Here is a 71,770-nt window from a genome sequence, read left to right as displayed (position 1 = left end):
GAAGGCTGAACTCAATAAGGAGTTCGATATGAAGGATCTGGGAGCTGCTTCCAGAATTCTTGGAATTGACATTCGAAGAGATAGAAAGAAGTCTAAGTTATGTTTATCTCAAGAGGCATACCTACGGAAGATTCTTGAAAAGTTTGGTATGTCGAATTCGAAGCCAGTTGTGACTCCAACAAACCCTCAATTCAAGCTGAGTATTGATCAGTGTCCCAGTACTGATGTGGAAAGAGCCTATATGAATAGCATCCCATATGCTAATATAGTTGGTTCTTTGATGTATGCTATGGTCTGTACTAGACCCGACATAGCATACGCAGTAAGTCTTGTAAGCAGGTACATGGCGAATCCTGGAAAGGCTCACTGGCAAGCATTGAAGTAGATTTTAAGGTACATAAATGGGTCTCTGAAAAGAGTCCTAATTTATGGTGGAGCCTTGGGTGAAGATGGTAAAGCAGTAATCGAAGGATATGTCGACTCTGATTATGCAGGTTGTATGGATTCCAGGAAATATATTTCTGGATATGTTTTCACTATGTTTGGCACAACAATTAGTTGGAAAGCAACACTTCAGAAGGTTGTTGCTCTATCAACCACTGAAGCGGAGTATATTGCATTAACTGAAGCTGTGAAAGAAGCATTGTGGCTTGAAGGTTTTGCGAAGGAGCTGAAACTTCAAGGTCGAGGTATCACTGTTAAATGTGATAGTCAAAGTGCAATACACCTGTCGAAGAATTCAGCCTATCATGAGCGAACTAAGCACATTGATGTGAGGCTGCATTTCGTCAGAGGAGTAATCGAGCATGGAGAAGTCCAAGTGCTGAAGGTTTCGACTGAAGACAATGTTGCTGATATGATCACCAAGACATTACCGAGTTGCAAGTTTTTCCACTGTATGCAGTTGCTAAAGCTGCATGAAGAAAGCTAGTTTGTTCCCTTGATGTTGTAGAGTTAGATCCAAGGTGGAGATTTGTGAGATATTGGATCGAACTCTAGTATGGCCGAAGGGTAGCTTCTTGGTTCGACAGGGTTAAGCATGAAGTCGAAGGTTGTTCACATGCTTGTGTCGAAGATGCTAGGGTTGTTAGCATGTTAAATTAGGTTTTAGTGTTTAAACCCTAATTTGTTAAGTTAGCTTGTTTATTAAGTTGGCTTGTGTAATGGGCCTTGTGGAAAAAGCTCATTAGTTAGTATGTTAGGTTTTATTATAAATAGCATACTAGTCTCTCATCATTGCTAAGCTGCAAATCCTAATTTGGGGTGAGAGAGGTTATTTGTTATTCTTGTAAACTTGTAATCTTGTTCTAAGAGAAAGTAAAAGAATAGCAGTTATAACCAATTATTGTGTTCCTCTTCTTCCTTGTCCTTTATTCTTCCTTGGTTTATACTTTGTTCTTGGCATTGAATTCCCAACATAATATGATGAAAAAATATTGTTTATATTAATGTATAATATTTAAAAGAGAAAGATTGAATAAAATAGAGATAAAATTTAGTGAAGTGAGAAGAACCAATATGCTATTTTGGAGTGAGATAATATAAATATTAATATATTTTTTAAAATTTTATAATTATGTGGGCCTGATGAGCTACCTACGGTCCATATGGGCTAGCCCTAATGGATAGCAGACTTTTCAGGGCTGGGCTAAAAAGACCCTGAAAAATATGGGTTCTAATTTTAAGGTCCAAGCCCTATGATTTTTCGGGTCTGGCGGACCGGCTCATATGTGCTAGCCCATTTTGACAGCTCTACATGACACTATGGACAAACCTACATTGTGGCAGGGTGTGGCTATAGCCACACGAGTTTTCAATTTTTTTTATATATTATATATATACACACTTAGTTAATTAAAGAAACCTGCATGCAAACACTAACCTACTGAAATGTTTTTTTAGTTTACTCCTGCAAATTTTCATATCGTTTTGTGGCCAAACTTAAACAACTTACTTTATTTTATATATATATATATATATATATATATATATATATATATATATATATATATATATAATTTTATTTAGAATAAAAAATATCTAAAAGACTAGAACCCTTGACCTTCTTTATAAAAGCTAACCAATATATTCATAATAATTATATTATGTAATTGATAATTTATTATAGTATATATTAATAATATTTAAAAAATTATATAATACATAAGTTTGTGAGTTCTTGTCAACTCTAACTTCAAATAGATTTAAACTATAAGTATAGTAAATTTAAAAAAATTATAATAAAGATATCATAAATTACAACTCTTATGCACTATATGTTGTTAAAATAAGTTTTTGTTTTTTTATTGAGTGTAAATAACAACTTATAATAATTGACATAAATTCAAAAATATTTTGTTAATTAACTTAAATCTTAAAAAAAATCTTCAAAATAAAATTGTTAGAAAACTAGAGTTCTCAAATAAAAGTTAAACACCTCTAAAATTTCAATCATTTTTAAATTTAAGAAATATAACTACTCATATATATATATAATTAAGTAAAATGTAACTTATAATTATTGTGTTAATATATTTCAAATCTTTGAAAAAAGTTATATGTGATTATAAATTGTTTGTAATTATAATATTTGTTGCTCCCTCTAATATTTATTTTGAATATAATTTAGTTTATACTTTCTTTTATATTTAGCCACACCGAAATATAATATCTGGATCCATCTGTACTGGTAGTCATCAGACACGCCTTTTATTAGATGTTGGTGCTAGAGTTAGAGACTACACTAATAGAGATAAAAAATGTTTAATACACAACCATTGTCTCATCTCAATTCTATATAAAATGCTAAGTGTTTCTGCAACATTAAAAATGATAAAGTTCAGGAACTTTATGCTCTAATTCAATTGACTAACTCAATCCCAGTCAAATGAAGCCCATCATGAAGTTGAAGAACCACATCACCAACAACCTATAGTAAAACAAAGTCAAGAACAATATCAGATTCACAGTATTTTTGTTCCCGCAAAATATTCAATGGTAAAATACGATTTTTTACACACAAGCAGAATAATTTTTTTACGGATCCACACGCACCTTAGCCATGGATCTATATGAATGTTCTGTAACGCTAGCAATATGAGGAGTCATGATAACATTCTTAAATTTCAATATCCGATCGTCAGGATTAAATGGCTCTGGAAACTACTAACTCTCATGCTTAACAGGACCAATCTCGTGTCACTCCATTTTTATCATTAATAGTAGTTTAACCATAAACAAAACAAATAGCGGTCTTATTTAAGCACAATTTTACCGTTACAAATATTTTATGAGACCTTATTTAGTTATAGTTTAATTGTAATAAATTTTGGAACATGTACATTAGTCCGTTGTTAGAATCCTATTTGTACATATTTTGTTAATAGATTTTGTGGTATTTCTTAACTCTTTCACCAAATTTTTATTCCTTTTAGTGTAATCTTATGTAAATAAATAACATTTTGTTTAGATTGTACATAAGTTAAGTTTCATGAAGGAGGTTTGGAGACTAAAAGAAGAAGATTTGTATTAGAAGGTCCGCTAATCAGACCACAAGAGCGCTTATGCTCCAAAGTTTCATCACCTCGCTTGAAGCGAGGCTTGGCAGAGGCGAAATCCAAATTTGAGTCCGCTTAGCGGGAGGGATCCGCTAAGCGGATGCTAAAGACAAAACAAATATTTTGAGTTATCCGCTTAGTGGACCTAGGCCGCTTAGCGGACCTACTTTTTGGTCACTTATGTTTAGGCACTTTAACATGATATTTTAGAGGGTCTTACCTACTTTTAATCATAAGATACTTTGTAAGAAAGTTAGGGCAAAGGAGAAGAGAAGAGAAAAACTATTTTCAAGTGTATTTTCAAGATTTCCAAGCATCTTTCTTCATCTTTCTTTGAGTTTGATGCTACCAAATCTTGTTATGTTACTTTTTGGTGAAGCTTCCATGGCTATGGAGAGCTAAGTTTCATCTTGTGTCAAGATTAGAGGTAGTTAGTTTGTAAATATGTATTTCTTTTCATCTTTTGAGTATAAACTTGGTTAATGATTAATATATGGTGAATATCTTGTTATTCATGTTCTATTTGTTGTTTTGGATCACTATTGAGAGATATGTTTCAAACCTAGATCTAAAAGATATTCATCTATCAATAAACAAACTCTAGAGATAGATTTGTGAGTTGATAATCACTTGTATCGAGTTTTTAAAGATTATCATGTCGATTGTCGACATGAGAGATCATCTGACGGTTGATATGATAATATTCATGATATTTCTTTAGAGATAAACGGTATCAAGAGGATATGTGGTTATATTAATCATTAATAGGTTCATATACATGATCATTAGAGTATATATGAAGCAAACTAATGAACACTAATCTTGGCACAGTTTTCTCAAATCGTTTTCAAACCCTATTTTATTGTCCTTATTTACTTTTCATGCTTTTTACATCTTATGTCACCAAACTTGAAGATGTTTTCAGAGATTCAACATCTTGAGTTAATTTTAAAACTTTTTCTCTTAGCTCAGAGTTTTCTATTTCAAATCTCTTAGTTTCAGATACAAAACTCTCTTTGAGCTTTTTGTATTTGAGACTAAGTTTACTCTTGACTTCCAGAAGTTCTGATAAGTTGGAAACTAAATCTTCTCTAGTAAGTTCAGAAAATACCTCTTCAGAGTCTGAATCAGAGGTGGATTCTTCTTCAGCATGAACTGTTGCCATAAGTGCTATGTTGGCTTGCTCATCTTCAGAATCGGACTTTTGATCAAATGAATCAGATTCATTCCATGTAGCCATCATACCTTTTTTTCTTTTCGAACTTCTTTCTGGGATTTTCCCTCTGAAGCTTAGGATATTCACTCTTGAAATGTCCAGGCTCTTTACAATCATAGCATACAACTTTCTTCTTGCCAGATCTTTTGGGATCAGAAGATTCTCCCTTTTCAGGTCTCTTGAAGTTCTTGAATCTTCTCTGCTTGCTCTTCCAGAGTTGATTCACCCTTCTGGACAGAAGAGACAGTTCATCTTCTTCTTCTGACTCTGACTCGTCAGATCCTTCCTCTTCAGCCTGAAAAGCGTTAGCACAGTTTTTATTTTTAGATTTTAAAGCAATTGACTTACCTTTCTTCTGAGGCTCATTTGCATCAAGCTCAATCGCATGGCTCCTCAGAGCACTTATAAGCTCCTCAAGAGATACTTCATTCAAGTTCTTTGCAATCTTGAATGATGTAACCATTGGTCCCCATCTTTTGGGTAGACTTCTTATTATCTTTTTAACATGATCAGCTTTTGTGTATCCTTTGTCAAGCACTCTCAATCCAGCAGTCAGAGTCTGGAATCTGGAGAATATTGCTTCAATGTTTTCTTCATCTTCCATCTTGAATGCTTCATACTTCTGGATGAGAGCCAGATCTTTTGTCTCCTTGACTTGAGCAAATCCTTCATGAGTCATCTTCAGAGATTCAAAGATGTCACGAGTAGTTTCTCTGTTTGTGATCTTCTCATACTCAGCGTGTGAGATGGCATTTAACAGTATAGTTCTTGATTTGTGGTGTTTCTTGAACTCTTTCTTTTGATCATCACTCATAGCCTGTCTGGTGAGCTTAACTGCTTCAGCATATACTAGATATGTGTAACCATCCAATACTAGATCCCATAAGTTACCATCTTGGCAAAGAAAGTAACTTTCAAGTCTATCTTTCCAATATTCAAAGTTCTCACCATAAAATACTGGTGGTCTATTGAATCCATTAGAACTCGAGTTACCATTGTTGCTTTGTTCAATAGCAGTTGGAATTGGAGTAGAAGAATTTGTCATATCCATTAGAACACGGTTAAGTGTTTGCACCTAGAACCAGCGCTCTGATGCCAATTGAAGGACTGAAAAACACTTAGAAAGGGGGGATTGAATAAAGGTTGTTTCTTAAAATGACAGATAAAATATAATCACAGAGGTATTTTTATCTTGGTTCATTGTTAACCAAACTACTCCAATCCACCCCTTACAGAGTTATTTACCTCAATTGAGGATTTAATCCACTAATCAGCCTTGATTACAATGCTTCTCCACTTAGACAACTTCTAAGTCTTCTAGAGTCTACTGATCACAACTTGATCACTCTAGGAACTTCCTTGTACAAAAGAAAACAATACTACAAAAGATTGAAGTGCTTCTTAATAAGCTATAATCACCAAGTGATTTTTCTCTTAAGATTAAGTTCTAACACTCACTAGAATATTACAGGTTTGTGAGGTTGAATATGAAGTTATTTTCTTCTTTTGTGTGATAGCGTTTTGGAAGCATAATGTTACTTAGCATGAGAGTTGGTTTCTGCTTCAGCATCAGAACTTCTCTTATATAGACAATGAGAAATGTGACCGTTGGGTAGCATTAAATGCTTTGCGTGAATAGTACACTGGTGCATTTAATGTTTCACTATTTTGTCAACTTCCTCGAGCCATGCTTCAACTGCTTTTGCTGACTTTGCCTTTTGTAGCTTCTAACGTTCCTTTTGTCTGTCAGACAGATTTGACGTTGTAGCCTTTTCATCTTGTACTAGCTTTTGGACTCAGACTATTAGAATGACGTTTGAATATCAGAGTCTTCAGCGTTGGTGCAGATGTAACTTCAGTCATCAGACTATGGAAGTTCTTTGAAGCGTGATACCATCTGATCTTCAGAGCATTGCTTCTGACTGCCATCTTATGATGCCTTAAATACCATGTTCTAATTTCCTTAAGACCATCTTCTGATGTCTTCCAGACCATGTTCTGACGAGGCCATCCAGATCTTCTGGGTCAGAGCTTCTGAATGATGATTCTGTGCATACTCTTTTTGACTTTTCCTGAAATGGAAAACGTGAATAATTAGAGTACCACATTGTCTTATACAAAATTCATATATATTGTTATCATTAAAACTAGAAATATTGATCAGAACATTTCATGTTCTAACATATTTCTCAATAACATTACAGGTACTCCAACCTTGAGTTTTAACTCGTGTTTTGGAAGGCCAGATGCACTAATCGTGTTTAAAAATTCAGGTGTGTGTACATCATTAGGCACATCTATATCTGGATTCGCCGAGTATGGAGTGTCAAAACTTAGATATGTTTTTAATTTAGTCGGAATCAATGATAACATGTAGTCATTAATGTTATCAACAATATCATTTTTTGGGGCAAGTATAGCTCTGTCTTGAAAAAAAGTTGGATCATTCATGCTATCCAAAAATGACGGATAAATGCTCTAAACAATAGATGAAATATAATCAGTCGAACTTTTAATGAGTAAATCATCTGGAATTTCAAGTGTGATATACTCATCACCTTGTTCTCCAAGTGTTCCATCACCAATCCCTAACACCCAATCTGAAAATAATTTTCTTTGTCTAACATCAACATCAGGGCTCCCAGTAAATAACCTCATATTTGTATGCAACGTCAGGACCTCACAATAATCCCAAAGATATGAGGAGTTAATGGTAGCATGAACCATATCTTGTCTTATTGCTTTAGGAATAACTGGTAGAATTTGTCTGAAGTCTCCTCCAAAAACAATAACCTTTCCCCCAAAAGGAATATTTAAATTCTCATTATTACAAAAGCGGAGAACATCTCTGAAATTTCTATCAACAGCTTCAAAGCAATGCTTATGGAGCATTGGTGCTTCATCCCATTTAATGAGTTTTGTTTTTTCTATCAATTGTGCTAAGTGGGTATTTTGATCAATACCGCAAGTGGAATACTCATCAATGTCTAGCGGTATAGAGAACCTAGAATGGGTTTTTCTTCCTCCAAGAATAAGAAAAGCAGCAATTCCACTCGATGCCACCGTTAACACAATATCTCCTTTAGATCTTAATGCTGTTGACATAGCCCTCCAAATGTAAGTTTTTCTAGTGCCACCATGCCCATATAGGAAAAAATGCCTGGTTTATTTTCTGCAACTCGTGCCATAATTTTGTCATATACTATTCTCTGTTCAACATTCATAATTGACATTAATTAAGCATGTTCTAAAGCCAAAAATTGTCTATCATAATTCAAATCATCATAAATGAGTCTATTTTGGCTTTCAGATGTAAGAGATGCATCTATTTGAGGCATTGTGGGAAAATCACTTAAACTTCTATTATTGCTCTACAAAAATGATTCAAGTTCTTGTAATACTAAACTTTTTATGTCATCATCTGATAATTCCAAATCTGCCATAATAATTAATTAAATTTAGCAGCATACACAATATATAAATTTAGGTGATTAGATAAAAAGTGTATTTGAACTAACTTAGTGTTTTGTGGAAAATATTATAGTAGTTATTCTATATAAAAATACCTGGAAATTGAATAATGAGTCTTTGCCTAGGCAAGATGTCATCACGTAGATGCTGCCATGTTTTCTGCCAAACATCTTCTGGTCTGGATAGTTGTTTTGAAATTAAAAGGGTTGTAAAAAAAATTCGCAAAAAAGTACCTGTACCCCAATTGCTGGAATCTATAATTGCATCTATGTATTCTTTATCATCATGTAGTAAACCCATAACAAAACATGCATCTTTAAATGTATCATATAACACGTTGTTTACTGTCTTGATTTCCTGGTAAGTTCGGGGACCTTTTGTAACACCCCAAATTCTACCCGAAAATATCATGCGTGAAATCAGAGTATTTTAGAAACTATCAACAAGTATTTGGGATATCACATTTACTTCATATTAACAACTCATAAACGGATACATAGCACTTTAATCTCAGATAAGCACAAAACAACTTATAACAGCTCTTAGACAAAGCAACTTCATTTTAATATACAGCGGAATCATAACATTCAGCTTTATAAACAAATCATCTTATTTAATCGGACACAAATTCAAACATCATAGTACTTCTCAATATCCAATTTGGAACTCAACAACTAAAACATAAACAACATAGAAACAACAATATAGACAACCCCCCGAGTGCTACGTATCAGAGCGACACACCAACCAGACACGATGAATCTACAAACTTCCACAGCTATACTTGAGTACCTGCCCATTTCCCATGGTAGGGGAAACATCAGCAGAAGGGGTGAGATATCAAACATTATAAAGGAAAGTATGATAATACATATAGCAAAGATAAAATCATACACAATTCACCACTTCTCAATATAAGCAATTTGCATCACAACAATAATGTTAACTATCAACTATAACAATGTACTCAAGTTTACAAGTATGTCATTCAAGCACATAATAACATATACTTCCTAATCACAACGTAAATTAATACAACTATCAACAATGGCAAAACATGGTTCATATATTCCACATATATACATATATCATTAATACATATATATATATATATATATATATATATATGCATTCTCATCATATACGTTTTGTAATACGGTGAACTGACTTTTTAATAATCGAAATGTCGCGGTAAGCAAGAGTCGCCACCGACTTTTATTTTATCCAAACAATATTCGGAAAGGCAAAAAGAAACAGAAAAAAACCTTTTAAGAAATCTAAGTTCGGGGGGTAATTTATGCAAAGGGAAGGTGTAAGGCACCCTTTGCATCCATGGTTTTCCATGGGCTCTTAATTGCTTTGCTTACTCGTTTGTTTAGAAAATGTAGATGAAAGAGATAGGGACTTTAGCTCGTAAATGAGCGTAGCCCTTTTGAAAAATTATGAGAAAGAATATAATGAAAGTTTGAGCATTGCAAGGCAATTAGGGGCAATTACCTTAAACTCAAATGATAGGTCTCTTTTTAGCCTTTCAGAATAAAAGGGTCTATCCTTGCCATAAGAGGGCAGGAAGCCTTTCGTTTGGAGGTTGAAGGGTCGTCGAAGCATCCTTGGCCATAAGACTGTCCCATGCCATAGAGGGGCAGGTAGTCTAAGGCAAGGATCAGAATAAGCCTTTTCGTAGGCATCCAGAAGATACCTCAGCCATTTTCCGTAGGCAACATCCGAGGGTCGAGGTCATAATTGTGTATCGAAGGCAGCATCATTTAGAGTCGCATGACCTTTTAATTATCGAGGCAACAGGCTGAGGTATCCTCGTATTTGAGGGACATGGCTTATTCTGCAAAAACACGAGGCAACAGGCAACAAGGCAACAAGGCAACAGAGAGGGTTACCCCAAAGGGTGCGTGTGTGTAACAATCACGTGATTCGATTCAGTTATTTATCTTGTAATTAGTCATTCTAGGTTTAATTACAATTCTGCACTCCCTAAATTACTAACCACGCAAATATAACAAAATACGGGGGCGGGAAATTGTAACCAGCAGATCCCTTAATCAGGGTTTGACATAAGTAATAAAACAGGAAAACAGGGTTTAGGGTTACCAAACTTGTAGCTTTGGCGATCGACAAACCCTGAAAATGCAAACAGACAAAAATAGGGTGAGTGTATGGCTAGTTCAAAGGCGAACATTTCTAACCCTAAAATAAGAAGGTCGAGACAATAAATTAAAATAAGTAAATAAATGAAAGGTACTTAGCTCTGATTTGATCTGATATGCTTGATAGGGCGCCTTTAAGGTTAACCCTGAAAAGAGACAAGGCAGAAGAAGATGAAGGCGAAACAAACCCTTATATAAAATAAACCAAACAGAAAGTTAAATTAAATTAAGTAAAATACTTAACTTTGGGTTTTTGAATCAGGCGCGCGCTCGGGACAAATCATGTCGCTAACCCTGATAAAGTATACACAAAGAAATATTTTTTCAGTGTACGGCTAATTCTTCTAGACCCTAATTCGGGCGTAAATTGAATAAAGTAACAAAGTAACGCAATCGATTTAATTGATTATTGGTCTTGCGACCTAATTAATAAAATCGCGAAGAGAAATAAAATCAAGTATAACAAGTATTTTTTAAGAATTTTTAGAATTAAAATGAAACAAATATGAATTTTTGAGGATATATAAATAAATAACCTATTGACTATAAATAATTTATTTAAATTAAGTAAATAAAATAAATAATTACATTAGGAACATAAAATAAATAATTTGTGATTTGAAAATAAAATGTTTACCATTTAAATAAAAGTTATAAACAATAATTATAAAAAAAATAAGAAAATAAAGGTAAAAATATTAATGTAATTAAAATAAAATAAATAAGAAATAAATTAGAAAGAGAGACTCAGCTGATCCTGTGTGGTGAGACTTTGCGCGTCCATGGTGTTCCTACGTATCCTGATACGTCAGATCTTGCTCTGGCAGGAATCCAACGGCCAACGTGTGATGGTGCGTGGTAGTCTTGTGTGGACTTGATGCACTGAATCTGTAGTCAAAAGAAATCAAGAGAAAAATTAACAAAAATACGCAGGAGGCAGGGATCGATCCCGTGCCCCTGCACTTCAAGACCTCAAGATGCGTCTCCTTTACCACTACGCCATTCTGAACACGCTGTTAGTGGAATAACAAGAATAATATATGAAACAAATAAAATTTCAAAAAGCAAGGAAACCGCGCGCGATACGTCGTCTTCCTCCTTCGGGAATTTCTGAAACAGACACACTTTTGCCCATGGTTTCTAAGTGGTGCCATAGGTACTCAACCTTAAAACCTGCACACGTTCATCAACTAACGCAAAAGGAGAACCCAGTTCGATCATAATCAATCTCCCGGTCCTATTGGTGGCTTCAATTCGACCTGAAATCATCTTTACGCAGAATTCCCAATTTCAAAAGCAACAAACCCTAACTATGGCGGATGATGGTTCGTATGCCAAAACTTGCAATTAGTGATTCAAACACAATCTAAACAACCACATGAACATGTATGTATGCTTAACAGTCATTTAAATTGCGTAAATTGACAGATAGAGCTTGAAGAAATATTGGGCAAACCGTGAGTATAAGAGTACCGATTCCGTGCGCTTTGATTAATGGTTGGGATCAGGTTATGTCCAGAAAACAACAAGGAATCGATTAGGATGCTTTGTTTGATGTGAATCGGATCAGAATTTTTCTTCTCCCCCTTTGGCTCACGGTTTCACAAGCTCTTTGAACAGAGTTTCTTTTTACGGCCAAAATCCCCCTTTTGATCAGCAATCCTCATGCATATATATTAGTCTGAATTAGGTTTTTTGAGGTGGATCAAATCTTTGTTTTTATGGAGATTGGAGTGTGGGAGATTCTTGATTGAATGTTGATTGCAATCTTGCTAAATACGTATTATTCTTTGAACCAAATTCCAAATCATTTGCCCTGATTTTTATGAAGAGATCTTTTAGAATCAAATACAATTTTATTATTTCTAGTATTTCATTTAATTTAATTTGAATTAAAAATAACAAATTCAAAACAAAATAAATAAATACTAAAAATAATAATCAATGGATCAGGGATGGCCCATGAGTTAAGTTTGGGATCAATTATTTGGGCCTATTTGGGAGAAAAGTCCATTTTAATCTTCATTTGCCTCATGCATTTTATCAAAATTTAACCAACTTTGACCAAGCGCATCTCCCTCGATTTTTAAGGTATGGAGGAGTTCTAGGACCTTTTGTATTGATTTGAATTGGAATGGGAGAAAATGTATGGGCAAATTTTGGGATATGACACGTTTCATTTACATATATCACCAAAATCATGTATCAAACATCACCAAATTTAATTATCACATCTCATGCACACATAACAATCACCTAATCACATAATTACATATATTCAAACATCACATAACTCCAATGTAACTCAATGCAAGACATGTGACTCTATGCATGTGGTACCCAATATGGACCCAAAGTTCCACCGCTTCCGATTCATATAGAATCTAGCCACGCTTCAGATCCGGACAAGACCAAAGCCACCAAATGTAAACATATAGTTTACCGCTTTCCGATTCACTCTAGAATCCAAGCCACGCTTGTGTTTCAAAGCAATTCCACCTATGTTTCAAGGCACACTATGATATGAATGTATGTACAATCTCACAAATATATGCAATTAAGATCATCTCTACCATCTTAACTTTCCACATATCACAATAATTCAACTCTATGAATTATCCACCAATTGTACACAACATTCACAACACACACACATCATTCACATCTGAGAGGCCAATTAATCAATTACGATTCACACAATCCAATTAACACTAGTAATCATACTATCTCATGTTAATTCTCATTTTTGTCAATTATACATGAACACACATTTTCAACATCAAGCAATTAATCATTAGAATTAATGCTAACCAACTAACCATAAAGAATCAATATCAAAACAACATCATTGGCATGACAATATATATTTCTCAACATACATATTCAAGCCAAAACACAATTACAAACAATTTCTCAAAATACCGTAATTTATCGATAAACCGAATAATTGGTCCAAGTCCAAGTATATTCCAATCACATAGACTTATTGGAATCAATTCAACTAATAATTTAACTATCCAATTAATAATTAAACTATATTAATTTCAATTCAACTATTATATTTCTATTCCATTATTTTCCAATTCTATAACAAAACCCATTATTTCACTATCAATGGTTTACTCACAACAAACATAACAATCTAATACACATAGATTATCAATTGCACACAACTTATCACATTTATATCATCACATTCCAACAAATCATCAAATACCCAAAATTACAACATAGAAGAACATGGATATCAAGGTATAGAATTAAACCCACTATAACATACTATCATACAACCCTTTAGCATGAAAGAACCCCACCCTTACCTTGGCAAATATGAACTCTTTCACCATAGCTCTAAGCTTTTCTCCAAAATAAATCCTTCAAACATAATTTGGAGACACACCTAAAAACCAGTTCGGAAATTAGCTTATCAGACAAACTTAAAACCCTCAAAATCAAAATCGCTCCAGTCAGAACTTACCTCCATGAGTCAGGAACGTTGTGTCAAAACCACGCGACGATCCAACGGTTGGATTGAGAGATACATCCGTTTTGCTAAGGTGACTCAATGCTGAAACTTGCTGCGAAAATGAGGTTTCTTCTAGCTTTTCTCTTCCACCATTGTTCTCTTCCCTTTTGCCTCTTTTCTCTTCTTCCTATCTTTTCCCCCAAATGAAAATAGTAACCTCTAAAACCCTAACCTTCTCTAACTATCTCACTTATGTCAATTGTGTTTAACCCACCAATCCATCCATTATGTTTCTATCACTTAGGCCTATTTAGTTATATCTCTCTAATAACTCAATTGAGTCAAATACAAACACTCACATAATTAAATACTTAAATAATTATTATATCACATAATAACTAAATAAATAAGTTATTATTAAAAACACCAAACAATATAATTACTAATATAATTAATAAAAATATTAATAAAAATCGGGATGTTACACCTTTGACATAATTAAACAAAGTTCTCAAATAATATATCTCACCTGATCCAGGTGGTGCAAAATGAACTCTACCAATTGCGAAACCTTTTTTACGGGGAGACCATTGTTTTTCTGAATCTTTCCAAACAAATTTCAAAGGAAATTGATTGTATGTAAGATTTCTTCCTTCCTCGTGTTTTTTATTTGCTTCCATCCATGCCAAAAATTTGGTATTTTCTATATTTGACTTATTGATAACCCGGTTAATTGAAGCAACATCATCGTAAACAATATATTGTTAATTTGCTAAATGAAAAGGTAGTCGCTCAACAGAAGGTTCTCTATAGTTAATGTCAAAACTAAATATTCTCCAAGCTGCTTCATACGATGACAAATATCTACAGTCATAATACATTTTAATTTCATCAGAAATTTCCGAATCCTTGGTTCCATTGTCACTATTATAGAAGCTTGCGGTAACATGATCATGCCCTTTGTTGACATACTTAAAAATATACTTAATAGATCGATACTGATTGCACCATTCAACATTTGTATGAGCATTGTATTTTAGTAGGAGATGTCTATTATATGGTACGACAAACCTGTTATCTGCAAAAGACTCACCCTTTTTAATGAAATTATCGTTATCTCTCCTTCTTTATATCGGATATCCACTTGCATCAATAGTGGTGTTATCGAGAAACCTCTTTGGGAAATACTTTGTGCACTTTCCATTTTGCATGCAAGGAGATTTTTTATTTTGAGCACCGCATGGACCATGAATCATAAGTGAAGAGACTATTTTAAATAGTTTTATATTAGCTTCTTTATCAGGAATCTCAGCTGATATTATTTTGTCGATATCATTAGGATTTATGCATCGAAATTCAGGATGTAGAAATACCAAAATATGAGCATGTGGTAATCCACGTTTTTGAAATTTAACTGTGTATATCACTGGAAATGAAGATAAAATAAAATAGGTGATTAATAAATCTAACAATTAATTGCATATAATTCAACATTAAAATATAATTAGATAAATACCTGCTTTGACTTTTCCGAATAATTGTCCTTTCTTTATATCCTTTATGAAATGATCAAGTTTAATCTTGAATATTCTGGAAACTAAATCAGGCATGTCTTCTGATTTTAGATTGTATTTTGATTGCATATAAAAGTAATAATTAAATCAAGATATCCAGTCCATGCACAAATAGCCATAACATCTTGGTAGTTTTGAAGCATGTATCGTGTGCCTCCTACAAAACTTGACGGTAACACAATTCTTCTTCCTGTGGTTGAAGGATCAGTCTCTCCTCTAAGAATTGCCTCTGTGAGACCTTTATACATGTCGGCCCTCAATTCTTTTTGATGGTTTCGAACCCATTTTAATCTGGAAGACTCTATCATGCTATAACCATCAATAAAAAACTGTTGAAATAAACGTTTAGCAAATAACAACGGTGCCATGTCATTTTCTCTTTGTTGGATTCTATATGAAACCCACTCTTTGATAGTTACCATTCCTCTTTTTATTGTTTGTGCATCTGATACATCATTGTATTGGATTCCTTCCCAATATCCATCTTCTCCTCGAGGAAATAGTAATGGATATTGCAATGGCAAGTAAGTTGAACTCAAAATTGAAATACGTTTTAACCAACCAGATTGAGTCTCAACAATGATATCTCTCTCAAATTCTGCACTATCAAAATCACCTACAAATTAATGCAGCTACCTCTGAAGTCGTGGGTAGATTGTACCTCCGGCCGTCATAACCTCTCTTACCTAAGATTCGCAACCGCAATATTGGTACATTACATTCACTGATTTTTTGACGAACCATTCTATAATGTTTGCAATATTAATTATATTCGTCAAGAACGTCCTTTATTTCATTAACTATTCCGGCATTCAGTGATGCAGCATTGTCTTCCATTCTAAAACTTGATAGTGAAATAAATACCTAAGCACTTCCATTCTGTTCTTTATCTCATTTTCAGTGTCGTAAATGTATAATTGAGCAAATTTAGGTTGAGTTCCAGGAAAAGGGAGGAGACTTCCGATTTGATGATAGTTCTCGCCATTCATGACAAACATTGGAGGTGCATGGCCATTGTTTATTTCACCGTGAATTTTACCACCCATAGATGTGAAAGCAGACATGCTATTGAATGATCTAATGTTATCCATAAATAACTTGCTTCTTGTGTCATGTTTGTGAAATAAATCGTGCAATGGTTGAGGTGCTTTCTTGTAATGAGGAAGCACAATTCTTCCTTGAGAACAACACATAGAAAATTTAGGATTTGTTGCATTATATTGCTTTTGTACTCTTTCTTCAAATCACATGATAGCACCATAATAATTACAAACTGAATTTGGTTCTCCAATTTCCCAGTATTGAGACATTTGTTCTATGAAAAACATTTAGGACCATGTCATACAAAGTGACATGAAAGTAATGCAAAATTAAAGGTACAAATACTTATAATTTAGACAATGATACAATACCATATGTATTAATCACTATATGATCAGAATAATCATTGTGTAAGTTATTGACATGATTAATAGAATCATCATCTAAATTAGTTGATGAACCTGCATATCATTTGTTATGAAACTGTTAGTTTTTCATATTTTACTAATTATTATATTATATTAAAAATTAAACCATGAACAACAATAAGTAATAGGACATTAGATATTTAGTTAAATTACCTATTTGATTGAGTTCAAAATGACTATGTTGAGAGACGCCAATTGTATGTGGCACTATAGACTGATCATTAAAGTCATCTGCATACAAAAAAAAATTTAGGTCACATAATAATTTAGTTAATAAAACAATGAAGAAATTATTTATCAATTAAATTATAGACAATTAATTAATTAAGTGCATTAATTGTAATGTCTACCTTGCATTGATATAATGGGTGAATCAATTAAAAAAATACTGTGTGATTAACCGATGCTTTTGAGAGATTATTTTTCTTGATGATAAATTTTCCAGGACCTAATTTGGGTGTAGCCCGTTTTGAGTTATTGGTGGAAGCGACATTTGAATTTTAATTATGTTACCTAAAAAGGTTTAAATTAGTTAAAACTAGATTGCGGGCCCGTGCTTCGCACGGGTATATTTGAAATAAAATTACATTTTTTCGTAATAATTGATATTTAATTTTTTATTTGCATTTAAATTTATTTTGTAGGCCATTTAAATTATGTTTGTAATTAAAATATTAATTTTTTAATATGAAAGACAATAAATTAGAAAAAAAATTACTTTTTAGTTAATTATATGTGAGATTAAATTACACATATTTATATTATATCTACTTTCATAGACATATTACTTGGACCTTTATTTGTATAAAAATTAAATTAAATTTATAGTATTAATTTTGAGGCTATATATATAACTTGTGTGTTGCACGTGTTTTAAGATAATATACTTATATGAACTTTTTCATTCAATGAAAAAATATAAATAAAAATTGATGACATTAATATATGATTGTATATAAATGTTTCTTTCTCATTTATTTGATTTCTTTTTACCTTTTTATTAATGTTATGTTACTTTTTTCAAATATTATATTCTCATTATTTTCCTACTTACATATTTATCATTCTCATTATATCACGTGAATCAGAAATACATTTTTTTATTGACAAATGATACATTTTTTGTATTATTAGATTCTTCATTTTTGTTTATCGAAGATCTCCAATAAATTTAAATCAAATACACATTTTTCTCAAAGATTACTATTAACAATATACTTACATAAGCTGCAATTTTTCTCATGATTTTCAAGTAATAAGGATGCAAAACTTATATGAGTTTTCTTTATCCTCTTCTTTTTGCTCACATAACAAAAATAATTATATTAAAAAAAACAATAAAAAGAAAAGAAAATCATAAAATTAGATAGAGAAATATTATATTGATGCTCAAAACAAATTATTACAAAACATCATAGAAAAATATTTAAATTATTTATAGGATAAATAAAGTGGATTTTTTAACTTGGAACATAAATCAAATTCATTAGCTAGCCTGCAACGTAAATTAAAAAATAATTAAAATATAAGAGAGCTCTCAAATTAAAAAATAATTAAAATATAAGAGAGCTCTCAGAAAAAGTAATTAAAATATCAATATAAAATGAAAAATAGATCTTGTAACAAAGAAAAGAAGAAGAAAAGTGGTAGGTTAGGTGGTAGATGTAACCTATTTATATTGAATAAAAAGTTTCTTATTGAAGAAATTGAAAAGATCAAAAAACACCACCATAAAAAACATTTAATGAGGTACCGTTTATTTTCAATAATGTTTTATATAGAAGTTATACTTAATAATTGTAAATTATTAGTCTGTTATAAATCTAATAGTAAATTATATTGATTATATTTAAATGTATTAAAATGTTACACATAAATTTATTTGTTATAATGAATTAAAATAAATTAGTTATAATAATATAAAATAAATTAGTTTTAATTAGCTCTAATAATATAAAAATATTATCCATTAAAATAATTAGTTATAATGCTTTAAATAAAATATCATTTGAATTATTGATTTATATAAATTGTATGAAAATTTTTAAAATTATTATATTTATTATTATTGTTGTTATTTTAATCATTATAATTTTATTCATATAAATTATTTATTTATATACTTTATTAAAAATTAATATATATTAAAATTGTATTTATATTTTTTATATACTATTATTGCAAAATAGATAAATACTTATAATTTTTATAAATCATATTACTTTTAATCGTAGTATCTGAATAATATATAATTATTATTATAATAATTGATAATAATAATAATAATAATTATTATTATTATTTTGTTATTAGATGAATATTATATTATAACTTATTAATTATATTATTATTGTTAATTGTGATGATTGAATATTATATTATTATTATTATTATTATTATTATTAATATTATTTTAATCGTAGTAGTTGAATATTATATTATATTATTACTATTATTTTTATAATTTTTTTTAATATTATATGAGTATTATAATTTATTTTTCATATTAGTATTGTTGTAATTTATTGGTCTGTTATAAATATAATAGTAAATTATATTAATCATTTTAAATTTTTTAAAAAACTTACACATTATTCTGTTTATTATTATTATTATTATTTTGTTTATTTATATAAAATATTTAACTATATACTTTTTAAAAAAAGTAATACTATTATTTTTTAGTGGTATATGAATATTATATAATATTATTATTATCATAATTAATAATTTGATTATATTTTTAATAATTAATATTTATCTTAATCATAGTAGATGAATATTATATTATATTATTATTGTTTTACTTTTTATTATTACATGAGTATTATATTATAATTTATTGTTTATATTATTATTGTTAATAGTGATGGCAGAATATTATTATTATTATTATTTTATTGTAATTATTTTAATTAAAATTATAATTATTATGTTTATTATTATTAGAATAATTTATAAAATATAAAAAGTAATTTAAAGTTTTATAGTATTTAATGATAATATAAGTTGTAAAATTTTAGCTACATTTAGAAAAATATAAAATATTTACTTGTATAAAATATTAAAAATAATTGGAAACTTAATATAAAATTATATATATATATATATATATATATATATATATATATATATATATATATATATATATATATATATATATATATATATATATATATATATATATATATATATATATATATATATATATATATATCAGTGTGTGATTGACTAAGATGCTTTATACTGATTTATTGAAATTTAGACATGACTCTCCACTGCAAAAATAACATATTACCCACAACTGTAATATTACCAAAAAATAATATAATTGGTATAAAAAAAGTTTTACAACATAATTATATAGTGAAACACATGAAAAAGTAAATAGAGAAGATGAAAACTAAAACATAATGGGTGAGAAATTTGATGTTACTTTTATTTTGAAACAGTTTTAATTGCTAATGAATAGCCTTAAACATTAAAAAAGAAAAAAAATAATGGGTGGGAAATTGGATATTAATTTTTGTTTTAAAACAGTTTTGATTGCTAATGAATAGCCTTAAACATTAGAAAGAAAAAAAAAACTTCCATAAGAAGTTGGATTTAATATGATGCTAATTAATGATTGTTAATCATAATCCACGGTTTTTTTTAGATAATATTCTCCCATTTTTTTAGTTAATACTCTATTGTTTTAAGAAATTATATTTATTAATAAAAAATTGATTTGGAGTTAGTGTAGAATTTGAAAAAAGAGTAACGGTAAAAACTAAAATAAATTGATTAATGATGATTACATTTTGCTTTAACAAAATTGTTAATTATAGAATTTATTTTAATCCTCCATTTTTTTATGAAATTATAAAATATATTTAGTAATAAAAAAATGAAAATGTGGAGAATTTGAAAAAAAAGTGATATAATAGATACAAATTATTTTTAATACTCATAATTTTTTTTATTTCAATAGATACAAATTATTAACTAAATTAATTATAATTATTTTATTTTTAATTTAAATAAAATATTATTAGTCATATATAACAATACTTTGAATTTTTTAACAAATTAATAAAATATAAACTCATAAAAGATAAAATTAAAAAAATAATTTAACTATTTATTTCAAAATATTATATAAAAATAGTTAAATATTGTGATAGTAAGAATCATTTTAATTTATTAAATATAATTCAAAGAATGATTATAAATCATAAATAATGATAATTTTAATTAATATGAGAAATTATAAGAGGTTGACATGTCAGCATTTGTGTTATATTAGAATGACATATCAGCATTAGGTTTAGGGTTGTACCAAAGGTTGTCATCATGACAACCTTACATTTAGATTAAGTAGATAAAAAGATATCAATAATTAAATCATGAAGAATATAAAATGAATAAATGACCTGGTTTTTTTGTTTAAACCGCAAGTTGTATTCGTAACGTGTGTATGTAGTCGATATGGAAATGATATGAAGGAGAGATGAAAGTATTTTGAAAATTTCTTTGCCAACCTCCCTACCTTCTAGTCCACCTCTGGTGAAAACCCCATATTACCCCTGACTTCGGAAATGCATTTCTGAAATGCAAAAAAAAGGTGTTTTCGGAGATGCATCTCCGAAAATGCTTTTTTTTATATAAAAATTATCTTATTTCGGAAGTTCATTTCCGAAAACAGCATTTCGGAAGTTCACTTTCGAAATACTGCGCGTTCTGAAGATTTATCAAAACACTCCTCTTCCCCCATTCATTTACCCTAACTCAAATCAAAAACAAGCAAAGGTGAAAATTTGTGCAAACACACTTCCAAGGCTGCATCAAGGCTCCAATCACATTGTTATACAACATTCAAAAGCCCACAAATCACTCAATTTGTAAGTTTTAAATTTGTCAGATTCATTATTCAAATGCATGTTATTTAGGGTTTCAATTGCATAAATGATATATGGACTAGTTGTTAGTAGTATTTAGGTTGTTTAAAAGCTTTTTGAATTGGTTTTATGTTTGATTTTGGGGTCTGTCATGGAAGTTGCAGAAAACTCCATCGCAGGGATGTTTCGGAAGTTCATCTCCGAAAACACCTCCATCCCAGTTTTCGGAAATGAACTTCCAAATTGTATCAGAAGTTCAAATTTTTTAGTTTTTTATTTTGTCTCGCATATTAATCAATTTCAATTGTTTACAGGAACATGTCAGGCAACCAACCAGCACGCATCAGACAGGGTAGGGAGACCCAGACTGCGTCGGCTAGACAGGGTAGGGAGTGTCCGTTTTAATTTGCAAGTACTTTATTTTTAACGCCTTTGTTTATTGTGCATGTTTCTTTGAAGTTTGTGTGCATGCGTTCTAACTTCTTTGACGGCGTGTCGCTGGTTTCCAACGTCTTTGTTCTTTAATGACTTGTCCATTTCCCAAGCGTTTTTGTCCCCTTTCTTCTTTTATAAAAGGAGGTCTCATGGACCTTTCTTTCTTCATTTTTACACAGGAATGGGTGGCGCTAAGGGAAGAAAGAGTTCTTCAACCTCGTTCTCTCGCGGAGTGAAGGAGAAGAAGAAGGTTTTGACTGGTTCTGCTTCTCGTCCCCTGGAGGTCCATGGCTCGGACGTGCAGGCTCAGTCTTCAGGTGTGAGAGTCATGATCAAAGCTGATGGTTCTGAGACTGAGTGGGATGAGGATTGGTATCATTATCTTCATTCGGAGGAGTTCACTCGTCGGGCAGAATAACGTGTTTTTGTTTTGTTTGATGTGTATTTTGTAACGCTCGTCGGGCAGAATAACGTGTTTTTGTTTTGTTTGACGTGTTTTGTTTTGTTTTGTTTTGATTTCGGATTGTATTTTTCGCACAGTGTTTTTGGATTGGATTTATCATATTAGTATTTTCAGTTTATCTGTTGCTTATTTTATTTGGCGTTTGCGTTTAATTAAAATGCGAGACAGTTTAAGAAAAAACATTAAAAAAAAACACAGTTTCTGCATAATTCGGAAGTTCATTTCCAAATTCACCCCCCATAAGGTGTTTTCGGAAGTTCATCTCCGAAGACACCCCCCATGAGGTGTTTTCGGAGATGCACTTCCGAATTGTGGAAATTTTTTTAAAAAAAAAAGCGCTTCGGAAGTTCATTTCCGAAGTAGGGATATTTTGGGATTTTCGCTGGAAGTGACCCCATAGGGAGGTGGCTAAAGAAATTTTCAAGTATTTTCTGTGTCTAATATATATTACAAAAAATTTAGTGGTTTTTATAGTATGAAGGAGACATGGAGAAAACTTTATTATACATCATAATTTTTAGGTTAAAATTTAATATTAATTAGGATTAAGGGTTTAATTAGAATGCATGGTACCATCTTTTTTAATTAGGATTAAGGGTTTAATAAACATGGATTTCAATGTCATTATTTCACTTAATTAGTTTGTAACTGCTATACATTGATTTACATGGCATGTCATCCCACTAAATCAATTTAAGTAGTGGACATGACACCCACTAAATAACGTGGAGACAGTCCTAAATATATAAACCTAAATTATAAATGATAAGAAGTGAGCATTTATTTTTTATGACATTGAATAGAGAAATATTTACATTTCTTAATGCATGTTGATTTGATTTCTCATTCATGTTACATGCTTTTTCTTTGATCTTACATGCTAAACATAATATTCATTTTTTTGTGTATTTGCAGGAGATGCCTATTGAAGAATGTGTGAGAGTGGGGGTTATCTACATGGAATTTCTCTTTTTCTCTGTATGTGTAGTTTATATAATAATTTAAAGGTTCATGTAATACATGTAAAAAAATTATATTGATTGTTTATACAATTCTTACTTTCTTATAGTTATCATTTTACTCTGTTTTTTATTTTATTTATGCTTAGTTTTCAAGAATTAAAGATAATAGTCATCCGATTTTAAATATAAATCATATTTGATAAAAAAATTGATCAATATCTACACAATAATTCTTATAAAAGGGTGATGTCACGATTTTATAAATAAAATACAATTCACAATTGTACCTTTATTTTTTTCCAATCCAATTAAGTCCTCCACCCTCATAATTTTTCGTTAAAATTATATTTCTACTATTAATAACTAATTAACTAATATAAGCATAATATTACTTAATAATATTAATATCCAAAATTATATTTTTAATAATAATAATAATAATAATAATAATAATAATAAATTAAATAAAAAAATGTGAAAGAAAAAAATACAAAATTTTGGAGTAATTCACTAAGCACTTTATCATATATCATACTAAACTAACATATTTGAATAAACTACTACATATGAAATAACATATTTGAATAAACTACTACATATGAAAAATGATCTCCACCCTTCTCTATTTGAATAAACTACTACATATGAAATAACATATTTGAATAAACTACTACATATGAAAAATGATCTCCACCCTTCTCTATTTACAACCCTTCTCTATTTACAATTTGCAATATAGTTGAGAAGAAACTATTCTTTGTAAAAATTGATTTTCTTTACTATTATTTCAATATTATAATTATAATTAATAATTTATTAATATTAAAAATAGGTTAACATATTATATAAATTTTTTTTCTTCTTATAACTGTGTCATCCTTTATAATAATTTCATTAATTCTTTTAAATCTCACCTATTTATAAAAATTTCATCAATAAATATAACAACTATTTTATTTTATAATATAACTTAGCTTGAAAGTATCAAATATTGCTATAAAACATCAAAGCAATTAATTTATATTTTAAATTAAAAATACAATCAATATAAAAATATTATTAAAATGTATTTTAATTTTTTTCTATAATAATCATTAACAATGTTTTAATAAAATATAATGATGCACGGATGTACGTCTAGTAATAAGTAACGTTTTTAATTTCCCACTAAAAAATAGGAAACTAATAAATATTTTAGCAGATTAATAGCGAGTATGATGCTTTGGAATTTAATAATTAATAATAAACAGTAAATTATAGATTTTATTTTAAAAAGAATGTGGTTGTGTATTACAGTTTTTTTTGGTTGAGTGGATGTGTATTACAGTTTTTTTTAAAACTAATAAGTATCTTAGGAGATTAAGAGAGAGTTAATAATGGTTTCAATTAGCTAAAAAAAGGAAAATGATTTATGGTTTTATGATGATTTTGAATTTAATAATTTATAATAAACGGTGAATTATAGATTTTATTTTAAAACAACGTGGGTGGTTTGTGGTTTTATTATGGTTTTATGATTTGGAATTTTAGGCCTTTAAATATTTATTTATTATTTTATTTATTATTATTATTATTATTATTATTATTATTATTATTATGATTATTATTATTATTAATAAATAGGATGTTTTGTTAATAATGTATTTAACCAGTTTCCATCAACTAAAAAATAGGAAACATTAAATTTAATATAATAACAATAAAAAATATGAAACATTAAATTTAATATAATAACAAAATTTGTTTCCAATCAACTAAAAAATAGTAGAAAATAAGTTTAATTTATAACAAAAAGTTGTTTTGTTTGTTTAATAAAAATAGAAATTTTTAAAAAAATAAAAATTAAATAAATAGAATGCGGAAATTAATAGGGTGAGGTGGTTTTGTTTGAATTGATATTTTGTATTTAATTAATAAATAATTTTTGGAAGGAGGTGGTTAATTGATAATAAAAATTCGAGTTTACTGATGAAAAGGAAGAATGGTATTATGGAAGAGCTAACAAAAACTCATATTAACTAAAGGTTCTATATTTGGGCAGATAATAACTCTGTTTTTACCGTCGATGATTTAAGGATGAGGTAATATATGTCTGGAGGATGTATCAGACTGGAATGGAACTTTGATGGATGCACACCCTAAACCAGGGTTTTTTCTCAGTGGTAAATGGAAAGACTTGTGTGCTGAAAAGGGCTTAATCCCAGGTGATTCGGTGTTTTTCAAGAAATCAGATCCGGGTCTTTTGGTTTCCTTCAGTAGCAAGGAGAATCGTGCAGCAACGAAGTTTATTGGATCGAACAAGTGTAGTGAAAAAATATTTTGGAAACGGAGGAGTTTCGCGTACGTTACTTGGTTCGATTTCCTGGTCGATCCGTCTTTCTTTGCTATTTCCAACAAGGCAGGAACATGGTGGATATTAAGGTGAAGAGATGGAATACGGGAAGACTTTTTAACCAAGTTGGCAGCAAATAAATAAACTGAATATTTTGACAGGGACAGAGATGATTTTCTCCCATCACCTCGGGCTTAGTGGATATAAGTAGAAGATTCTTTGTATAGATATCACTTGATTATGTGATATAGACATTTCAATCAAAGTTGTAAATACGAGCTTTTACTCTTAATAAAAATAGTTCATTATGATTTCTATTCTCTGCTATACACTGTTGATACGAGCATTTCTTTCATTATAATAATAATAATAATAATAATAATAATAATAATAAAATTTGAGTTTCACGATAAGAATGTAGAAAAGTACCATTCTTTTTTCCAAATTTTGTAAGATTACAAAGCTCAAAGAATTGATACAAAGTTGTTAGAATAAAAGTGCAACAATTGTTTAAAGGCCATAAAGATTTAATTTTGAGGTTCAACACCTCTATGCCATCTCAATATGTAATCAAACTTCCACTAGATCGCGATGATAAACAACGATAATGTTGTAGATTAGAGAAAGAAGATGCATTAGGTTTTCTCAAGGAAGTAGGAGACTTGTTTCTAGGTAAGAATAAGGGAAAGTATAGGAGACTTGTTTCAAGGTAAGAATAAGGGAAAGTATGATGAGTTTTTAGAAATTTTTGAGGATTTCAAGGCTCGGAGGATTGATGCAAGTGTTGTTGTGAAGAGATTGAAGGAGCTCTTTAAAGGGCATGCAAATTTAATTTTGGAATTCAATGCCCTCTTGCCAAAGAATTATTTTTTATGTTGTTTTTTTTGCTATAATATGTCATAAACTTAGTTATCTAGTTGGTCCAACTTTGCTATAATATGTTGACAGTGTTTAACTTATTTATGCAGTTTTTTGCTATAATATGATCTGCAATAAACTTAGCTATTTAGTTATATTAAGTGTCTTTATTTTATTTCGGTCCGTCTTTGTTGTATTGAGAGAAATTAGTGTAATGAACTCTTAGCGTAGGGACTAATTTGATGGTGTTTTGCAACATTTCGCACTTGAAGGGTATGCCTTATAGTTTACGGTTAGGTTAAGTGAGGGGTTTGAGAGAGAAGATGGAGAGAAGCTAGGTTCATGTTTTACAAGTGTCTAGGTCTCAAATGAGAGAACAGATTCAGATTCTTTGAGTTTAAATAGTTTGAATGAGCTTTGCAATGGGTCAAACCCAATTTTAACTTCTTTTTTTTTTTGTTATACGAAAATAAGCATTTTTAGAGTTTGATAATATCGATTCCAAGCATGTGTGATTCGTTTTAAGATGTGCTTCTGGTTTTTAAATTCGAATTTGACATCTTTGAATAAATTCCGTATAAGCATGAATTGATTCAATCGGGCTAAACTGCTGAAAAATAAGTTGTGACTTAAATCAATTCTCTGATAAATCAACATTTTTACAAGTTAAACAATCGAATCTAGTATTGACGTCTTCGTAAGAAATGTAGATATGAATGTTTGGAATCCAATGGCTTTAATCTCACTAAATTGGGGGATGCATAAAGGGTTTTATCTATTTGTTTTCATCCCTTCAAAAATTTCGCACAATTGTTTCTCTTCATATCATTTTCATTATTTCAATTTTCAGTTTCATCAGTATTCGAAGGAGAAAAAATGAAGGTAGCTGAGAACTGTGAAATTCCTTGGGACCTGCTTGATATCATCTCCAGGAAACTATATATTGACGAGCTCTTCGGATTCTCTGGCGTGTGCAAGAGTTGGAGGGAAATTCATAAAATTTATTGGAGAAATTTCATGGCATCCCAAGAACCGTTAGTTCTTCAAAAGTCTTCCTATGATAAAAAAAAAAAATTTCCTTCATGAGCATACATGATCAAAGAGTTTATCACTCAAAGACAATCGATCATTTCTGGAACTTGGCCTATATATATCTTGTGCTCACATGACACCTCCACACACCGGTCGAGAATTAGCCTTGAAGGTGTTGGAAATGTTAAGTGATTGGGGTATAGAGAACAATGTTTTTTCCATCACTTTGGACAATGCCTCTGCAAATGATAGCATGCAAAGATTCTTGAAAGAACACTTATAATTATCAAATAGCTTGTTATTTAAGGGAAAGTTCTTTCATATTCGTTGTTGTGCGCATATTATGAATCTCATTGTTCAAGATGGATTGAAGGTAGTTGGTGATGCATTGTATAAAATTAGACAAAGTGTGGCTTATGTAAAGGTAACCGGAAGTAGAAGACTATAATTTCATGAATGTGTTAGTAATGTTGGTGAGATCGAAACTACAATTGGATTAAGATCCGATTGTGTTACTAGATGGAACTCAACTTTTGTAATGCTCAAAAGTGCGATCAATTATCGTCGGGCCTTTTATAGCTTGAGTTTGCGAGATTCAAATTTCAAGTGTTGTCCTTCAAGTGAAGAGTGGGCAAGATCCAAAATAATTTCTGATCTTTTGAAGCCATTCTACAACATTACTAACTTGATCTTCGGATCTTCTTATCCTCCTTCTAATTTGTACTTTGAAGAAATATGGAAGATTGAGTGTCTTTTGAATTCTATTTGATAAGTAAAGGTTCTTTGATTCAAGACATGGCTAAAAAGATGAGGGAAAAGTTTGACAAGTATTGGAGTGAGTATAATATTATCTTGGCTTTTGGTGCTATTCTTGATCCAACAAAAAAATTCAACTTTTTGAATTTTGCATATACAAAAATTGATGAGAACACTAGTGAACTCAAGTACAAAAAGATTAAGGGTGAGTTGTATGAGCTTTATGCGGAATATGTCAAACACGGGAATTCTCCTAATCCTAACTTTTCACAAGTGGTACCTATTTTTGGAGGAGTAAAGGATTCTTCGGCATCCATGTTATATATTTGTGAAGTAAGTGTACATTATTATTGTTATTTCTTTTGATTGGTTTAATTTTAAAATTTAAATTTTTATCAATTTATATGTTTAACTTGTAGGAATTTGAAGAGCATGAGAGTCAAGCAAGTAACAATACTGGAAAATTTGAACTTGATGCTTATTTAGATGAACAATGGTTGCCTCCATCGGTTGGTTTTGATATCTTGGCTTATTGGAGAGAAATGAGTCGTAGATGTCTCAATCTTGCAAGAATGGCATGTGATATAATGAACATTCCAATAACTATAGTGACTTCTGAATATGCTTTTAGTTTTGGCTCTCGAGTTTTAACCAAGTATAGAAGTTCAATGAAAGAGGAATCCGTTCAAGCTTTCATGTGCACACGAAGTTGGTTAGATGGTTTTGAAGGTAAACTTGTTAACTCCGCCTCTATATTATTAGGATATGTTAGGATATATCTAATATTCTTTTGTTCAGATATATGTTAGGATATGTTAGGATATAAATAGAGAAATTATTGTTTGAGATATATCTAGAGAAATTAATATTTTTAGGAGATGTAAATAGTGTTCTTGTATTGGAGGGTATCACTTTTTCTTTTCTAAAACCTTATGCTTTTAATTACAATGTTGGAGGCACTATTATTGACAATAACACTAACAAACATGTATCATTAAAGGTCCTCCTACAATATATGTTCATAATCAATAACTAATATAGCTTGAAAAGATAAAAAAACATTATCTTCCTATATATTATGTCCTCCTACAACACGGTTCACCCCTTTTAAGGAAGAAAATCATGAAACCTCTTGTTGATTTTATTTAACAAATTATTTTATTGTTTTGTAGAATTTGATAATGACATTAAAGTTAATCATTATGTTGGGTTTGGAAGTGGACAAGCATCCAACACATTTGAGAATTCGAATGCCGTTGAAGAAAACTCAAGTGACATTGCGAGTCGAGTCAAAATTTGAACAAAGTTATTTTGTGTTATCATGAATATTTGAAAATTAAAACTTGTTGTATTTTGGATATTTGAATTAAGTCAACGTGTTGTTTTATATTTTAATTGTTAACATATATGGATTATTTAGAAATTCACACACACACGCACACGCACACGCGCCCACACACACACACACACAACACACACACACACACACACACACACACACACACACGGGCCCGTATTAGGTATTATATTTTAATTGTTAACCTAATATAAAAGAAAGAAGAATTTTATTTAAATGGGTCCGTTTAGCGTCTGGGTCCGGGTAGCCCGCAGCCCAGCCAGAGCTGGGTCTAGGTAGTAAAATAAGAGCCCATTTAATTATGGGTATTTTGGGCCCGGCCCTGAAAGGCCCGAGGTCCGCATGGGCCAGTCCCGTTAGGACCGAGTAGCCATATTGACAGCTCTATGTGAAATGAATCTATAAAGAATAATATATTTTTACTTCTAGTTTTTAATTAGTAATAATTTATTATATTTTTTTAAATAAATATTTACAATATAAAAATAAAATAATTTTTGGGCTAATAAATAATTATTTATTTCGTTGGGTGTTTATATAAAAATTGTAAAGTAGTTAAAGTAATATATGGATCTTTTACTTTAAACTAAAAAAACTTGCTTAACTTATAATAATAGATAATTTATTAATTCACCATGATAGACCAATAAATATACTTTAATATCTTAACCTTCACCTATATATAAACACGATATCCTCGTACAATTTAAATCACAATCCAAATGTGTTGATATCAAAACAAGTAAACATTGGCTTTGATATAAACAATCATTAATTAGTAATGGTTGAACTCTAGGAGCTTTGGATGACTCTATCATGGAAAACAGACATGGAAATAACAACATGCTCATCATTTTCAGACATTCTTGTAATTTCTAATATCTCCATTTTCTTTTTCATTTCTTTGCTTTGCCCCCAAAGTACCGCGTAGAGACCGCAAATAATCACCACTGCTCCAAGCATGCTATGAAATTAATTTCCATAATGTTAATTGTAAATATACTGATGGTTGAAAAACAAACTAAAAAACATGAATTGATAGAAGTTTATTAGGTGAACTGAGATTTATAATATACCTTCCCAAATATAATTTCTCGTTCAATATCAAATAAGAAGCTATAACTACAAGTAAGAGTTGAAAAGGACTGAAAAGAGACGTAAATACAGGGCCCCTCTTCTTTATGCACCAGGCCATAGCGATAACAACTAATCCAGACGCCACAATTCCCTGCATAAATATTCACTCACATTTAAAAACTTCCTTTTACTAAATATTTACTCCATATGTTCCTATTTATAAACAAAAATTTATTGTTTGTATTCATCGAATAACTAATGTATTATATAGGGGACGTATCATATGAAAATGTCATTTTTATGTGAGAACATGAGAATGAATATGAACCATTATATTTTAAAATAAACAGTAGAGATTATGTGTCATTCTTTTTTTCTCTTTCCTCCATCATTTATTTTAATAATGGAGGAGAGATGAAAAAATTCAATGGTTCATATTCATTCTCGTGTTCTCACATAAAAATGATATTCTCATATGATACGTCTTTTAAATACGTCCAAATATAGGTTAAATTACTCACTAGGTCCTTTAAGTTATTTAATTGTAACAGTTTGATCCTTCATGTTTTTTTTGTAACAATTTGATCCTTTTGGGTGATAACTGTCTTCTTTTTCTCTCATTTTAATCATTTAGAAATGTTGACTGTTGTGTTTTTGGAAGCACTTCATCATTCTTATATCCCTCAAAATAGTTGCATCCACAATTATCACATTTTCTCGGTTAAAAAAGGATAATGATGCACACATTTGATAACATAAAGGACCTAGTTGTAGCGAAACTAACATGAAGGACCAAACTGTTACAATTAAATAACTTAAAGGACCTTGTGAGTAATTTAACCTCCAAATATATTAATTATTCAATGTATATAAATTAAAATTTTCTTACAAATAGGACCAGAGAGGTAATACTAAGTTACTACTAGCATACCGAAAAAACAACAGTGAAAATCCTGAGGTTGTTCTCTAGCTTCCATTGGCTCCAATCTTTTTCAACTATGAGAGCAATAACAGTTGCTTGAATGGCTCCCATTATGGATATTAAAGCTGCACTTGAGCGAGGACTTGGGTATTCCTCATTCAACTTAGCCTGTGTCATGTAAAAGAGAATGGTAACTACAATCACATAAAACCATTTATGCATATAGACAACTACTTGTGTGTACATCAACGAATGAATGAATAAACTAACCTGAATAATATACCACAAAGAATAAGAGCAACTACTTGCTATTGCACATGAAATACCCAACACTTTTTTACGAAGGTCAGTATGGTGAGTTGTCATTTGCTCATTTTGGTTGTGATGTGGATGTAAAAGGTTGATATTGGAAGACAAAATATGAATTTCTACACCTTTAAAAAATATTATCAACATTGCACCACTAAATCCCATTATTGTTCCTATCACTTTCGCCTTTCCTTCCACAACCTTTAAATTGAATTTATCCATTCTATGAAAACCAAAAAGTAAAATATGTTAATATATTTTATTTTTAAAAAAATTGTTTTGCAAGACATATTTGTGGTGTATGAAAACTATGTCATTGTTGCTTGAAAAATCTAGTAATAACCAAATAATAGTGAATTATAAAAATTAAAAGAATAATATAAGGCAATTACCCAAAACATATAGCCATGAGGAAGGTAATGGATGGAATTAGGTTAACAACGACCAACATAAATGTTGCTGACGTCAAAGCTAGACCCTCAAGATAAAGATTTAGATACAAACTTCCCCTAAAATATTGCATATCAATGTAAAGTTAGGCATTGATAATATAAATAATTAAAGAGAATACTTGTATAACATGTCACATACCCAAACAGTCCACATAGAAATGTCTTAAAAATCACACTCCAAGTAATTTTTTCCCTATTCTTCCTGTAAAAAAGGCCAAATTATTCAAGCTTAGTTGTGTTAATTTCTCTTGTTGAATTTCTAATAATAATAATAATAATAATAATAATAATAAAAATAATAATAATAATAATTATAAAGTGGTAAAAGTAACCTATCATAAATAAGAGCAATTGGAATAGTGAAAGCAGATGCAAAAATGAGGCGATATGTTGCGGCTACTCTCATGCTCATTCCATCATTTATTGCTAGCTTGTATATTATAGCCATCGCTCCAAATGCAATTTGTACAAACACCATTAGCACTTCTGGTTTTATCCTCTGCCATATACTACTAATGTCTCTCATCTTCACTATTAATGTTGGTTGTGTTTTATTGAGAAAGTGGTGTTATGTAAAATGTTACTCAAAAACAATACATTTATAAGCTGATTTAACTACTATATTTTTCCATATATATATATATATATATATATATATATATATATATATATATATATATATATATATATATATATATATATATATATATATATATATATATATAAATAATATTTATTATATATAATAAATTATGTATATGTTAATTATATATAATGTGAATTATGTATATGTTAAGTATATATATATATATATATATATATATATATATATATATATATATATATATTAATTATATATATGATATATAAGCATTAATATATATTAATTGTATATATAATAATATCCCTCCTCTAATTATATATAATGAATTATAACTCACATATATCGATCTTTATATATAAAGATATATATAATTGTCATATATTGATTTTTATATATGAAAATTCACATATATCAATCTTTATATATAAATATATATATAATTATATATAATTCATATATATATATATATATATATATATATATATATATATATATATATATATATATATATATATATATATATATATATATATATATATATATATATATATATATATATATATATATATATATATATATATAAACATATATATAATTAATATATATTAATGTTTATATATTCATTAAGTACTATATATTAAATATAGTAATAATTCCTTAAAAGACACACGTGTCTGTATCTTTATATTGTTTGCTTATATTAGTTATACCATTCGGATGTCCTATCAGTGCACTTGGCACTTTGAGTGAAATTAAATTTGACATTCCATAATATAAAAATTAGTTAAGTGAAAAATTCAATAGTATAAAGAAAAAATTCTGTTTGATTTGAAAAATTCGCAGGTATACTCGAAAATTTTGGTTGCATTGATATTGGTTTTTCTGAAAATCATCATTGTGTACTTATTTTTTTCGAAATGTTTAAAAAACCCGATAGTGTAAAAGCACTGAATTTATTAAAACGATTAAGTATTTATTGAATTTTTAGATGACATCAAAAAATTTGGTAGTATATTTTTAATGGTTGAGATTTAGAATGAATTTCCTTGATATTTCGAAAAATCTGTTTGACCGTCTCAGTTTTTTCTTCTACTAGATATTTCTAAAAATTTGATATGAAAGTATGAATTTTTATTGAACTTTTTAAAATATTCAGTAGAAATCAGGGACGGATCCAAACATTTCTTATTGTTGTGGCTATGAACTAAGTAGACTGAAAATAAAAAATAATATCATTTAAAGCAGTACATTTATAATGAAATTCATCTATCATACATTTTTTTAAAAATGAGTTAAAATAACATCATTGTTAATTGAAGAGTTGTCTCAAGTTTTGGGAGACTCTCTGTTATATCATCCATTTTTATGATTAATAGTGGTTTAACCACAAACAAAACAAATCGCGGTCTTATGTAAGCACGATTTTATCGTTACAAATATTTTATGAGACCATATTTAGTTATCGTTTAACTGTAATAAATTTTGGACCATGTACATTAGTCTGTCTTAAAAAAAAAGATAAAAGAATATGGGAAAATTTTTAGATGAGTCATAGTAAAGAATTTCGATTTTTTTAGTTCATTTTGAGTTATTTACCCGGACCGAGTTTGAGTTATCTATTTGAACCAAATTGTTTGCGAACTTTAATCAAGTCAAGTTTGAGCTAAAAAAGACTCAAGAAATTTGAGTTGGGTTTCAAATTATATCAATACTTATCGAGTCGAGCCTAGCTAAACTAGATTTGACTCAGCTCGACTCGTTCTTAAGACATATATATATATATATATATATATATATATATATATATATATATATATATATACTGGTCAAAAAGTACAATTGTCTGATTTCTCCTTATAAAGGAAGGGAGATTAAGAGGCCTTTGTAGGTGTATAACTCGCTTTTGTGGCGAGGGCCTTCTCACGGCGACAAGAAACCCCGTGTGGTGGTTGTTAAGGTGGATTTAAGGACCAACTCACATGATGTGAGATGACTTGCTCGTGCCTAACATTGCTTGATTGCAGTCAGACAATAAGATTAGTCGGTGGTTATGGTTGCGAGGAGCGTGATGCTCTTGAAGGTCGTGTAAGTTAGGTATGATTAAGAGTTTGTAAGTTATCCTCCCTTTTCCTCCTCTTTGGGGTATGATATTTATGCGTTATATGTATATTGTTAAAACTAATATTTTAAAATGTGTATGCCATGTCTAAAACACCCTAGGAAAATCTATCTCACTTATAGGAATTAGGACGTAGTACTCTTTGTGACATACACATGTTTTATATGGTTTCTAAATGTTTTCTATGCATTATGACATGATTGCATTACATGTATGCTCATACTTGCACTTGACAAATCATACCATGGCTAAAACTTCTTTCGTTTCTCCTATACATGCTTATGTGACATTTACCGTGCCATCCTACTTGCTCATCCATATTTATAAAATTATGATATAATTTGTGAGAGCATGTCATATGACCTATTCTTGTTATAATGATTGATACCTTGATGACATGTTTACCAAGTCTTTTTTTTATATGTTATGCTTGATGAATCCTATAAGAATGTTTCCATAACTAGACTTATATGAAGATTAATGTTATTTGTTTGCATGTCCATTTGCATCTTTTTTATCGCCTTTTTTATTATGACAAAAGGGGTGAAGTATACTCTCAATGAGAGGGTATATACTCTAACTAATTTAGGGGGAGTGTTATCACTCGAAAATACTTATTCTTTGTTTCTTTTACCACGTTCCCTGAGAGATGCGTCATCATCATAAAAAATGGGAAGAATATAGAACCTTGTTTTGCAGGTATTAGATCTTTGTTTTGATGATGACAACTTCGAAGTACATAAAAGACACTTAGCATATTGAATATGCAACAAAGTTTTGCCTTAACTATAAAAGAACACAATAGATAAATCATCAGGATATATACAACAAGTCCTTGACTGTATAGTACATAAAAAATACTCATCATAATAGAGATGCGGTACGATGACAACTGTAAAGGATCAGAAAGAGAACATTCAGCATAGTAAAGATGCAATAACAAAAGTCAACCAATATACTCTAAACAGTTAAAGATGCAAGTCATGGGTTTGATCAAGGATGACGAAGTTTCAAACATCAACAAAGGTTGTTCAGAAAAAGGTAAACAGACAAATTACATCAAAAGCATAATAATATCTCAAGCAAGTGTTAACACAACGAAGACATCAGACACGGGCTTACAGAAGTTACCCCAATTTAGTAAGTGAGCGGAACTTTTGTAAAAGCAAAAGTTATTTCTTTATAAGTAAATGGCTATAAACGCGCGCGCGCACACGCACACACACTTAAAACTTTTTTATAATTTTTTTGAAAATAAAATACCTTGAAAAGATATATAGAAGTTGCTTAGAAAGTGTTGGGAACATTCAAAGAGCCAGAAAAATTATTTTGACTAGATCTAATCAGTAAGCATAAAGTGTCAATCGTTTAGATTGGCGCGTTCTTGAGAAACAAAGAAATTTGAATGTACACAAACAATTAAAAATAACTATATATCAATTATTACCTATTTTGAAAAATAGACCAGTTATTTTTAAATGAGATAATCGATTGATAACAATCAAATTTTATTTAATGTTGTTTCCTTTTTTGGAGGATTTAAAGCCTATAAATAGAGGTCTAATTTCTTGGTTCAAATCATCCAGAAGACATAAAGCCATCTCTGGAAGTCAATAAAAGCTACACACATACACACATACACACACACACACACACTCTCTCTCTCTAAGGTTTCTCTGTCACTTTCTCTCACTAGTTATTATAGCCATATGCTTTTGTGAAGAACGTTCTTTTGTGAGTGAGGTGTCTATGTAATTCTAGATGGGTAGAAATGTGTAAAGTTATTCAAGGTTGTTATTCATGCACCTTGGATGTACACTGTCCATTTAGAGATAAAAATATGTGGTTAGATGCTAAACCTGTTAAAAGATTTGGTTGGGGATAAAGTGACCAGTTCTTAATATTTAGTTAGGTTGAAGATCCTTATTATGGTTGAACTTTCCTTAAAGCTATTATAAAGCCTTGAAAATTTGAAGGATGAAGTTCTTCAATATTGATGAACTTATCATTAGGTTCATGGTTAGTGCGCATAAAACCATAGGTTAGAAGATCAGCCTGTTAAAAACTCAAAAGGTTAATGGTTATCTTGTTAAATCATATTGAACTTAAATATTTTGTGGAGAGAAGTCTTACCACTTCAATCTACCGTTAGAAAGGAAGCTTGACCACTTTAGTCTCAACATTTTAATGGAGAAGACGCAATCGATCATATCCTTTGTCTTGTATAAACATGGTTGTAAATCAACCACCATTTTCTTGAATAAAGGGGTTCGTGAGCGTCACCTACTAAAAGCTCTTAAGTACATAATAGAAATTCTCAAGACCAATTCCCGGGGAGAGGAGTAGGCCTCTTATTTATGACCAAACCTCTATACATCGTGGTGTTATTATTTTCCCTTAAACTTTTTATTTTCAGCACTCTATTTTCAAAATACTTTTTATATTCTGCTGCTAGGTCTAAGAAAAACTTTTTTAAACTCTGATAGATCTTAGGAAAAAATTTCAAAATCAAGTTTTTCTAAACCACACAATTCACCCTCCCTCTTGTGTGTGAAATCTCAAGTCTAACACAAGATGCATAAAGCGTTGTACGAGCTTAAGCATGCTCTAAGAGCTTGGAATCTAGAAATTGATTCATTTTTTAAGTGTCAAGGATTCAAAAAATGTGAAATGGAGCATGGTTTGTATGTTTAGCATACTTCTGATGACAATGTGATTTTGATGTGTCTTTATGTAGATGACATACTTTTGACAGAGAGTTGTACTTTTGAGATAAATAAGTTCAAAGAGGTGCTGATGGATGCTTTTGATATGAGTGACCTTGGAAACATGGTATATATTTTAGTCATGGAGATTTACACTCTAAGAAGGTAATCATTGTGCACCAACTAAAATATGAGTTTGAGTTGCTGAAGAGTTTGTGCTGATGAATTGTAAGCTTGAAGTCACACTTACAAAGACAAACCATAAACTTGACTCTGATGTCGATGTAACACCAGGTCTGACATATGATATACAGTTGGAATGATAAGCAGGTTTATGAGTAAGCCAAAGTAGTCTCATTACCAAATTGAAGTCATGATACTCAAGTATGTAAATGAGGTTATGAGGCATGGAATTTTGTTTCTATATGGAGTGTTAAACGATGTTGAGTTGATATATTATTCGGACTCTGACTGGTGTGGGCACAAAGTTGGCAAAAGAAGAACTATAGGATACATGTTTATATATTTGATAGTTCCCATTTCATGAAGTTCCAAAAAACAACCAATGGTTGCACTGTCAACATGTAAGGCTAAGTACATTGTTGGGGCTCTGTAAGCTTGTCATGTTGTTTGACTGAAGAATTTGCTGAAGGAGTTGAAGTTCAAGGAGAGCAATCCATTCAAATTGATGATAGACAACAAATCTTCAATAAGTCTTGCCAATAATCCAGTGTTGCATGGGAGAAACAAGCATATAGATACAAAGTTTCACTTTATGCAAAATCAATTTCATAATTGAAAGTTTAAAGTTGTTCACTGTAGCACCCAGAAATAACTTACAGACGTGATGACCAAGGTAATCAAAACTGAACACTTTTGAAGGATGAAATTGATGTTATTAATTTTTAGTCTTAAATATAAATTAACGATGTTGAAATGTAATTCACATTCAAGTTTTAGCATTTCATTTGCATTTAGATCTGAGTTATACACTAACTGCTAGTTATATTTGTAATAGATTACTCAACTATGGAAAACAAAAGCTGAATCAGACTTTTTCGTTCAGTTACATTTTTTTTTTTTTTTGCTTAAAAAAACTATTTATATATTTATTTATTTTCACATAATAATTATTCAACTATGGAAAACAAAATCTGAATCAGACTTTTTCGTTCTTCTTCTTCATCCCCTCTCTCTCTCTCTCCACCCACCGCACATGCATCAGGTATGTTCTCTCTGCATTCTAATTTTCATGTTCTTAGTTTTCAACTTTCAATTTTAAGTTCTGTAACACTTGTGATTTGATTCAAATTTTTAATCAAAAAATTAGCAGAAAATTTTGAACTTTATTGTGTTTTGGATCTTTGACTTCACTTCAAGATTTTTGAATTGCTGTTGTAGATTTGAAGTTTCTCTTTTTTGTTTTAGAATTTTTTTAGGGTTTTTTATGTTGAGTTTGTAGGTTTTATGATCTTAGGTTCTGTTACTTCTTTTGTTGAAGATCTGATATGGTTATCTGAACACCAAACACTACACTGACACGTAAATATCGGTAATAATTTGAGAAAATCAAAGTGATTGTGAGTATGTTTGGTTCTGCGGTGAAAAAAATTGATTTTGAGTGAATTGATTCCGTCTGGTTAAAAGTGAGTTGATGTAAAGTGATTTATGTTTGGATAATTTTATGCAAAATCGTGTTGAATAGTAGATTTCAATATTTAAACTCAAAAGCTACCAGTTCTAGTAGAATCAATTTTGAAAGCAAAATCAATTCTACTTTAGAAGAATCAAACACCTCAAAATCAATTCTACATCTCTGGAATTGATTTGATTTTGGCTCTTCCAAAAGCTAAACCAAACGTAAACTATGTTTTGTCTGTGCCGGACATGGAACTCGTATTCGAAAATTTGGATTTGGTATTCACGCAGTCAGACAATTTGTAACCGGGTCCTGATTGTGTGAGTGCACGCAGTTTGTAACTTAAGGGAATCTTGATCCGATATTCTATCTGATGTGTCTGTCGGCGTGGCGTGACTGCACGGAATCTGGATCCCCGAGTCGATGCTTCATATCATTTGATTGAGGAGTTTTATTTATTTATTTATATATCCATGTTGCTTGTTGTTATTTCTTACTATGTTAACCTTATTATACTTTAGTAGTATTTGTTTCTTTACTAAAAGAATATTTGCCTTTTTTTCCATATGAATAGTCAAGTTGGTCCCTTGGCAAGAATGAAGAGTTTTGTTTATGATTTACTTAGCTGAAGGTTTGTGTTGGTAACCTCGGATGTTTTGATTTTGCAGCCGGCGATTTTCGAGAACTTCGCTTGGTTTTGCTTATTACGTTAACGGCTTTTGTTTGAGACAAGACTTGAAGATTTTGGTTTGTTTGTTTGTTTGTTTTTTATGATAACGACATATCGGTGTTTTCCGAGATTTAACATCTGAGACATAGAGAGAAGCAAATTTTATGATCTGCGGTTCTGTCATTTGAGTGGAGTTGGTTGCGATTTGATACGGGATATATTTATTGAACCGCCGGTCGTCAATGGATTCGATTCAAAATAAAGTTCACTACTGTTGTGTTTCTAAAGGTAAGCACGTCCTGTATGCATATAGTGGCGGAAGTGAAGAAGTTGAGAAAGTCGCGGCCCTGTGCTTGGAGGCGGCACCTTCTTTTCACAGGTGGTATTTTGAGACAATAGGTAAAAGGACTTACGAATTTCTAATGGAAGATGGATATGTTTACTTTGCGATTGTCGATGAAGGTATTGGTAACTTGGTAGTTCTTCGGTTTTTGGAACACGTTAGAGATGAATTCAGAAAGGTAGCTAGAAAAGGTTCAAGGGGATTTTCGTCAAGCATGAATTCGATTAACATTCAAGAGAAACTGGTTCCTGTCATTCGCAATCTGATCACTTCGTTAGAGAATGTCTCGCGTAGTGGTAGTAATTGGAGAGACGAAGCTTCCTACGACGGTCTGTCTCCGTCACCAAACAATTTGAACGGCCAAATCGAAGGCGCTGTTTCAACAAAAGCCCCTTTATTAGGAAAATCGAGCAAACCAGAGAAAAAGAAAGTAAAGGATCACGTGATTGTAATGAGAGATGTTGAGTTAGAGGAGCATCGAAAATCTACGGATAGAGGGGTAAGGGCTGATTCAGGAAATCTGGACGGTATTAGCCAAGGCGGCGCAGGTGCATCTACTTCTCTGCAAAAGGATATCGGTTCAACGAGAATGAGACAAGCCCCTCATAACGTTCGTAAGAAATGGTGGCGCCAAGTACGTATTGTTCTAGCTATTGATGCAGCTGTATGTATTATATTATTTGTCATCTGGTTAGTAGTATGCCGCGGTATATCCTGCATTCGATAGAATTCAAATTCAAACCTCTTACGCGACTCTGAATTTGATCGTTTTTCTGTGCGTGATCGATCAACAACAGAAATTAGTTTCTTTAGTGGAGAATGTAGTTGGAGAAAATCACACATTTGTCATGTTAGTAAGATCTATTTTTAGGCATGTGTTTCTGGTTTATTCAATACTATATGAGTTTTTTAATTATAGATGTTTATGTACAGTTTCATCACTTTTAAAAATTTGTACTTGTATATGAATTTTGAGAAGATTTTAAAGGTTTGGCCTGTTTCTGTATTTTTCTTCATACATACAAGCATGTAGATATGGTTGGTAATTTTTTTTTTTCTCTGCGAAGTGCTAATAACTACTATAAACTCACATGAATATCACGATTCGAACTCTGATGGCTTCTAATTTAGTAATATCGACTCTTATTAGTTGAATTAGGATTTGCAAAAAAACACGGTTTGAACTCTGATGGCTTCTAATTTAGTAATATCGACTCTTATTAGTTGAATTAGGATTTGCAAAAAAACACGGTTCGAACTCTGATGGCTTCTAATTTAGTAATATCGACTCTTATTAGTTGAATTAGGATTTGCAAAAAAACATGGTTTGAACTCTGATGGCTTCTAATTTAGTAATATCGACTCTTATTAGTTGAATTAGGATTTGCAAAAAAACACGGTTCGAACTCTGATGGTTTCTAATTTAGTAATATCGACTCTTATTAGTTGAATTAGGATTTGAAAAAAAACAGTTGCTTTCTAATATTGAGATTGTAGTCTTCAGATATTTTCAAGTTTTATCCACATATGTACAAATACTCTGAATACGACCCTACCACTGATTTCCTGACACTGGTAATAATTTAAAAAATTAATTAATTAATTAATTAAAAAATTAATTAATTAATTAATTAAACGGAATCACAAACGTGAGTACAAGTGTTTAATTATGACATGAACAAAGAAATGTTTAATTCCGACATGAACAAAGACAATTCAGACATGAGCAAAGACACTAATGTTTTAAGAGATGTCGGTGCTACATCGCAAAATAATTATAACAAATATGCATTAAGTTTTTTTTCTTTGAAAGTTTCATCAAAAGAAGGAAAATTGCCGAGTCAAATTTTAGAGAGAGGTTGAAAGATTTGTTGTTGACTAGTTCTCAAAAGACTAAGTCAAATTGATGAATTGAGTAATGATGTTTGGTTTGTCTATTTATTAAATTTAAAACCAAATGTGTCTACTTGAAACATGTTGTCGTGTCTCTTTCATGTTTGGTTTCTAACTCTAAGACTTGGTTTTGCATTCACTTGAATAATTCATAGAAAAAAGTAAGTGGTCATTTTCAATAAAAGTATTCACATTTTATTTACATTTACTAAAAGTCTTAAATTTGGCATAACCAAAATCAATTGATGCTATCTTAATGCTAATGATTTCAATTAAAGTTAAGTGTCTTAAGAAAGTCAACATCCTGGTTTAATTCAAGTTTTTCTAGGTCTTTTAAAAGTGTCAATCTTGAATGGTTTAGTGAATAAGAATGTCAAAAGCTTTTCAGTTGAATAATAGGTCACCTTAACATTTCTTTGTTTGTTCTTTAATAAAATAAAATTTTGTTTCAATGTGTTTACTTCTTCCGTATAGCATAGGAATTTTTGCCGATCAATTATAAATTTATTGTCTAAGAACGGGATCATAGGTTTTCTTACTTTTATCTCAAACTCCTTCAAAATTGAGGCTAGCCACATTGTTTGACAAGCAGCTAGTGAGCATGCTATGTATTCAAATTCATGAGTAAACTACATGTTGCATTTTCGAGCACCGTAATATTGGAGCATTGTAAACTTGAACAAGTACCCTAGTGTGTTCTTTTTTCTTATCTTCACACCAATCTCCATTTGAAAAGCCAACAAGATTCTTGACAAGCTCAGGCAAACTTGAATTGGCAGGAAATAACACTCCATAGTCGAATGTTTGCGCTTTAGGCTCTAACCTTACTTATTAACATACTAATAATTCTTATAGGAAGGTTTTCTTTAATAAGAATACGATTCTGCAAAAGCTGTAAGGAGAAAACAATAACTTTACATAGTGCCCAATTTCTTCAAATATTGGAGAGACCAACTCCACAGGCAAAACCAGATGGTCTGCAGAAACACTACTACAAAAAACACATTTCACCTCGGATGAGAAATGCATTTAACATCGGCTATAGAAGTGAGGTAACGAACGACGACATGAAAAATATCAACTTTACTCCTTGATTTTTAAAACACCGAGGGGAAAATGCTTATGCACATGTGTTCGAACCCTAACTTATGCACTTTTAATATTTTCAAAACTAGTGCATCAAACCTCTCGGTTTATCAGTAACACCGAGCGATAAGATTGATATATTCTTTTAAATTCATTACAAACTACATAATATTTATAAATTAATTGGTTACCCATAATATTACATTGTTTACACTGAAAAATTCTGTAAAATATATAACAATTTTGAATCTGATCCATCGTCATTACTGCTGGTGAAGATCAGATGTTGGATCCTCGTTTCATTGAAATGTCGGTGAGGATAAAATATTATATACAATATATTCCAGATCCCTTTCGCATCTATTTGTTTCTGATGTAAAACAATAAAAGAGTTGGTTAAATAAATGATTATATGATTATTGAAGAACATCGTCAAACTTTTTTTATTATTGAATAACAAAAACCTTAAACACAATTTATTTTCTACTCTTGCAATCCATTGTAGAGAATTTTACCGAATTTTTTACGCTTCAAAATTTCCATGTTATAGTTCATTAACAATTATTGATATTCAAAATGCTTTTATGATGGATGTCTGTTAAACGCAGATCACTAATGGAAGTGTCTTGAGCGCTGATACTCATAAAGTGGATGACACAAATTTGCATAAGGACTGTGATAAATATCCTCGATTATCATGCCAAAATTATATCATCGGTTTCTGTTATAAATCGAGGTAAAAGGTGTATAAGCTTTTTTTAATATTACATTATTTATCCAGAATATTAAGTTACATTATTGCAACAAATGTAGTGTTATCATAGTAGTTCTTGTTCTGGGAGTACAACACATCTTTGCTCTAATCCATATCATGTTGGATACATTTTGTGCTTATTATTTTAAAGTTCTATGGAATGCACACAATCAAATTTTAAAGAGCTATCAGCTCCAAGTAAGGAAATATCAATTCCAAACATTGGAAATGTTTTTTCTGCACTTTCAATCCATCATTGAGAACTTTTTCAAGATTTTTTAAGTTCCAAAATTTCATTATCTTGAGCAAATATTATTAAGGAAAATGCTTTCACAAGAAAGATATATAGTGGTGGATGTAGATATTTTATTATGGATTGATGTTTTGACAATATCTTGAGCGTTGTTCCTTTAAGAATGTAGGATAAAGATTTGTTGTTGTAGTTGTGTACACATTCCTTCGGTTATTAAAAAAACCGAGAGGTAACATTTTTTTATTTTAAATAGAAAAACAAAATAAGATAAGTAAGTCCTATAACCGAGGTGAATAATATCTATTTTTTAATATTACATAGTTTACACGAAAATATTTAAAAAATTCAGATTCATCATCATCGCTGCAATTTCAAATTTTATTGCATATATCCTTTTAAAGATTGAACAACCTTCTTTGTTTAACCTAGAAGCAATAATGATTTTCTGCACTTTCAATCTATCATAAAAAACTTTTCTAACATTCTTTAACAACGAGTTGTTTCAAAAATACATCAACACCGTTATGTGAAATAGATTGCAAGGGTAGAAAAAATTTGTTCAAGGATAGAAGAACAATGAAGATTTTCCTGTCTTGCAATTCGTCCCAGAGAATGATGCGAACTAGTTTGGGGCAACAACATATAAGTTAGGATTAGGGTTAAATTTGCTTAATGAGTGCTTTTATAGTAAAATTTGATTATGTTATCCTCATATTTTAAGGAAACTGAAGGGGTATATCATTTAGTATTCATTTATAAACAAATAAAACATAAACTACAATAGTTGTGATTCTAAGTGTGTCCTGATTTGTTTTTCCCTCGGTTTTAATAAAAATCGAGGGATTATGTTGTTTTTATTTTTATAAAAAAAAAAAAAACACGGCGTGCCTTGGCATAGTACCTCTTTTTTTGCTGAGGCGAAAGCTTCGACATGAAATGTATTATTTGTAGTAGTGGAAACTTTCAGGTTAGAAGGAAAGAGTACATAGAGGATACATAGTATATATCATATTTAGAGAAACGCCGTAGCCACTTATCAAACTAATTGGAAGAAATGAGGTGTCTAATTATAAGAAGGAGATTATATATCCAAAATTGTTCATGCTAAAAAATACGAGTTCTTCTCCACTTAAGATCCCAAAGCCACGACTAACCCTTCCACCTCTAACCCCTCCCACTGATCTTTCTGCTTAGAGAAAGTAAAAATCGTAAGGAACCTAACTTTAAGTTGTTCAATTCTCTAATCTTATGGTGCTCTATGAAACAAGCAGTTGTGGCTTTGTCTTCTTGTAAAGTGGACTATATCGCAACCTATAATGCAGTCTATCAAGGAGTGTGGCAAGCAATTGTGGCTTTGTCTTCTTGTAAAGTGGAATATTATGGTTTGTAGTGATCTATTAATTTTATATTTTTATTTAAAATAATTAACAAAAGAAATCACTAGTGTCACATCAACAGATTGTCAGATTGGGTCCGCGGACTGAGAAACTCAAACTGATAAAGATGACAATGGATACTTATAAGTATATCTACTAGTTTTCTAGTATCCCCCCCCCCCATCCCCAATATGATATACATGTATGTCTCACATACACATGCAAGTATTTGTCAGACCACTAGTGTCACATCAACAGATTGTCAGATTGGGTCTGCGAACTGAGAAACTCAAACTGATAGAGATGACAATGGATACTCATAAGTACATCTACTATTTTTCTAGTATCCCCCATTAGATAAATATGATATACATGTATGTCTCACATACACGTGCAAGCATCTATCAGACGAGTATCCGTGAATTTTGAGATATTTGTAGACATTTACGGACATTCATAAACACTTACAGAGATGACAATGAATACTCATAAGTACATCTAGAAAAGTAAATACTTTAAATATTTATAAATTTCTATTAATATTTGTGATTTTTTCAAAAAAATAATCAAGTTCTAAAGTTTTATTACCAAACTAGCCAACCTTCCACAATAATTTTCAATCTAACCATGTTTCAAACAAAAAAGTGAATTAAAGAAAAGGCGCTATTTGAATTGGAGCCTCTTATATATTTTTTTTAAAATTTTTTTCTATTTAACTGCAGATTTTCCTACGAAATATTTTTCCGCAAGTAACTGAAAAATTTGAAAAATACATAGGAGATGCTAATTCAAGTTGCATTTCTTCTTTAATTCAATTTTTTTTAAACATGGTTATATTGATAACTATTAGAAAATGTTGGTTAGTTTGGGAATTAAACTTCAAAACTAGATTATTTTTTAAAAAGAATTCAATATTTGTAACTGTTTATTAAAACTAAAACTAAAAATAGTATTTGATCCCAAGAAATATTTTTTGTTAAATAATTGTATATAGTGTATATTTTATGATATTTGACTAAGTATAATATTATTTTAAAAAATAATTCATATAAGTAAATCAACTTTTTCCAAAAAACGTATACACTTATATTTCTTTTAAATTCATATCTCCATATAGTACTGTCGAAATGTTTTAAAGAAATAAAATGTATCTCATAAATATGAATTAAAATGGCTATATATTTTGGAATATATGTCTCTCTCTTCAATTAATTTTCTATTGTTTTATGGGTCATGCTAACGAATGCTCTAGAGGCGCTGGTTAATTCTAAATATAAAAAAAATATTCATTATTTAAACTTGCAATACATTGAATCAAATGTTTTCAAGAAAAACATACTCCCTCCGGTCTCGAATATAAGCAACAAAAAAAAAATTATAGTCTTAAATATAAGAAAAAAAAATCAATATTTATTACATTTAATGTCCCTATTCCAAATATACCCCTACAATTTTTTATATTTTAAATGTTTGTAACAATTTTCAAAGCAAAAAATAGGGGTAGAATTAGAAAGAGAGTAAGAATTAAATGCATTGAGACATTCTCCTTAAAGAGTGAGCTTTTTTGCAAATTTGCTTATATTTAAGACCGGAAGGAATACCTTTTATTTCTTAAAAAAAGTTAATTATTTTAATTTTCATTACAGTAATTAATACAAGTATTTAATAACCAAAAATATATCATATTAAACTATTAACCAATTCCTCTTAGACACTCGTTAGCATTTCCCTATATTTATTTATTTAGTGAATCACATAATAAAGGTAATATATTATTTTCATTTATATTTAATTAATCAAATTCTTTACTAATAAAATGATTTTTTTTTTTTGTTATTTCTATCTTTTATACAAAAAAGTTAACTTTTTTAAAACTAAAATATACAAGTTTGATTTTATTTCAAGAAAAATATTTTTAAGAAAATAAACATCAAGGTGTGAATAGCTTATAGAAAATTATATTGAAACAAATAATTTAAATAAAGTAAAATGTAAAATGTTTTTAGAATATAAAAAGTTAAACTAACACTAATCATACTACAAAGGTATGCTAACTCTTTGAACTTATTACTATGTTAACATAATACATAACATAGGATAAGCTAGACAATGTTATAAGCAAATCATTCAAAATTGAAATTTTCAAATAAATGAGAAGCATCCTCAATGTAATAAGTTTGTTAGCTTGCTCAAATTCTGTTAGAGGCAACATTCCGGTTAAGAAGAGGTTGTTACTGTGGTTGGTTTATGCGTGGTCAATTTGGTGCAAGCGGAATGCGGTTATTTTTAAGAACGAAGCAGCAGTGGCGGTGGAGGTGTTTGAACAAATTCGTCTTTCCTCTTGGCAATGGCATATAATAGGGGTTAATGTTAAGGGCCTTTCGAATTATTATTTGTGGTGTCAAAACCCGTTGGAGTCGATGCTAATGTAATGATTTTTGTATACGGGCGAGTACCCCTTATACTCAGTTTTTGAATGAAATCATGTACCATTGCTTATCAAAAAAAAAGGTGTAAGTGTTCCTTCTTCAGACTGATACATCTTTTGGACAAAAAAAATTTTAATATCTCATTTTGTATTAAAAAAGACATTAACTTTCCAAAGGCTTTGATCATCTCTACATTTTGCTCCATTTTTCTACAAGAAAATAAAACAAATAAAATTGATTAGGCACATACATTTTATCTGTAAAAGTATATTTAGAAGATACTTGACTAGTTATTACTTTAATATCTATCTAAAAGATACAAGTACTAAAATATTTATAAAAAAAAAATAGTAATTAAAATAAAGCTTCCCAAATTTTTCAAATACTATATACACTCTTAATTTTATTTTAAATACAACAAAAACATTTTCAAATGTACATTTACATTTAACAAAATATAAATTGGTAAAAAGTTGTCACCATTAAGATTTAATAAAATATTTCACTATCTAATAAATCATTAAACAAACATCTCATTCTTTTTCAAAAATTCTATACAATCTATTGTTTCTTCCAAGTTTAAGTCTCCCATAACTTTGATAATATCTTATAAAATATTTGAATATCAAATAAAATTATCATATAATATTAGAACAATATGAATCATTAAGACTAATTAATACATTGTTTTTGAAATTCATAATAGATATAACAACCTTTAAACTTATAAATTATTCAAATTTAACATATCATGGGAAATAAAAAACGCACCTACAAGAATGATCTCAACCTTTGCCAAGGGTGAATTTTGAAGCAAAAAGTCTACGGTTCTGTCAAATTCAGATACATCGGAAAGGCGATATGTTTCTATTTTGAGTGACTTTAAGTTTAAAAGGGAAGGTGGCTCAAGCTTGAGAAAATCAGGAAAACAGGAAAGAACCTAATCAAAGAAAGTATTAGGGTAACTTGCAATTATATGTTTGATAAAATTAATAAATACACTATAAAAAGTAGACTAACTATACAATATAAAGTACCTCAAGAGTATATGTATCAAGGGTCAATGATTCAATATTAGAAATTTCATCCAACCAATTGCATATAATTGGTGAGTACCCCACATACATATCAAAACACCTGACATTAATAAGTAACTGTTTGATAGAGGAGAAAATACTCTTGCTACAAACAAGTTTTGAAATATGATTACCAATATAAGAGAAGGTATGAAGATTTGGAGCACATAACTCGATTTTGAATAAAGTTCTAGGATAATTATCGCGATGCATAGTTATAGATAAATTTTCAAGTCTAGTATTTGATATGCAAAGGTTTTTTTCATTCAAGACTACACATTGGTTGATGATCAACGTATTCAACATATTAAAAGTGGAAAATGGTTCAGCACAACCATCATGATTGGAAGTAAAAGTAAAGTAGCTTAGAGATAGGGTGGCTAATGCTGGAAAATGAAGAGAATTTGGAAATTCAGTATTGACACCAAAAACAAAATCACCACAGGTAAGTTTGAGGGACTTTAGAGTAGAACATGAAAAAGAAAAACAATTGGGCTTAAGGGTTTGAAAGTCAAGTAGTAAGCGTTGGACATTGTGTGAAAAAACATATTTCAGTATCCTAGACACTAATGTGTGGCTTCGCTTTTTCATAAAAGTGGGGTGAAGTTGAAGAGTGTGAATATCGGTAGAATTGTCACGTAGTGACAAAATCTGATATACAAATCGTTCATATTTTCGGTCATCGAAATTAGGATAATCTAATATCACAATAGTGGAAAGTGTCTTCCAAAGATTGATCCATCTTTTGGACAAAATGCAGGTTCGAACGGCATCTCTTGCATCCAAAAAAGACAGTATGTGAATGAGAAGACAATCAGACAAATCACTGATCAAGTCTACAAAACAAAATAATTCAAAAGAAATTGATTAGAGTAACACATATTCATCACTAACCTATTCTAAAAAAGTCCAATCATCACAATTTTTATAAGTAAATTGAAAAGAAACCTTGTGTGAGTTGTTGTTGCTTTCTGCGAGACTTGGCCTTCCTAGGTTTAGGGGAATACGCCATCTGAGTGAATTTGTAAGTACAATTATTGAATTGGGTGTGACTGAATTCTGCTCATAGATGAAAATAATCCAAGGACCTTATGCACATATCCATTATTATTAGCTATAAATTATGCAATAAATTTTAATCCTAAATACTCTTAAATTATTTGGATTATTTCCAAAATTAAAAAACAAAAATTGTATTACTATGTATTACCGTTAGTTTTAATTAGCATTTATGAAGATTCACATTGACCCCAAAATTTTAAATTTGTGGTTCAGCCTGTACCTGCCCTTCAGCTAACGGCACTTTTGCTAGAAGACATTTGGTACGAAGAAGACGATGCAATGGAGGAAGAAGTTTGAAGAAGATGATGCAACGGATGAAGAAGCGTGAAGAAGATGGTGATATGGAGGTACAAATCTGGAAGAATCGTGATTTGGGGATATGGTGATATAGAGGTACCTTATGAAGAAGACGGTGATTTGGGGATTTCCTGCAAATTGCCCTAATTATAAAATGCAAAGTGCCAGCGTGTCACCCCATGCCACATCAACATGAACATTCTGTCCACGTATGCTAAATTGAGATAATCTGGCTCCATAAGGTTTTTCATTTTGGAATCTTTTTTTGTTAAGGGGCCAGGACAAATTTTTTTTTAATAGGGGGAAAATCAAATCTCGCTACTATTGCAGGGGGTGGAAGTCATTTAACCCTATTTAAATTAAATAACATTGTGGGGTTGTTTATGATTGTTAGGCATATATATTTAAATTAAATAACATTGTGGGGTTGTTTATGATTGTTAGGCATAGGGTATAATTGATCATGACAAAGGTATTTTAGGTGTGATAAAACCTACATCAATTAAGACTTTCCTGCAAGGTCATTGAGGGGTCATATTTAGACAAAATGGGTTACATGGTGAAGAAATTGTTGGGTATCCGTGTTTAGTAAAATAGTCGTGATATAAGAATATTCATTATAGATTCAAGTATAGATTAAATACATAACAGAGAAAAGGATTTAAAGTAGGACCTAATTGTTTCTATCTTAATATTTCTCGAATGTTATTTTAGATAACATAGTTTTATAATCATTACACAATCGATTCAATCGTGCTCTACGCACCCTTCTCCCCCATTTTGCAAAATTACATTTGTCTTCCTAATTAAAACAATTTTCACCTTACATTTGTAAAAGTTAAAACAATCCTCGTGAATACAATATAAATTTTACTCACCATTTATAGTTTTTTCTGGCACAACTTATACCACAGTATCTTAATACCAACTCAATGATAAGGGTTTACATAATGGATGTTATAAGGCACATATTAATAAAAGAGGAAGGATATTCTTACTCCAAAAATAAGTTTAAAAGAGTTACTCCAAATTTTAACTTTTGATTTTCATTAATCTAACGACTTTAATTGAGTTTTTAAATAGAAAAATATTTTCAAAAATAATTAGATTAAATGATGAAATAAAGTCGTTAGCTTAATAAAGATCAAGGGTTAAGATTTAGAGTAACTCTTTTAAACTTACTCTTGGAGTAAGAATATTCATCCTCTAATAAAAACGAGTTATTATTTATGTGTAAGTTAGCAAATAACTAGAGAATGTGAATGACATAATTCGAGATGGAAAACCCTAATTATGTAGTTCTTGTATAAAGTATGCATGTTGATGGCTAAATTATTGAATACTAACAAAAGGTCGTTAATACATGTAAAACCTAGATAAGTTCTATTTCCAGTTGAGTATTACTCCCCCCGTCTCACAATAGGTGTTCTCTTTCCAATTTTTATTTGTCTCAAATTAGTTATCCATTTAGAATATCAATGTAATATTTATTATTTCTTTCCACTAACTTACCCTTATCGTATTTTAATTCATTTAAGTACTCCACTATCTATTATTAATAAGATTATTTTAGTAAATGAGACTCATTTTATCATTGAAATCAACATAATTAATCATTTTCTTAAAAAATGTGAAAATCTCAAAGAGGACACCTATTGTAAGACGGAGGGAGTACATATAAAATCTAAAATATTTGTATCGTGTAGGTGAATCTTTAATGTCTAGTAAAGAAGAGTAAATGTGGGTATTGTGCAGAAAACCTAAGTAACTTCTAACAAATATAAGTGAATCTCAAATGCATCTATATTGCACAACAAACATTGAATTATGCTCTTACATTAATCCTAAATACGAAGTAAAGTAATATAATATGTTAAGTTTAATTATATATATATATATATATATATATATATATATATATATATATATATATATATATATATATATATATATATATATATATATATATATATATTAATGATGTATAATTACTATAAGAATGTGAAAATGTGTTTAAGTTAAGACTATCTGATTAGGTATTTAGGAAAATGAAAGTCCACTGAGATTAGTGTTGCGCGAGTGACTCCAAATACAAGAGGAGCGTGAATTGATATATTTGAAATTCGAAAACACTTAATAAAAACTCTTGATTTTAAAAAGAATAAAACCCTCATTTTGGCTATTAAGTCGGGCCCAGGTAATTCTGTAAATATATCAGTCTTAAGATTGAGAGAGGGATATTAAATTCTCCATAAGTTCATTAGACAGAGCACTTTACAACTCTCGTGTGAGCATGTCTTTCTTACACTAAAAACCCTAAAACTAGACAATCCTACATAACTAAACAATCCTACATAAGTATGGTTTTTCACCTCGTTGTACTTTTTTTGTAAGTACACTTGACGTCTACTGAAATTAGTGTTTTTTTGAGTGCCTGAAAGAATGGAAGTTATCAGTATTTTTATAAGGTTTTGAGGAATCTCGTAATCAACAACTTCCATATTTTTGAGTATATGCTCTAAAGCTCCATTGTTATGTCTGATTTTTATCTAACTTAGTGATTTCTTCCCAATCAAAGTGGAGTTTGGGTCTGACCATTCTCCTTCCAAGTTGACTCCAATATTGGACAATTTTTTTTGTAATCAAGCTTCCATAAGGTACTCATGCTATAGTCACACTCTTTAGTTTCAAATTGTGTTTAATTAATTCATATGCCTTATTTGTTTGGAGGTTTTAAGTGAGCATTCACATAATTAAAACATCATTCTATAACAATTCATCACAGTTGGTCTTCTTTGGAAAAATACATGTGATACTAAATGGTTTATGAAATGATAAAGTTCTTCCAATATATTCGCTTTGATATGGAGTTTGTAACCTCCCATTGAATTTATAAAAAGCCTTTGAGAAGCAATACATAGCTTGAAGTTTGGAGTACCCGATGGAGCATCAAAGTTGTAGGTTTTATCAAAGATTTTAGAGTTTTTCAAAGTTCTCAATGGTGAGAGAAATTTTATTTAAAGTTGAGATTTGCACATATGTTTTTTTTTTGGTATTATGGAGGGTTTAAACCCAAAAAAACCAAAAAACTACAAAACTACAAGTCTAGTAGAAGGAACTCCACTAGAATCTTTATCCACAAGGTGGACTAACCAAGGAGGAATATCACTTTAAAAGATGGTGTCTCTTGTTAAATTTTTACCCTCAAAAGCAAGCAAGTTAGCACATCTATTGGCTTCCCTATAGTTGTGATATATCCACTATTTCAAGTTTGGTCATCAAAATTTTGATTTGTGTCACCAAACTTCTAGCAGCCATATTATTTGCACATATGTAGCTTCCATCAAAATATTGATTTGTGTCACCAAATCTTTAAGCAAATATTGGCAAAGATCTTTGTAAAATTCAAGTTTTTTGAAGTAATACACGTATAGATAAACAATTGTGAAAATGCAACGATCAAGAAAGTACGTGTCTTGAAAATCTTCAGAAATCCCAAATGACGATCTCAAGGACTGTATGATATTATAGGGTTAGAATTTAGCTCAATTGAACAAAATAGATGATTGGGGTTTTGATTGATTCTTTGCAAAAAACTAATAATAAAATAAAATGGAAGATATTTTAGTAAATGTAATAATTTTTTAAATATCAAAGTTCAGATTTCTCAGTTCCAACCCATCTCTCCAAATCCTCTAATTTGAAAAGACACAAAAAGTATGTTGTGGGCGGGTTTTGCTCCCCTCTCACCTCATAAATTTGAACAAAACACATTTATTATAAATATTTTCTCTCCTCCTCTCTATCAATCCCGAACCAAACACACCATAATAGATACGAAGATATACGGTATGCACCATATAATCTTATATAATCTTACATGACTGTTACTTTACTTATTACACATTGTTGATTGATCAAAATTATGACTATATCGAAAAAGTCATTTTAACAACTTCACCTAAAAAATTTCCCCAAAAATCAGAAAAGGTATCATCTCTACATTTTGCTCCATTTGTCTGCAAGAAAATAAAACAAACAAAATTGATTAGGCAAACAACTTTTATCTTCAAATGTAAATTTAGAAGATACTCACTAATTATTACTTTAATATCTACTTATAAAAGATACTTGAACTAGCACTAAATTATTAAAAGAAATAGTAATCTAAATAAAGCTTACCAATTTTTTTCAAATATTATATAAACTCTTAAATTTCTTTCAAATACAATAAAAATATCTCCCAATGTACAATAGCATTTTTTTTGGTTACATGTACAATAGCATTTAATAAAATATAAATTACTAAAAATGCAACCAATAGGATTCAATAATATATTTCACTTTCTAATAAATGATTATAATATTATATAGCAATAAATACAAAAGGTAATATTTTAAATATCTATAAATTTAGATTAAATATTTGTAACGGCTTATTATGTTTAATATACACCCTTGATTTGCATGTATATTTAGTCCGCACGAAGATATTTAAAATAAAATATAAATGCTAATTTGTGCATTAATTTATGGGCACAAGTTAAGAAAAAAAAAATACAATCCAATGTTTCCTCCAAATTCCAACTCTCCATAACTTGATAATATTTTATACAATAACAATAACTTATATCCTTAGCCACATGTTAAAAAATTCTTAAAGAAACAATAAAATCATTAATTATAAACGTATTAAATTATAATTTTTTTACTATATGTATCTTTTAACTTATACCCCAAGTAAGCATTATACTATTTTATGAAATAGTTTAACATCTAATAAAATCCTTATAAAATATTATAGCAATAACAATGTATGAATCAATGATAATTACCTATAAAATTAGAATTTATCCACTAAAAAAGTTAATCTAATCAAACATGGGAAATAGAAAACTCACCTACAATAATGGTCTCAACATTTGCTGAAGGTGAGTTTTGAAGCAAAAAGTTCACCACCTTATCAAATGGAGGTACACACAAAAGATGATATGTTTCTATTTTGAGTGACTTCAAGTTAACTAGGGAAGGTGGCTTCACCTCGAATAAATTATAAAAATTGAGAAAAACCTAAACAATAAAAAAGTATTAGGCTAACTTGCAATCATAAAAAAGATTAACAATTTTACCTGATAAAAAAAATTAACACTATTACCTCAAGAGTAGCTATGTCAACCGTCAATGCTTCAATATTAGCAAAACAATTCAGCCAATTGAGTAGAATTGATGAGTTCTGCGCGTACTTATCAAAACACCTAACATTAATACTTAATTGTTTGACACAAGAGAAAATGCTCTTGTCGCCAAAAAAATTCGAAATATGTTTACTGGTCAAAGAAAAGGTACGAAGATTTGGAGCACATAACTCAATTTCGAAAAAGGTTCCGGGATAACTATCACGATACATAGTTATAGATAAATTTTCAAGTTTGGTATTTGATATGCAAAGGTTTCGATCATTCAAGACTATACATTGGTTAATGACCAAAGTATTTAACATATCAAAAGTGGAAAATGGCTTAGCACAAGCATCATCATTGGAAGAAAAGGTAAAATAGGTTAGAGATAGAGTAGATAATGATGGAAAATTCAAAGAATTTGGAAATATAGTGTTGACACGAAGAAGAAAATGGCCACCAGTAAGTCTAAGGGACTTTAAAGTAGAACATGAAAAAGAAAAACACTTAGGCTTAAAGTATTGATAACTAAGGAGTAAGTGTTGGACATTGTGTGAAAAAACATATTTCATTATCCGAGTTACTAATGAGTTGCATCGCCTTTTAAAAAAAGTGGGATGAAGTTGGAGAGAGTGAATATCTGTAGCGTTATCACGGAGAGACAAAACCTGATGTACAAATTTTTCATAATTTCCGTCAATCAATTGTGGATAATTTAATAGTACCAGAGTGGGAAGTGTCTTCCAAAGATTGATCCATCTTTTGGACAAAATGCAAGTTTGAACGGCCTCTTTTGCATCCAAAAACGACAGTATGTGAATCAGAATACAATCCGACAAATCACTAATCAAATCTACAAAAAAGAAATTGATTAGAGTAGCACAGATAATTGGATGAATTTGTGATCAATAATTGGATAAGTGTTTGTAAGAATGCAACTACACATGTTTTTTTTGGTGGTGCAGATCAAGTGTTTGTAAGAATGCCACTACACATGTCTCTTTTGGTGGTGAAGATCAAGTGTTTGTAAGAATGCAACTACTTCGGTTTTATAGTAAATTGAAGAACCTGGTGCGAGTTGCTTTCTGCGAGGCTTGATCACCTTGGCTGGTGCGTTTCTGCGAGGCGTGGATTTGGGGGTAATTTGCTTTGAACAAGCCATCTTAGTGAGTGAATTCAGTCATTGAGTGCTACTTATATAAGAAAATATAACAAGATGGTTTAGTTAATTACTTTTAAAATAAAAATAGAAATTAATGAAATACATAAATTTGATATTTTCCTAATTGCTATGAATTATTTGTATAAATAATATTATTTTTAAAAGTTAAAAATAGCGCGCTGATAGTGTAAAGAAGTTTTACAATGTCATCCGATATAAACAAATCGTTTTTTTTTTAAATTACAATTTAATTTGTCCTGATTTATAGTCGTGATTGATTGACAGCGTAAAAGTTTTTTACACTGTCAATACATCACCTATTTTCTCTTATTTTTAATAGTAGTAGTTGAATATTTTATTATTATTATTATTATTATTAATTAGTTACTTTTAAAACAAAAATGGAAATTGTGTAGGTATTAATTTCCATTTTAAAGAGTTAGAAGTGGGTTGGTGTTAGAGTAATTATTAGGATGACATATGTTTAGGGTTTGTTTGACATAAATTATTATAATGACATGTGTCTAAGATTGATTTGAGAGAAGTTATTAATCACAATAAAAATCTTAAATCTATAATATAAAAACATATACAAAAAATTATTTATATAAGAATATATATAAAAAAACTTTGATTTAATATGTGTTTGATTTTTTTTTTTGGGTAAGAAGGAAAGAGTACACAGAGGATACATAGTAGATATCATCTTTAGAGAAACGCTGCCACCACTTATCAAACTAAGTGGAAGGAATGAGGTACCTAATTACAAAAAAGGAGATCAGATATTAAAATTTGTCCGTGCTAAAAAGTATGAGTCCTTCTCCATCCAAGATCCTAAAGCCACGACTAACCTTTCCACCTCTCATCCCTCCCACCGAACAATTTCTGCTTGTTGAAAGGAAAAAAGCCTGAGGAACCTAACTTTAAGTTGTTCAATTCTCTAATTTTATGGTGCTCTAGGAAGCAAACGTTTGTGGCTTTGTCTTCTTGTAAAATGGACTATATCGCAACCTATAATGAAGTTTATCAATGAGTGTGGCTGATATATGAATTGATTATAGTAAAGATAGGAAAAGAGGAAGAAGTTGAACTAACTGTAGTGACATTTGGAGGGGTGTTGAAGTGTAATTTAGATATGATGTACATGGATTGGGTTGGACTGGTTTGTGCTAACATGTTATTCAACTCATTCAAACTTCAATGAGTTAGGTTCGTATTTCAACCCATAATTTCACGGTTAAAACTGAACCAAACTGACCCGGTCATTTATGTGGCGGGTAGGGTTGAATTGGATTTACGGGTTGTATTTTAAATTAAAAAACTTATAATTTTTTTCAATTTTGAAATAATTGTAACACACTTCAATACAATTTTCATTATAACCATGTTTAAAAAGAAAAATTATGAAGGAGGCGCCACTTGAATTGGCGCCTCCTATATTTTATTTTTCAATTTTTTTATTTACCTACATATTTGATTTTCCTGCGAACTATTTTTCCGTGGGCAACTTCAAAACTTGATTATTGTTTTTTTAAATTCAATATTTGTAACTGTTTATTATGCGTATTATATTAAAGAGATATTTCACCAATGATATGCATGTATATTTAGTCCATATAAAAATACTTAAAATGAAATATAATTTAATTGTAAAACTAAAACCTAATTATAAAAGAAGCATTTGATCCCAAGAAATATTTTTTGTTAAATAATATATATAATGTATATTTTCATGATATTTGACTAAGTATAATATTATTTTAATTAATATAAGCAAATCAACGTTTTCCAAAAAATTTATACACTCTTATATTTCTTTTAAATTCATATCTCCATATATTACTGTCGAAATGTTTTAACGAAATAAAAAATGTATCTCATAAACATGAATTAACATGAATTTATATACTTACACAAAAAAAAGTGAGTGAAGTTTCTGGCTAACTCATTAACTTGATTTCAAATATTCATTTTTCAATGTATATCTTTAAAAGGAGTTTTATGTTGAAAGATACGCTCTTGAAGTTTAATAAGACTCTATGACCTGGAATAAGTTCCAAGAACCTCGAACACGAGGATTGACAAGTTTCAAAAACATATTGGATATTCCACGCGCACAATTGAATATGGAATATATATGTGAAAGTTGTGAATCAAACAATCTTAGCAACCATGAAAAGGTCTGAAAATTACTAGAAGACCTAATAATTATCTACACATCACATAAAGCAACTATGAAATGAAAGTGTTAAAAGTTTCACATCCGATAATATATGACATTAACATATACTTATAAGTGAGAACAATCTCCACCCCACAAACTGGTTTTGTTAGAACAATCTCCACCCTATTAATAGTAGATGATAAATCAACAAGTAATCTCCCAAAGAACTACATGTCTTATGGAAAGAAAAAGAAGAAAAAAAACCATTGAAATCAAGTATCAATTTGTTAGAAATAATGTAAGCATGTGTTGCATTATGTTAACATAATACATAATATAGGATAAGCTAGTCAATGGTATAAGCAAATCATTCAAAATTGAAAATTTCAAATAAATGAGAAGCATCCTCAATGTAATAAGTGTAAGTTTTCCTTCTTAAGACTGATACATCTTTTGGACAAAAAAATTTTAATATCTCATTTTGTATTAAAAAATACAGTAACTTTCCAAAGGCTTTGATCATCTCTACATTTTGCTCCATTTTTCTACAAGAAAATAAAACAAATAAAATTGATTAGGCACATACTTTTTATCTGTAAAAGTATATTTAGAAGATACTTGACTAGTTATTACTTTAATATCTATCTAAAAGATACAAGTACTAAAATATTTATAAAAAAAAATAGTAATTAATATAAAGCTTCCCAAAATTTTCAAATACTATATACACTCTTAATTTTCTTTTAAATACAACAAAAACATTTTCAAATGTACATTTACATTTAACAAAATATAAATTGGTAAAAAGTTGTCACCATTAAGATTTAATAAAATATTTCACTATCTAATAAATGATTAAACAAACATCTCATTCTTTTTCAAAAATTCTATACAATCTATTGTTTCTTCCAAGTTTAAGTCTCCCATAACTTTGATAATATCTTATAAAATATTTGAATATCAAATAAAATTATCATATAATATTAGAGCAATATGAATCATTAAGACTAATTAATACATTGTTTTTGAAATTCATAATAGATATAACTACCTTTAAACTTATAATTTATTCAAATCAAACATATCATAGGAAATAAAAATCGCACCTACGATAATGATTTCAACCTTTGCCGAGGGTGAATTTTGAAGCAAAAAGTCCACGGTTCTGTCAAATTCAGATACATCGGAAAGGCGATATGTTTCTATTTTGAGTGACTTTAAGTTTAAAAGGGAAGGTGGCTCAAGCTTGAGAAAATCAGGAAAACAGGAAAGAACCTAATCAAAGAAAGTATTAGGGTAACTTGCAATTATATGTTTGATAAAATTAATAAATACACTATAAAAAGTAGACTAACTATACAATATAAAGTACCTCAAGAGTATATGTATCAAGGGTCAATGATTCAATATTAGAAATTTCATCCAACCAATTGCATATAATTGGCGAGTACCCCACATACATATCAAAACACCTGACATTAATAATTAATTGTTTGATAGATGAGAAAATACTCTTGCTACCAACAAGTTTTGAAATATGATTACCAATATAAGAGAAGGTATGAAGATTTGGAGCACATAACTCGATTTTGAATAAAGTTCCGGGATAATTATGGCGATGCATAGTTATAGATAAACTTTCAAGTCTAGTATTTGATATGCAAAGGTTTTTTTCATTCAAGACTACACATTGGTTGATGATCAACGTAGTCAACATATTAAAAGTGGAAAATGGTTCAGCACAACCATCATGATTGGAAGTAAAAGTAAAGTAGCTTAGAGATAGGGTGGTTAATGCTGGAAAATGAAGAGAATTTGGAAATTCAGTATTGACACCAAAAACAAAATCACCACAGGTAAGTTTGAGGGATTTTAGAGTAGAACTTGAAAAAGAAAAAGAATTAGGCTTAAGGGTTTCGAAGTCAAGTAGTAAGGATCGGACATTGTGTGAAAAAGCATATTTCAATATCCTAGACACTAATGAGATGCTTCGCTTTTCCATAAAAGCAGGGTGAAGTTGAAGAGTGTGAATATCAGTAGAATCATCACGTAGTGACAAAATCTGATATACAAATCGCTCATATTTCCGGTCATCAAAATTGGGAAAATTTAATATGACAATGGTGGGAAGTGTCTTCCAAAGATTGATCCATCTTTTGGACAAAATGCAGGTTCGAACGGCATATCTTGCATCCAAAAAAGACAGTATGTGAATGATAAGACAATCGGACAAAACACTAATCAAATCTACAAAAAAAAAAAATCAAAAGAAATTGATTAGAGTAATCACTAACCTAATCCAAAAAAATCAAAAGAAATTGATTAGAGTAATCACTAACCTAATCCATAAAAATCCAATAATCACGATTTTTATAAGTAAAATGAGAAGAAACCTGGTGCGACATGCTGTTGCTTTCTGCTAGGCTTCTTTGCTGGTGCGATTTGCTTTCTGCTCGGCTTCTTTGTTGTTGTGAGTTGTTGTTGGATTCTGCTGCGAGACTTGGCCTTCCTAGGTTTGGGGGAATACGCCATCTGAGTGAATTTAACAATTGGAGAGCGATCAGACATTGAAATTGTTAATCAAATAATAGAGAAGATAATCCCAATGCACTTACAGAAAATTGAAATGCAGAGCGCAAGATCAATGAGATAAAATTAGGTTTAGAAAAGTGAAATTGGTATCGGTGAAAGTTGAAATATAAGAATACCCCTCTCAGCCTTTATGCAATAAATTTAAATTATAACCCTAAATACTCTTAAATAATTTGTATTATTTCGAAAAATAAATAACAAAAATTTGGAGTAGGTGTCGCTTTCCGCGCTTGGGCCTTGGACCATTATTATTAGCTAGTATAAATTATGCAATAAATCATTTGGATATTTTCCAAAAATAAAACGGAAAAGTAAAAACAATTTTTTTACTAATACCGTTACTTTTAATTAGCAATATTTTAAATTTAAATTCATACTATCAAATCAATACCGTTGATATAATTTCAAAAAAATGCAAAATTCATTATTATTTTGTAATAACATTGATATTCTGATTTTCACAGATAAGATAATTCACCAATAGTTAATACCATTTTTCATTGACTTAATTGTTTTATATATATATATATATAGGGAGCGTATCCAGTGAGAACTCATATCTTTGTGAGAAACGAGAACTATCCATATCAATCGTCAGATTTAATTAACACTCAAGATTTTAAAATTCCATATAAAGATCACCCTACTAAATTATTTACTACTATGCTTTTTATTTAAAAACTCCATAAAACAATATTCTTACCAAAAAATACTTTATTTTATAATTAAATTGTTATAGAAATATTGTTAAAATATTTTTTACATACATGTTTAATATTTAGTTAGAATATTATTATAAAAATATTTAAATGTAATAAATATTTTTATTTATAAATAAAATTGTCTAAACTATAAAAAATTTCATGACTATAATAAAAATTCCAAAATAAAATTAGAAAAAATAATACTAATTTTAAAATAATCAAAAACTTAAATTATTTACTCATCTTCCTAGTATTAAAATTATTTTAAAATAAAATTATGTCATTTAAATTTCTTTTAAAAAAATAAATATTATAGCGTTGTATTTCACATTTTATAAAATTATATTTACTTAAACATCACAATAAATAATAAATATTATTAAGTACAAATTTACAACAACTACATAGTTTATTATCTGAATAATCAATAATTAAAAAATAATAATTTTATTTTATAAATAAATAAATAATTATTTAAAATTAAAAAAGGCCAATGTATAGCTCACGCTAAGATACTGCAATAATACTTCACCATCAAATATTATTTAAAATTAAGTCTAGGACAACTTATTTACCAAAATAAATTATGAAAATATAATTCTAAAAAATTCAAGATACAACAGTAAAATAGCTTTTTAAAATTAAATTAATTTTAATGAGTTAAGATTTTTATCGAAATTTATATAACATATTTTTTTTAAATATAATTATTTGACTAGAAAGATGAGTAAATAATTTATGCTTTTGATTATTATATAATTAATATTGCTTTTCTGTTTTTTATTTTAGTTTTAAAAATATTTAAAAGTTTATATAATTTTAATTTTAGTTAAATTTTTTGGATAAATTTGACTTATATTTTATTTTCATAATATTGTAACTTAATATTAATTCTAATTATTAAATTCAAGATACAACGGTAAAATGGGTTTTTTAATTAAATTATTTTTTTAAGAATTAAGATTTTATAGAAATTTAAATAACATAATTTTTTCACTAGAAAGATGAGTAAAAATAATATGCTTTTGATTTTTATATAATTAATATTAATTTTCTGAATTTTTATTTTAGTTTTGAAAATATTTAGAGTTTAGATAATTTTAAGTTTAAATAAATTATTTGGTTAAATTTGAATTATATTTTGTCCTTATAATGTTCTAACTAAATATTAATTATAATTATAACAAATATTTTAATAAGGATTTAATCATGAAATAAGAATATTTTAGGTAAGAATCTTCTTTTATGGAATTTTTAAATACCAAGCATAATAGTAAATAATTCTCTATGGTGAACTTTATTTAGAATTTTTAAATTTTGAACGTTAATTTAATCTGACGTTTGATATGGATAGTTCTTGTTTCTCACGATAGATATCAGTTCTCACCAGATATGCTATATATATATATATATATATATATATATATATATATATATATATATATATATATATATATATATATATATATATATATATATATATATATATATATATATATATATATATATATATATATATATATATATATAAGTAGAGTCTACCTTTTTCTCAATCCACGGTCTTCTACGGCAACTTCTTGTTCCCTCAGGATTTCACCTGGCATTTGATTTATTTTTATTTTATTGCATTTTATATTACTTTACTTCATAACTGCCGCACACTTAACTCCCCATGTTGTTTCAACTCTTATGTTGGAGTTACATATTGTTTAATCTGTGGGCCCATCCACATTTTAAACCACTACAAGAATAATGGTTATTATATAATGGCTTTCATATTTATTAATCACTTTCATTCTTCATCTCTACGAACCCAATGCATCCATTCAGCATCTTCTTTAACAGCACTTTCCTTCTCCATCCCATTTACCACGTCTACTAAATCTTCGCCCCCAATTCCATTCTCTTGCTCTTTCCCTCACAATCTCCATCTCTCTTTGCTTTCGATCCACCATCTCCTCCGACCCCATTAGTGTATCTTCGTGTGCTACCGCTATAGCGTTCCATCGATGAATCTCAATGCGATTTAAATCTCTTTCACGGGGAGGCTATCGCGCCAGAATCGTAATCGATGACTTTTAGGTAAAAAGGAAAAGAAAACATTGACGGAATTTCTCACGGTATGTGGTGGCCTTCCTCCCGACGATGGAGAAATCCGGCTGCGTTTTGTGAATGGAGTTCAGCGCGACTACGAACAAAATTGAAGGGCAAAGGTATTGTGGCTATAACGATGTGTTTACAACCATTATGATATGATTTATGCTTTGACTTCGCGATATTAGAATAGCAATCTGTCGGATTTGATTGAAAACTTTCTCGAAGTTTTACATTGTCGTTTGGTTTATGTGCAGTGATTCATGTTTTTCTTTTTTATTCTTTATACTAATTTGGCTCATATACTATTTCTCGATCACTTTATAGACCGTGCGCAATAGAGTTAACACATTCACAAATATCACTTATAAGGATGATCCAACTATGATTTTGCTCGGGAATTAATGAATGAACTTTGATGCACCTCTGATTCCTCAGGTGATAAATTACAGGTATATGCTTTTAATGAATAATGTTATACGTGTGTAGTAGTTCACTGGATTTAATCTTATGGCACTCAGTTTTTGTTGAACATTGATATTTGGGATTCAAATTAAACTAATTGATTATTATCTATGTGCGGATGCAGGTTAGCGATCGTCAAAGTTGGACATGTTTAAATATTTACATTTTTGCAACCCCATATCGCGTGACATGAGATTGTTATTTTCTGGCCCAAGAGCATACACTTGAGATCAAGGAATGGGATGGGAGAGCCGAGTACGAATAGGTAAGTATCCATATTTCTTCATTACAACATCACTAAGTATAGTGTGTTTGAAACTAACCCTTTTTGCAATCAGGTAAAAAATCACAGCTTATCAATTTTCCTCTTGAAAGTTGGAATGTTAGGAACCCTTCAAGCACTTTGGGAGGTCTTCCCTTTATTTACAGACACTAGATGGGGCGAGAACTCAACTATCAATTTTTTGGATAACCATATGGGAACCTATTTTGAAACACGCCCTCAGCCTTGGGTTACGAATATCAGCGTTGCTGACATTCACTCTGGGAATTTCCTTGCTGTTTTGAAAATTCGAGGACGCTGGAGTGCTTTTGAGACTCTAGAGAAATGGGTCAGTGGCGCTTATGTCGGTCATACTGTTGTTTGCTTAACAGATTCAGACAGAAAGATTTGGGTTGGAGAGTCTGGACATGAAAATGAAAAGGTAAAAAATGTTTAAGTTACATTTAACCTATTGGTTCACAGAATGATACATAAAGTAAACTCTTTTGAGTGTATGAATCAGTAGTTTATGCACCAATGAAAATTGGCAGCATTAGCTATACTCACTATATGAAAGTGTGGTTGTTCTTGATGAGAAATATTTATGGTCACCTACCTGGCAGAATCAGCTCACTATATTTCTGTGCTTTTGTGACGCATGTGTCATTTTCCAATGGAATTACAATTCTGTTTTCTTTTTATATTATAAATTATAGTTTAGATAAGTTGGATTTTAAGATTGATCAAGGCCGACATCAAGACTCACAGGTGTTTACAATAATTTTTGTTTTCTTTGTTATAGATATAATGAAGATCTTAATGGAGGCTCATTCTGAATGGGTATCCCGCTATTTACGCCATAGTTGCCGCTATAGTATTCGACACTACTAAGGCTCTTCCCATATTGTCTGGTCTTCACTCCGCTCCGCTATTGACTACTCTGTACTAACTTATAAAGCATAGTTTGAAGAACTGTTTCCTTGGTAACCTTGCAATGATTAGAAGATAATTCTCAGTTTTCACTCAAATATTTTTGTTTTCATAAATCTTTGAATGGGCGAGATCTGTTGCAAGACTTTTTCAAAGGAAAACATTTGTTCAATGGCATAAATCCGGATGAGGCTGTTGCTTATGGTGCAGCTGTTCAGGCTGCAATTTTTAGTGAAGACTTTAATAATGTCCCAAACTTGGTGCTGCAAGATGTTAACCCACTGTCACTAGGTATAGCAGTATCCCCTGAAGAAATCATGGTTATGGTTATTCCTAGGAACACTACCATACCTGTTATTTGCAGGTGATTTCTCATACACTCATGTAAGCATCACCCTTTCTCTTTTATATGCTTGCTTACGATTCTTTTGCCCGATATGTTATAAATGGAAATGTGTGTGAAATGAAATATCTGAACAAAGCAGACATTAAAACACTTGAAAATTTGGAGCTAAAGTTTCCATCACTGCTTTGGTATTGAATTGTTTATTGCAAGATAGTTGGTGACTACAAAAGGTTTTCTCATCAAAGGAACATATTTATATGATTAACCTTCCGGTCTTCTTAGCCATATTTATCATCTTCCTTCAGGTATACCATATTTGCCACTCATATGGATAATATATTGGAATTAGCAACAATCAACTGCCTTGTCCTCCAGTTGGAGGCCTCATTCAGCTTCTGGTATAGGTATGCCAGAGTATTTGCCCCCCAGCTCCACTAGTGAACGGTGGTCAAGTCCATGAAGTAGCGGAGGTAGGTCACGTCGACGTACCTCGCACTCTTGTCCACAAAGATCGCAGCGCCTACCACATGCTTGTACCAGCACCGGAGAGCGCAGCCACGGTGATAATGTGTAAATAGGTCGTCACCCGCATCCTCGGCTTCGGCCGCCACCAGGTGGTGCTCAAAATAAGTGCTCAGTGTGGTGAACCGGATATGAGGCCTAGATGTCGTGATGCACTCATAGTCAGCAACTTCAGGCTCCATACCCAAATAGAGCGCCATCCACTCACTGGCTTCGATCCTCTGGATCCGGGAATGGGTCAACAACGCCCCCCTGATCGGCAGGTGGAGAAGACACTACACATCATGCAAGGTGATCGTCATCTCCCTAACCGGTAAGTGGAAAGAAGACGTCTCCTTGTGCCACCGCTCCACAAAGCCCCCCTGCATGTCGTGGCTGATGGTGGAATACCCCGTCATGCAGAGCCCACTAAGCCCTGAAGCTCTCACCGCGTCGTTAAACCACTCGGCAGTCGGTTTAAACAGACTGAAAACCTTCCGGGCGTGGTTCACCATTTTAAACGGCTCTCTCTCCTGTTACAAAAAAACAAATAATAAAGTATGTTAAATAGACCGTTAAGAAAATATTGAATAAACGTCTAAATTATAAACGGTAAAATAATGTAGTCGGGCAAATTATAAAAAATACCTCTCCCTCCCAGATACGCCGAGCGACGTGCTCGCAGTAGGTAAGCAGCATAGAAGTGTCACTGGGCCCTCCCGGGTAGCCCTCCTCCTGCTCATCCTCCTCCCCGAGTGGAGGGTCAACATCCGGTACCTCCTCCGCCTCGTGGTATGACACTGCCACCTCCTCCTCCTCCTCTTGCTGGCGGGAAGAAGATACCCGAGCCAGACGACTCCTCGATCCAGATGTAGAGGTACCCTCGTCCATCTCCACGGGAACTCGCACACGTCGTCCCCGGCCCTGCCCCCGTCCCTGTGTCGACGCCTGTTGCGCCGCCGCCCGCTCGCGTCTAGCCGACGCAGTTTGGGTCTCTCTACCCTGTCTGATGCGTGCTTGGTTGTCTGACATGTTCCTGAAAATAATTGAAATCGATTAATATGCGATACAACATAAAGAAATAAAAAAATTGCATTTCTGATACAATTCGGAAGTTCATTTCCGAAATTGGGAATGGAGGTGTTTTCAGAAATGAACTTCCGAAACACCCTTGCGAGGAAGTTTTCTACAACTTCCATGGCAGACCCCCAAAACAAAGTTCAAAACTATGTTTACACATTCTAAACAACCTAAATATCAGTACCAACCTAACCTAATACATTTTTTGCTATTCGTAAACACCCTAATATGAATTTTAATCATAGATCTAAAACTCAAAATGCTTACCGATTGATGATATTGGAGGGCTTTTGAATGTAGTATACGAAGCTTATTGGATCCTTTAATGTAGCCTTGGAAGTGTTTGCACAAAATTTCTCTGGGGTTGTGTTTGATGTTGAATTAGGGTAAATGAATGGGGGAGGGGGGCTGTTTTGCTTAATCTGCAAAACGCGCAATATTTCGGAAATGAACTTCCGAAATGGTGTTTTCGAAAATGCATTTTCGAAATAAGTCAAATTTAAAAAAAAAAAAACGCTTTCGAAGATGCATCTCCGAAAACACATTTTTCTTTCATTTCGGAAATGCATTTCCGAAGTCAGGGGTATATGTGATTTTTCACCAGAGGTGACCTAGAAGGTTGGGAGGTGGGCAAAGAATTTTCCTAAAATTTTTATACAAAAAAAATCTTATATCTTCATATTTAATTCATAAACCATCTAGAAACTGGTTTTTCCCATTTTCTCTTAATCAAAAGTATTCATATAAAATATAATTTCATACAATATTTATAATGCACTTAAAATCATTAAACCTTATTTAACAAAGTGTCCCAAAGAAACTCACGTATTATAATTTATAATCATTTCATATATAATATATTCAAGATAATATAGTATAATGGAGAATTATTATCTTTTTCCTAAATATTTAAGTCATAATAAAATATTTTAATGAAAGTTAAGTATAATTATAGCAAATTGTAAAAGAAATAAAAAATTTGTTTACAAATAAAATAGTTATTTTAGAATATAGAATACGGTGTTAAAAATTTTGAACTCCATGGTATCAATTTTAAAGCTGATAACATGAATCTTTCTCATTTATAGGTCTTTTAACCTTAGCTAAATTCTGGGCATGGTAGACTCTAACACAACCTTGATTACAAAATTTCTTCCACAAAATGTTTAGAGAAGGAACTTTTTATTTTTATGAAATCATCATATTCATTGATTAAATTATTAACACAAAATTTATCATAATTTTCTTAAAAAGGAACTTTTTCTTTCAACAAAATTTAAATGGTCGGATTTAAAGGCTGTGTTACTAATGATTCCTTATTTTTCTTCACTCTAACACAGATAAGTAATTTTGCATGGGCCTAAAACTTTTTAATCTCTTGTCTCTGTTTTTTTCCTTTCCAAACTTCCTTTGAGGATGAAATGGGGCACACATATAATCAAAGAAACTGAAACATTCTAACTATGACAGTAATATACTTGCGGACGCCATTGTGAGGTTCTTGTAAATTGAACGGTGTTTAAAAAAAATAATAGTACAATAAAACATGATATGAAAATAGAAAAATGATACATAAATTTCTATAAATTTTATTCTGTTTATACTTGAATTGAATGCATAACTATTTTACCAAAGTAGATACAATAACTAATTTTTCTTTCTGAAGGAAAAACCTGATAAACTACACAAATAACCCATAGATTTAATGCCAAAAAAAGGGTAAAACAAATGTTTTAAATTGATATTATAATTATGAAGGGAGAGAGTAATCATAATACGTAGTTCAAATCACTACTCAGTCAATGGCTGAATTCATATGCATCATTACTTTAATTCACATAACTCCAACCCGTAAAACTTTTGTTACTACTAAGGTTCACATCATTATAGCCTTTATGCACATCAATCCAGTCACATTCAGGTTGGTCATTTCTCTGGTTGAAGATGTCCATTTTCTGCAACAACGTATAAAAACCCTAAGAATCATAAATCCTAAAATTGCAGAAAAAGAAAGAAAATTCGCCTAGAATACATAAGAACACTTATTGAGATCCAAATGACCTGCAAAACTTGTTTGTAAGGATAAATGTTTTTGACAACTCGTTGTAGTAAATGGACACATACAACATTGACATCAGAGGCATGCTGCAACTATTTTATCAAATCTGCAGCAGCAACTTCATGGTGCATATTCAAAAAAGTTATAATCTTCTAAGCTGAGGTAGATAAAATGTCTAGCAAGGAATTATATATGGAAATCAAACAAACCTAAAACATTAGAAATATCAATAATAATCTTAATAAATCAATCAAATACATTAGAATTAATAAAATTTGTAGTCTTCTCTGACAACCGCTCAAGTTCGACATGAATGTCGAAGTATCATAAAACACTATATGTATGAATGCGATTAATAAACTTAGTATCATCATAGCATATAAAAATGATAAACTTTACCAATAAGGCGTATCTTTGTCATCAACCTAGCGGTTTGAGTAACATATGATATCCATTTCTCTAGTGGGTGCCCTCCTTTCTTCATTTCTTGGAAATTTGAAACCCCGTCACCAACACAGACATTTCATCAAACACTTAGTAGGCTAATACTGCTTGAGCAACCACAACCTGAGATAAACATCACAACACTGTAATGTTTTCTATGGAAAAATTTTCATGCAAGAAAATCATAGCTTTGATGTTGCGCTAAAGTAGTGCGATAGAAACAAACGGAATCAGATTGGTCAAGAATGGTAGAAGTAATTTTTGAAACAAAATAACTCACTAATCGGCAAGCTATATATACCTTTAGTGAACCCAATTTCCAAAAAATGAAAGGATCAAAATTGTTGCAGTTTCAGGAACCTCAATGTAAAGCTCTGGTATTCTAGATCTGATGAATTTTTTCAGCCTAGCGGATTTGACTCCCTTCCCCGTCTTTCCGGATCATGGAGAAACCTAATCACATAAATAAACATATAAAACTTAAAATTTAGAAACATATGCAAAAATGAAATTTAAAAGCAGAAGAAAGCCTGCATAGAATGAGTAAGAGTAGCCATAAATCGATTAATTGGAAACGGCGAAAAATCAGGTACCAACACAATTTCTTTCATCTTCTCCGACAAAGCTTCAATAGTACTCTTTCTGCAACTAACCGATGAAGAGAAGAAACCAAACCATGTAGCGACCAACGAAAAAGATAAAATGTCTAGCAAGGAATTATATATGGAAATCAA

The 71,770-nt window shown here is 30.4% G+C and overlaps 5 protein-coding genes and 2 pseudogenes across 7 annotated transcripts; 2 read left to right on the top strand and 5 right to left on the bottom strand.

Annotated features, from left to right (window-relative positions):
• Window positions 1–6,933: 6,933 nt before the first annotated feature.
• Window positions 6,934–16,756, bottom strand: LOC131659903 (uncharacterized; annotated as a pseudogene).
• A 14,026-nt stretch (window positions 16,757–30,782) lies between these two features.
• On the bottom strand, window positions 30,783–33,276 carry LOC131659902 (WAT1-related protein At1g25270-like). Its single transcript, XM_058929021.1, has 7 exons — window positions 33,083–33,276; window positions 32,890–32,952; window positions 32,691–32,807; window positions 32,260–32,521; window positions 31,999–32,157; window positions 31,067–31,218; window positions 30,783–30,954 (listed from the first exon to the last, which is right to left on the bottom strand). Exons 1-7 carry the CDS (start codon window positions 33,274–33,276, stop codon window positions 30,783–30,785), a joined length of 1,119 nt encoding a protein of 372 aa, XP_058785004.1.
• A 5,941-nt stretch (window positions 33,277–39,217) lies between these two features.
• Window positions 39,218–41,719, top strand: LOC131593500 (phytolongin Phyl1.1-like). The gene is made up of 2 exons (XM_058866003.1): window positions 39,218–39,403; window positions 40,486–41,719. The coding sequence occupies exon 2, from the start codon at window positions 40,730–40,732 to the stop codon at window positions 41,555–41,557; it is 828 nt and encodes a 275-aa protein (XP_058721986.1). The 5' UTR covers window positions 39,218–39,403; window positions 40,486–40,729; the 3' UTR covers window positions 41,558–41,719.
• A 7,626-nt stretch (window positions 41,720–49,345) lies between these two features.
• On the bottom strand, window positions 49,346–50,709 carry LOC131659901 (F-box/LRR-repeat protein At3g26922-like). Its single transcript, XM_058929020.1, has 3 exons — window positions 50,646–50,709; window positions 49,659–50,533; window positions 49,346–49,561 (listed from the first exon to the last, which is right to left on the bottom strand). The coding sequence occupies exons 1-3, from the start codon at window positions 50,707–50,709 to the stop codon at window positions 49,346–49,348; spliced, it is 1,155 nt and encodes a 384-aa protein (XP_058785003.1).
• Window positions 50,710–54,789: 4,080 nt separating this feature from the next.
• Window positions 54,790–57,407, bottom strand: LOC131657340 (putative FBD-associated F-box protein At5g56430). Of its 2 annotated transcripts, XM_058926746.1 has the most exons (5): window positions 57,302–57,407; window positions 56,959–57,086; window positions 56,212–56,289; window positions 55,958–56,126; window positions 54,790–55,075 (listed from the first exon to the last, which is right to left on the bottom strand). In XM_058926746.1, the coding sequence occupies exons 1-5, from the start codon at window positions 57,393–57,395 to the stop codon at window positions 55,056–55,058; spliced, it is 489 nt and encodes a 162-aa protein (XP_058782729.1). In that variant the 5' UTR covers window positions 57,396–57,407; the 3' UTR covers window positions 54,790–55,055. The 2 variants fall into 2 exon arrangements, with proteins under 2 accessions (XP_058782729.1, XP_058782728.1); XM_058926745.1 differs by having other exon boundaries at window positions 56,212–57,086.
• Window positions 57,408–59,349: 1,942 nt separating this feature from the next.
• LOC131657339 (putative F-box/LRR-repeat protein At3g18150) lies at window positions 59,350–62,303 on the bottom strand. 2 transcript variants are annotated; one of them, XM_058926743.1, is made up of 5 exons: window positions 62,175–62,303; window positions 61,953–62,091; window positions 60,932–61,806; window positions 60,685–60,834; window positions 59,350–60,104 (listed from the first exon to the last, which is right to left on the bottom strand). In XM_058926743.1, the coding sequence occupies exons 2-5, from the start codon at window positions 62,089–62,091 to the stop codon at window positions 60,036–60,038; spliced, it is 1,233 nt and encodes a 410-aa protein (XP_058782726.1). In that variant the 5' UTR covers window positions 62,175–62,303; the 3' UTR covers window positions 59,350–60,035. The 2 variants fall into 2 exon arrangements, with proteins under 2 accessions (XP_058782726.1, XP_058782727.1); XM_058926744.1 differs by having other exon boundaries at window positions 59,355–60,104; window positions 60,666–60,834.
• A 3,054-nt stretch (window positions 62,304–65,357) lies between these two features.
• On the top strand, window positions 65,358–66,974 carry LOC131659900 (uncharacterized; annotated as a pseudogene).
• The last annotated feature ends 4,796 nt before the right edge of the window (window positions 66,975–71,770 follow it).

This window comes from Vicia villosa, linkage group LG3 (assembly GCF_029867415.1).
Source record: "Vicia villosa cultivar HV-30 ecotype Madison, WI linkage group LG3, Vvil1.0, whole genome shotgun sequence".
Lineage (NCBI taxonomy): Eukaryota > Viridiplantae > Streptophyta > Magnoliopsida > Fabales > Fabaceae > Vicia > Vicia villosa.
The sequence above is the reverse complement of the archived record's forward strand: the minus strand, read 5'-3'. Positions and strand labels throughout refer to the sequence as shown.

Coding starts and splice junctions, on each gene's coding strand:
- LOC131659901 (XM_058929020.1), bottom strand. CDS start 50,709: ATGGCGTATTCCCCTAAACCTAGGAAGGCCAAGTCTCGCAGAAAGCAA. Junction 50,534..50,645: donor GCAACAACAACTCACACAAG/GTTTCTTTTCAA, acceptor TTTGTTTTGTAG/ACTTGATCAGTGATTTGTCT. Junction 49,562..49,658: donor TTGATACATATACTCTTGAG/GTACTTTATATT, acceptor TTCTTTGATTAG/GTTCTTTCCTGTTTTCCTGA.
- LOC131659902 (XM_058929021.1), bottom strand. CDS start 33,276: ATGAGAGACATTAGTAGTATATGGCAGAGGATAAAACCAGAAGTGCTA. Junction 32,158..32,259: donor CTTTGTGGTATATTATTCAG/GTTAGTTTATTC, acceptor TACATGACACAG/GCTAAGTTGAATGAGGAATA. Junction 31,219..31,998: donor TTTTCACTGTTGTTTTTTCG/GTATGCTAGTAG, acceptor ATATTTATGCAG/GGAATTGTGGCGTCTGGATT.
- LOC131657339 (XM_058926743.1), bottom strand. CDS start 62,091: ATGGCGTATTCCCCCAAACCTAGGAAGGCCAAGTCTCGCAGCAGAATC. Junction 61,807..61,952: donor GCAACAGCATGTCGCACCAG/GTTTCTTCTCAT, acceptor TTTTTTTTGTAG/ATTTGATTAGTGTTTTGTCC. Junction 60,835..60,931: donor TTGATACATATACTCTTGAG/GTACTTTATATT, acceptor TTCTTTGATTAG/GTTCTTTCCTGTTTTCCTGA.
- LOC131593500 (XM_058866003.1), top strand. CDS start 40,730: ATGGATTCGATTCAAAATAAAGTTCACTACTGTTGTGTTTCTAAAGGT.
- LOC131657340 (XM_058926745.1), bottom strand. CDS start 57,395: ATGGCTTGTTCAAAGCAAATTACCCCCAAATCCACGCCTCGCAGAAAC. Junction 56,127..56,211: donor TTGACATAGCTACTCTTGAG/GTAATAGTGTTA, acceptor TTTATTGTTTAG/GTTTTTCTCAATTTTTATAA. Junction 55,076..55,957: donor TGTTGAGACCATTATTGTAG/GTGAGTTTTCTA, acceptor ATTTTCTTGCAG/ACAAATGGAGCAAAATGTAG.